Here is a 72,089-nt window from a genome sequence, read left to right as displayed (position 1 = left end):
AACTATATATTATATATATTTCCTTATCCTATTTGTTATCTTGTTCAATGTACTCAAGTTTGCAAAATTGTATTTGTTATTTTAAACAGTGAAATGTGTAATCCATGCTCCTTTTATATAGAGTTACTGTAGTGTTAGTAATACACCTTTAAATGTGCATGTGAGCAGTGAGCCTAATAAAAGGGGTAATGTGACAGCTGTGAGTATCCCTGACGAAGTGCCGTTTAGCGGTAGGAAACGCATTGGATGTAGCTGTTGTGTGAGGAGTGGTGTTATCCTTATATTTTTGTTGTGGTAAATAAACTTTGCAACGATTTAAGCTCATTCTATTGGATGCTTATTGTTCTCAACTTTTCAAGTGTAGTGTATGCATTGTAGTCTTGTGGTATATATACCCATTTTTCAATTCATTGCAGAAAGGGACTAAAACTAAGTTGTTCATTTAGTCCTTTAGGGGCCATAGTTTGTAGCCAGAATATCCATTTGGTTTCTTCTCTAAGGAGCATCACTTCTATATTTCATCCTCTTATTCCTGGCTTCACCCTTTGAAGAATCCAGCATTTTAAGTCTGCTTTCCCCCCATGTTTGTCCAGGAAAGGTTTTGCCACTGATGTGATTTTCTTACCTTTTTCAAGATCACTTTTGGCATTACAAATATTCCCCAGGTGTTCTTCTAACCTGGTCCTCAGTTCTCTAGTGGACATACCCACGTATTATTTACCACAAATACATTCTATGCAATAAATTATGTTTTTGATACAGCAGTTGTAAAATTCGTTCATGTGCCTGGTTCCTTTTGGGAAGATTTCCATCTGTTTTATAGTACAGATATTGCGACAAAATGTGCATGTCCCACATGGATATGTACCTTTGAGATTGTCCTTTCTTTTATTATCATGTTTGACGAAATTACTTTTTACAATTTTATCTCTTATTGTTGGTGCTCTTCTCCAGGTAATTGAAACACTATCTCCCACTTGTTTTGCAAGGTTCTCATCTGTATGTGGTTTATGAAGGTGTTGGTTCAGAATATCAGCAATTTCTTTCTGGGCTTTGTTGTACGTATTAAAAATAAATAGTTAAAAATAAAGTTTGTAGATGGCGCTGAAAGCTATGGGAATGAAAAGGTAAAACAATAATATAATTTGATATTCTTTAAAATTAACTTCAGACAATCACTAAGTATAGGGAATTAATAACAATTTATTCAGATTCTAAAAATACAACCACAGATGAAAAGAATACTTTAAATTCTTTAAAATTCAATACAATTCAATACAATTCAATCACAACTCATTCAAAATTCACATTCATTCAAAAGCTAGATAAAACAGTTCATGAATTAGTAAAAAGACCCTTTGGAGAAAAAATTAATAAATTCAATGAGAAGTGTAAAAGTAGGTTATAAAATGTCTTTTCAGGCAAGTCTGTCTCCAAATGGAATTTTGAGTTAAAAAAATTTGAGTTAAAAAATGGGGGACGTCCCTTCACATAGATCTCCTTTTGTAAAAGTAACTTTTTACCTTGATTTACACACAGATGGTGTTCTTTATATTAATACTTAGTTCACCAAGCAATCCTTTCTTAGAGGAGATTTTTCACAGTCAATTACTTGTTGCAGTTTATGTTTGATACAAATCAGGCAAATGGTGTTTCGATCGTAAAAGATAGATAATTATAGGTATGTGCACATTTATGGCTTAGTAATTACGCTGAATAGTTATAGTCTTACCGCCTTGGTGTAGCACTTGTCTCCAGGTACAGCGCTCTCACCTGCGGTTCAGTCCGATATTTCAGCTTGCAGCTTGTGATTTCCCCGGGAGTCCTCGCGCTGCTAGCAAAGCGCCTGACGTCACCGGTTCCGATCAGCTTGTAGACTCCTGTATAGTAAGTGGAATACTTGCGCAAGTAATGTCAATTATATCCGTCTCTTCTCGATTGCCCTTTGCTCACTCTCTGCACTTAGTACATCGTACGCAGAGTGGAAAACTGGTCCGGGCTCAAATCTTTTCAATGTCTCCAAATCGATCCACAGTATTTCTTCTTTTGACATATTTTTATCTCTCTTCAGGGAGGAATTAATAGCTTCCAATCCAAAATTATGATTAATATTGGTGTATAGGGACATAACATCACAAGTGGCCAATAAGTATTCATTTTCCCATTTTATATTTTTTAAAAATCTTAGAACGCTAGTGGTGTCTTTTAAATAAGATTCTAATTGTACTACATATTTTTGTAGAAACTTGTCCACATATTCTGAGAAGTTTGCTGTAAGGGACCCTATCCCAGAAACTATTGGCCTGCCTGGGGGGTTAATTAGGCTCTTATGCACTTTTGGTAAAAAGTAGAATATAGCTATTTTTGGGAATAGTGGCATAATGTAAGAATATTCTTTTTCAGTTAGAATTCCTTGTTCTTTTCCTTTTTCTAATATTTTCTTCAATTTTGTCATATATTTATTTGTAGGGTCTAGCTCCAATTTCCTATACGTTTTCTTATCATTTAGCAGATGTTCTGCTTCTCGTATATAGTTTTCAGTGTCCATAATTACCACACCTCCCCCCTTGTCTGCCATTTTTATGGTCACATCATCATTATTTTGAAGTTCCTTTACTGTTGCTCTTTCTTTTTTAGTTAGATTTCTCATATTGCCCTCCTTCTTATAATCAATCTTTTTTAGGTCTGATAGAACTACTTTCTCGAATGTCTCCAAATTGCTTCCCTTATCATTTTTCGGGTAAAACTTTGATTTTAACTTTAGGTTTGTGTGTTCATAATTATCTTCATTCTTTTTTGAGATGTCTGTTTTTATATAACTCTCCAATGGGTTTTTAAGAAAGAATCTTTTTAGGGTTAAATTCCTTACGAATTTCCTTATACTTATATGAGTCTCAAATTTATTTAAAGGTTTACTTGGGGCAAAGGACAGACCCTTTTTTAAAACATTCTCTTCCTCCTTATTTAAGATTTTCTTGCTTAAGTTAAAAATCCCCTTTTCACTATTTATCATCTCTGTCTTTTGGATTCCATTTTTTTCGCCTTCCTCCTCTGACTCCTCTATTTGTCTTTTTCCAGCCCTTGCTCCCTTCACCTCTTTTTCTTGTCCTTTTACATTTTTTAAGGATGGTCCTTCTCTTGGGGGGTTCTGTCCTAAAAAAGTCAGTTCTTCCTTGGATAACTGTATTTGTTTATCATTTTCTAATGGTGCAAATTTATTTTGGACTGGAGTTGTCCATTGTTTATTTTCCCACCTTCTGTCCTCTCTATTATTATATTGATGATTCCTGTCCTGATATACATCCTCTCTATCATTTCTTTTAAAATAACCAGTATTTCTTTCATCTCCATTTCTTCTAAAATTTCCTCCATTCCTATTATAGTAACTATTTGATTCCCAGTTTCCATTGTAATTATACCTTCTTACTATACAGGAGTCTACAAGCTGATCGGAACCGGTGACGTCAGGCGCTTTGCTAGCAGCGCGAGGACTCCGGGGGAAACCACAAGCTGCAAGCTGAAATATCGGACTGAACCGCAGGTGAGAGCGCTGTACCTGGAGACAAGTGCTACACCAAGGCGGTAAGACTATAACTATTCAGCGTAATTACTAAGCCATAAATGTGCACATACCTATAATTATCTATCTTTTACGATCGAAACACCATTTGCCTGATTTGTATCAAACATAAACTGCAACAAGTAATTGACTGTGAAAAATCTCCTCTAAGAAAGGATTGCTTGGTGAACTAAGTATTAATATAAAGGACACCATCTGTGTGTAAATCAAGGTAAAATGTTACTTTTACAAAAGGAGATCTATGTGAAGGGATGTCCCCCATTTTTTAACTAAAAATTTTTTAACTCAAAATTCTATTTGGAGACGGACTTGCCTGAAAAGACATTTTATAACCTACTTTTACACTTCTCATTGAATTTATTAATTTTTGCTCCAAAGGGTTTTTTTACTAATTCATGAACTGTTTTATCTAGCTTTTGAATGAATGTGAATTTTGAATGAGTTGTGATTGAATTGTATTGAATTGTATTGAATTTTAAAGAATTTAAAGTATTCTTTTCATCAGTGGTTGTATTTTTAGAATCTGAATAAATTGTTATTAATTCCCTATACTTAGTGATTGTCTGAAGTTAATTTTAAAGAATATCAAATTATATTATTGTTTTACCTTTTCATTCCCATAGCTTTCAGCGCCATCTACAAACTTTATTTTTAACTATTTGTTTAATTTTACTGTCTGGGAAGGAGACAGTTACCCGTAGATTGGCCAGGTGGGTTAAGCCTTAGCGCTTCACACACACACTTACCTTTACTTTGTTGTACGTGCTAATGAATCTCACTTTTTTGTCCTTGTTATCTCATATTTTTGGTACTAGGAGATCTGTTCTTGAGATATGTAGTGACCTGTGATAGGCTTTTTTTAAGAACAGAATTGGGATAACCTCTCTCTTTTAATCTTAATTTAAGATCTTTTGCTTGTTCTTTAAAGTTCTCTATTTCAGAACATTTGCGTTGTAGTCGTAGAAACTCACCATAAGGAATTGCTTTTTTTAGTGGGTTCATGGTGTGCACTTTGAAATCTTAGGATAGAGTTAGTTGCTGTATCCTTTCTGTGTAAATTGGTTTCAAATTTACTGAACATATCTCTAGAGATACTCAGGTCAAGAAAAGTTACCTTCTTATGATTCATTTCATAGGTTAGTTTTAAGTTCAGATCGTTGAGATTCAATTCGCTTATGAATGTTTTAAAGGTAGTTATATCCCCCCTCCATAGTATGAAGACATCATCGATGTACCTCAGCCACAACAAAATGTGCTCCATATATTTTGCCATTCTCTCTCCAAAAACAGTTTCCCGTTCCCACCATCCTAAATACAAATTAGCGTATGTAGGGTCACAGGCTGTCCCCATGGCGGTACCTCGTACTTGGAGATAAAATGTATTGTTAAATACGAAATAGTTGTGGCTGAGGACAAATCTGAGCAGGAGTATTATGAACATGTTCTTCTCTGTACAGTTTGATGCTCCCATTTTTAGGAAGTATTCGGTTGCAAAACAGCCCCATTCATAGTCAATTGATGTATATAGTGACTCTACATCGCATGTGGTGAAGAAGGTATTCTCATCCAAAACTATGCCTTCAATTTTTTGTAAAACATCCATGGTGTCCCTGACATAGGAGGGTAGTGTTAAAACAATATCCCTCAGTCTGAAATCTATGTATCTGGATGCTTGTTCACATAGGCTACCTATGCTGGAGACAATTGGTCTCCCTGGAGGTGTCATTTTATTTTTATGAATTTTTGGAAGGAGGTACATTGCTGCTGTTTTTGGTTTATCAACAGTCAGGTACTTATATTCTTTATTAGTGATTATTTCCTCTGTTTTAGCTCTTTCAATTATGGTTTTGTATTTTTATAGAAAGTCTGTAGTGGGATCCCCCAAAGAGAAGTTTATAACATTTCTGATCCCCTAATTTCCTCAGGGCCTCAATCCCATACATGTCCTTTGGCCAGAGGACAATGTTCCCACCCTTATCTGATGGTTTCACGATAATGTCCTGCCATGTTTGTATTTCTTTAAGTGCCCATTGCTCTTGTTTGCTCAGATCGGAGGTGTTCTTGGTGTCAAGTTTAAGAATATCCCTGCTTACTACTTTTAGATAGGTCTCAACCTGCGGAAATTGTAAAAACAGGGGCATGAACGTGGATTTTGTTTTTATTTTAGTTAGCCAATCAGTTCGGTAAAGTTTAAACCAATTTACACAGAAAGGATACAGCAACTAACTCTATCCTAAGATTTGAAAGTGCACACCATGAACCCACTAAAAAAAGCAATTCCTTATGGTGAGTTTCTACGCCTACGACACAGCTGTTCTGAAATAGAGAACTTTAAAGAACAAGCGAAAGTACTTGAATTAAGATAAAAAGAGAGAGGTTATCCCAATTCTGTTCTCAAAAAAGCCTATCACAGGTCACTACATATCTCAAGAACAGATCTCCTTGTACCAAAAATAAGGGATAACAAGGACAAAAAAGTGAGATTCATTGGCATCCACAACCAAGCCCACAAAGAAATCGCTGATATTCTGAACCAAGGTATTACATATACTACATACAGATGAGGACCTTGCAAAACAAGTGGGAGATAGGGTATCAATTACCTGGAGAAGAGCACCAACAATAAGAGATAAAATTGTAAAAAGTAATTTCGTCAAACATGTTAATAAAAGAAAGGACAATCTCAAAGGTACAAATTCATGTGGGACATGCAAATTTTGTCCCTATATCTGTACTATAAAACAGATGGAAATCTTCCAGAAAGGAACCAGGAACATGAATTAATTTTACAACTGCCGTACCAAAAACATAATTTATTGCATAGAATGTATTTGTGGTAAAACATATGTGGGTATGTCCACTAGAGAACTGAGGACCAGGTTAGGAGAACACCTGGGGAATATCCGTAATGCCAAAAGTGATCTTGAAAAAGGTAAGAAAATCACTGGCAAAACATTTCCTGGACAAACATGGGGGGGAAAGCAGACCTAAAATGCTGGATTCTTCAAAGGGTGAAGTCAGGAATAAGAGGATGAAATATAGAAGTGATGCTGCTTAGAGAAGAAACCAAATGGATATTCTGGCTACAAACTATGACCCCAAAAGGACTAAATAACCAACTTAGTTTTGGTCCCTTTCTGCAATGAATTGAAAAATGGGTATATATACCACAAGACTACAATGCATACACTACAACTATAGTAACATCCATAGGTAACCATCATGGATTATAAGATAAACAGTTGCCAAGCTATATGTCAATAATATTTTACACTATACAGTCATGATATTCAATGAGACCAATATATAGATAAATTTGGTTAATGTATAATAGAATGGGATCAATGTATCCAAAATACAATGCTCATTATATTATAACGATATAATGCAAACATCAAAACCACTGTGGTACCTATATACTATCAAAATGGCTCGCAATGTAAACAGGTACAATATAAACAGCTGTACTATATAAACCTATCTACTCTCACAGCCATAATGTATATATATTTTTCTATCTAACCTTTGTATCAGTAATATGACATATTTCTAATTATCACTGACATAGTGTCACATTCCCAGTACCTTTAACTGTAAGCCCTGCCCACTCTACACTTCCCTATAAATGTGTGAACAGAACACCTGTACTTTGTTTGATAATTAAAGTGCATTGCTACCTAACACTTCAGCACTGAAGTTAAGCTCCAAGGATCTAATCAACTTTGTTGTACCTAAATATATTTGCCTGCTTTAACAGGATTTGCCCTTCTCAGCTCTGAACTGCAGTTCAGCTCTCTCAGCCTCGTCCTCGCAACTCCTGTGATGTCATTGGATACCGCCTGCTACCTACTCACTCCGTTTGCGGTATGAGCTTCTTACTCAAATCTACTCCGCTCTGGAATCACCGCTCTCCACTCAAACCCTGCTCCGCTCTGGACATTTGAGCCAACAACCGGACCTCAGCCTTGCAGCCACTTCATGTAATGCAACTATAAACTAAATACTAATTGCGTTATTCTAAGTACAGAACTCTGCTATTTAGATCTTAAATCCCACTGTATGCATGCTGATGATCTACGCTAGCAGCCTAAGTAACAGCTACGCTCTCAGGTTTCATAGACTGTTTACGCTGACTCTGAATTTGATTTAAACATAGCCTGCTCTCTGCTGCTAAAACCTACGCTAACTCCTGTGCTACACTTGTCCTTTACTTACATATGTGTTATTCCATCTAACACCTCCAAACTTAACCTCCTAACAAAAGTATATAGAGGCTTAATAACCTAACTTACCCCTGCTGTATATAATATTGCACTTTATTAACAAATAATTTAGTAAAGTGTGTTTAAGTGAATCTATCATTCAGCAACTTATGCTATTACTTTCAGTATTACCTTTTGCATTAAACTCATATGCATAAGGATTTAAAGGGATAGCCACAGTTCCACATTTAACCTTATATTGCATACTCTAGGACTTTATACTACTTCATATTGTTGTTCACTTGTACTAATTACAATTGTATGCATATCACAGAATTATCAAGCCTTTGAAAAACGTTCAAAATCTTTCTGTAGATTTCATAAGTCAGTAAAAATAAGAACCATGGATCCTGCTTTAATGGCAAATGAGATTGCTTCATTAAATCAGAAAGTTGAGATTTTAGCCCAAGGTTTAACTGAAGTAAAAATGAAAACCACACACTAAAACGGTTAATGAATGATTTTTTTTCACGGAAAGAGGCTGAACATCCTGAGCCCATGGTAAACCCACCACGGGTGTTTTTCTGGTGAACGTGCATGATTTTCGTGAATTTAGGAATGCATGTATGCTATTGTTTTCTATGAAGCCCAAAACATATTACACGGATAGAATTAAGGAATGTACTACCATTTCTTATCTTACTGGTGATCCAAGATCATGGGCAGATAGATTCTATGAAACAGATGACCCTATTCTGGATTCTATTAATAATTTTTTAAGGAAATGGCAGTATTCTATGAGGATAGTAATACTCAGTTGACCGCTGAAAATAACCTCAGAACCTTGAAGCAAGGAAAAAGACCAGTTGAGGATTACGTGGCAGACTTCCAGCTATGGGCCACAGATTCCCAGTGGAATCCTGTCAGCTTAAAAAAACAATTCAGATTAGGTCTATCTGAACATCTCAAGGATGAGATTTCACATATTGAACCCCCTGAGACACTGGAGTCCCTCATAAAAATAAGTATTGCCATGGACAGACGATACAGAGAAAGGAAAGCTGAAAAACAACACCCAGAGTCCTACCAAAAGAAATATACAACCTGTCAGGGTGAGAAAACCCCCACAACTCCTGTTCCCATGGAGATTGGGACTATCAGAGGACCTTTGTCTCAAGAAGAGAAACAAAGAAGGAGGTTATCTAACCTTTGAATGTATTGTGGTATCAAGGCTCACAACGACTCTTCCTGCCCAATCCTGAACAGAGAAAAAAGGGGTAAGATTTTTATTGTAAACCCTAATATCCATACTGAATGTGATACACATTTAACTCTTGCATTGTCTTTACAGTGGGACCAACATCATTTCAAGAGTGAGGCACTGATCGACTCTGGCGCTTATGGCAGTTTTATTGACAAAACCCTTGTAAATAGAAATACAATTCTTAGTGTGTTAAAGCAAATCCCTGTGCATGTGAACGTTATTGATGGGTCTACATACTTAAAAGGCCCAATCACACATCACACAATTCCCTTACTGGTAACAACCACTAGTGGTCATAAAGAATATATCACTTTTGATATTATTCCAAGTTCTTTACACCCCTTAATACTAGGATTCCCTTGGTTAAAGAAACACAATCCTAATATAAATTGGTTTACAAACACAGTTACATTTACTTCCTCTTATTGTTCTACAACTTGTTTCCCTTATGTTGAAATTAAAAATCTACAACCTCAAGTACCACTTGAGTATTCAGAATTCTCAGACGTATTTGATCTTAAGGAAGCAGAAAATCTGCCTCTACATAGACCTTATGATTGCCCTATCGATACCAAGCCTGGGTCTATTATCCCATTTGGGCGTATCTTTCCGTTATTTCAGAAAGAGTTAAAACATCTCAGAGAGTACCTTGATGACAATCTTAGAAAGGGTTTTATATCTACATCTACATCTCCCGCTGCAGCTGGGATTTTTTTTGTTACCAACAAGGATGGTACCCTACTTCCAATCATCGATTATAGGGGTTTAAATTCTATTACAATCAAAAACAGATATCCACTCCCTCTGATTCCAGAACTACTTGAAAGATTAACAGATGCAACCATATTTACTAAGTTAGATCTAAAGGGGGTGTATAATTTAATTTGAATGAGGAGTGGTGACGAATGGAAAACAGCATTCAGAACCCGCTATGGCCTCTTTCAATACAATGTTATGCCTTTTGGTTTAACAAATGCACCCGCCACTTTTCAATTCTTTATTAATGATATTTTTAAAGATTTAATGGATGCATGCATGGTAATATATCTTGATGACATTTTAATTTATTCCAAAAACTTAACTGATCATATAAAACACATAAGATGGGTCCTGGCAAGACTAAGAGAACATCAGTTATACGTCAAAGCTGAGAAATGTGAGTTCCACGTAAAGACAATAACATTTTTGGGTTACATAATCTCCCCTAATGGTATAAACATGGATCCAGCTAAGGTGTCATCAATAATCAATTGGCCAACCCCCAATTCAGTTAAGTCTTTACAGAGGTTTTAAGGTTTCTCAAATTTTTACAGGAGATTCATCAACGGATTTTCAACCATTGTACAACCCTTAACTAGGTTAACAGGTAAGAATCGATTCGTTTGGACTCACGAAGCCCAACAAGCTTTTGAACACCTAAAAAACTGCTTCACTTCCGCACCTGTTTTACACTTACCTAACCCAGAATCTCAGTTTATTCTTGAGGTTGATGCCTCAAATGTGGGATTAGGTGCTATCCTTTTCCAACAAGCGAAAGATACTCCAAAAAACCATCCAATAGCTTTCTACTCTCGACTTCTCACCAATGCTGAAAATAATTATTCAGTGGGAGATCTGGAGCTTCTAGCCATCAAATCCGCTCTGGAACATTGGAGGCATCTGCTTGAAGGGACAGTCTTACCTTTTCAAGTCTTAACTGACCACAAGAACCTACAATACCTTAAAAAAGAACAAAACTTTATCTTCACGTTGGTCTCTCTTCTTGGACCGATTTGATTTCCAGATCACCTACAGACCTGGATCAAAGAACACTCAAGTAGACGCTCTTTCACGCTCTTTTGTAAAACATACTGAGAATGATGAACAACAAACGGTTATACCTTTCAAGAAATTTCTAGCTGTAACTTCTAATCTACAAAACGACTTAATTTCTGCCTTACAGAAGGATTCCAACATTCCATCAATGTGCATAAAGGACTTTGCTTCTGGACTGTTTTACTACAAGGACCTTCTGTGTGTACCTTCTTCTCTTAGAAAATACCTTCTACATCTTCACCATACTACACCATTATCTGGACATCAAGGGGTTTCCAAAACTTTGGAATTACTCACCAGAAATTATTGGTGGCCTGGATTAAAACAAGACACTCTCACCTTTGTAAATAACTGTCACATTTGTGCCCAGAACAAAAAGGAACATCATCGCACCTTTGGTTTACTGAAACCTTTACCTATACCCGAGGTACCTTGGACAATGATCGGAATGTACTTCATTGTTGAATTACCGGCATCCAATTCCTTTACAACTATATTAGTAGTAGTTGACCATCTAACTAGATTAGCTCATTTCATTCCTCTAAAGAAAATTCCCAACGCTCTTACAACCGCAAAATATTTTTCTTTCACATAGTGAAATTACATGGCTTACCAATCTCAATAGTCACCGATCGCGGGACACAGTTCACCTCCAGGTTTTGGAAAGAACTGTGTCGGTTACTAAAAATCAATTCAAGAATGTAGACAGCATTCCATCCCCAGTCTAACGGACTCACTGAAAGACTTAATCAGATTTTAGAGCAGTACCTGAGGTGTTATATCTCACAACTCCAGGACGACTGGTCAGATTGGTTACCATTAGCGGAATTCACTTACAATAATTCTGTGAACTCCTCAACCAAGACTTCACCCTTCTTTGCCACTTATGGTTACCATCCTATGTCTTTACCCAACTCGATAAATACCTCAAATTCTCCATACGTGTTGGATTACCTAACCAACCTAAAACAAACTATGACGTCTTGAAAACTACATCTTGAGAAAGTAAAATCAACTCAGAAAAGGTATTTCGATAAAAAACATAAAAGTCCTCCTCCATATAAAGATGGTGATCAAGTTTGGCTTTCAACAAAAAACCTTAAGCTAACGGTGCCCAGCAAAAAATTGGCAAATCAGTATATAGGACCATTTAGAATAAAGAAAATCATCAATCCAAACGCGGTGACTCTCAATCTACCACCAACCCTCAGGATACACCCATCATTTCATGTGTCTCTACTAAAACCCTATCTGGGCTCAGATGTGCAGGTCACCCAAGGAACGAACACTTCTACTATAGTGATTGATGACCAAACTGAATTCGAAGTAGAGTCGATATTGGATTCTCGCCGCCGTGGCAGAAAGTGGGAGTATCTGGTCCATTGGAAAGGTTATGGTTCGGAGGAGAATTCTTGGATACCACTTAGAGATTTGCATGCTCACCGTTTACTATCTGCATTCCACCATTGGAATCCCGACAAGCCTGGGTCGGACCCAGGGTAGAGGCATCCCTGAAAGGGGGGATCTGTCACATTCCCTGTACCTTTAACCGTAAGCCCTGTCCACTCTACATGTCCCTATAAATGTGTGAACAGAACACCTGTACTTTGCTTGATAATTAAAGTGCATTGCTACCTAACACTTCAGCACTGAAGTTAAGCTCCAAAGATCTAATCAACTTTGTTGTACCTAAATATATTTGCCTGCTTTGACGGTTAACAGGATTTGCCCTTCTCAGCTCTGAACTGCAGTTCAGCTCTCTCAGCCTCGTCCTCGCAACTCCTGTGATGTCATTGGATACCGCCTGCTACCTACTCACTCCGTTTGCGGTATGAGCTTCTTACTCAAATCTACTCCGCTCTGGAATCACCGCTCTCCACTCAAACCCTGCTCCGCTCTGGACATTTGAGCCAACAACCGGACCTCAGCCTTGCAGCCACTTCATGTAATGCAACTATAAACTAAATACTAATTGCGTTATTCTAAGTACAGAACTCTGCTATTTAGATCTTAAATCCCACTGTATGTATGCTGATCATCTACGCTAGCAGCCTAAGTAACAGCTATGCTCTCAGGTTTCATAGACTGTTTACGCTGACTCTGAATTCGATTTAAACATAGCCTGCTCTCTGCTACTAAAACCTATGCTAACTCCTGTGCTGCAGCTACACTTTTCCTTTACTTACATATGTGTTATTCCATCTAACACCTCCAAACTTAACCTCCTAACAAAAGTTTATAGAGGCTTAATAACCTAACTTACCTCTGCTGTATATAATATTGCACTTTATTAACAAATAATTTAGTAAAGTGTGTTTAAGTGAATCTATCATTCAGCAACTTATGCAATTACTTTCAGTATTACCTTTTGCATTAAACTCATATGCATAAGGATTTAAAGGGATAGCCACAGTTCCACATTTAACCTTATATTGCATACTCTAGGACTTTATACTACTTCATATTGTTGTTCACTTGTACTAATTACAATTGTATGCATATCATACATAGTTATAATTATTAATAGTGATAGTACTCTAACACTTGAACTAAATTTTAAACATCTTTCTATTCACTAGCTCTGGTTTTATGTAGTCAGACATTACACCGAAACAATGATGCTATAATTAATGACACCCTTAGCAGATTCTCTGGATCTTAACTCTATGTATACTTTTCAATATATCTGTATTGTTGGAGAATTAAATTGCAATATTTTTTTCCTTGGGGGGAAATAACACTAACGTCTAGATTACAAGCTTTGCGGTATGGGTGAAAAAGCAGCGTTTAGGCTCATAACACTGCTTTTTCACTACCGCTGGTATTATGAGTCTTGCAGGTTTAGGGGCACCGCACACTTTTTTGGCCGTAACGAAAATTAACTTACGCAATTTGCGTAAAGTCTTTTTTCAATGGGACTTATATAGCGCCGATATTACAAGCTTTATCTGGGAGGCCAAAAAGTGAGCGGCACAGCCTATCCTGCAAGATTCGTAACGCAATCTAAAGTCAGTAGTTATGAGTTTTACGCTACAAAGCTGTAGCATAAAACTCATAACCAAAGTGTTAAAAAGTAAACTAACACCCATAAACTACCTATTAACCCCTAAACCAAGGCCCTCCCGCATCACAAAAACTAAAATAAAATTATTAACCTCTAATCTGCCGCTCCGGACATCGCCGCCATTATAATAAACATATTAACCCCTAAACCGCTGCACTCCCGCATTGCAAACACTAGTTAAATATTATTAACCCCTAATCTGCCGCCCCTAACATCGCCACCACCTACCTACATTTATTAACCCCTAATCTGCCGCTCTGGGCATCGCCGCCACTATAATAAACATATTAACCCCTAAACCACCGCATTCCCGCATCGCAAACACTAGTTAAATATTATTAACCCCTAATCTGCTGTCCATAACATCGCCGCAACTTACATTACAGTTATTAACCCCTAATCTTCCACCCCCAACGTCGCTGCCACTATACTAAAGTTATTAACCCCTAAACTGAAGTCTAACCCTAACCCTAACACCCCCTAACTTAAATATAATTAAAATAAATCTAAATAAAACTTACTATCATTACCTAAATAATTCCTATTTAAAACTAAATACTTACCTATAAAATAAACCCCAAGCTAGCTACAATATAACTAATAGTTACATTGTATCTAGCTTAGGGTTTATTTTTATTTTACAGGCAACTTTGTATTTATTTTACCTAGGTAGAATAGTTACTAAATAGTTTTTAACTATTTACTAACTACCTAGCTAAAATAAATACAAATTTACCTGTAAAATAAAACCTAACCTAAGTTACACTAACACCTAACCTTACACTACAATTAAATAAATTACCTAAATTAAATAAAATTACCTAAATAACAAAAAACCCCACTTAATTACACAAAATAAAAAAGACATTATCAGATATTTAAACTAATTACACCTAATCTAATAGCCCTATCAAAATAAAAAAAAGCCCCCCCAAAATAAAAAAAAAACCCTAGCCTAAACTAAACTACCAATAGCCCTTAAAAGGGCCTTTTGCAGAGAATTGCCCCAAAGAAATCAGCTCTTTTACCTGTAAAAAAAAAATACAAACAACCCCCCAACAGTAAAATCCACCACCCACACAATGAAGCCGGTAGAAGTCTTCATCCAAGCGGCAAGAAGTCCTCAATGAAGCCGGGAGAAGTCTTCATTCAAGCCGGCAGAAGTGGTCCTCCAGACTGGCAGAAGTCTTCATCCAGACGGCATCTTCTATCTTCATCCTTCCGACGCGGAGTGGCTCCATCTTCAAGACATCCGGCGTGGAGCATCCTCTTCAATCAAAGTCTTCTTCCCGAATGAAGGTTCCTTTAAGTGACGTCATCCAGGATGGCGTCCCTTGAAATCCGATTGGCTGATAGAATTCTATCAGCCAATCAGAAATACTATTTCAAGTATTTCTTAACGCACCTTTAGCTTTAGTGTACTTGGCTTAGCACACCTTTGGGTTAGCGCTCCAGCGAAAGCCAAAGCAGGCTTCTGTAGAGTGCCCTATAGAAGTCTATGGGGAAAGTGACCTCCAGATTTTAGAGAGCCTGAGGCTTTCACTCAAGCAGAAACGTTTTGCTTTCAACTTGTAATATGAGAGCAGGAATCGAAGTGCTATATATTTAACATGAGCTATGTTAGCACTCAATTGTGCTCGACTTGCAATCTAATCCTTTATGAGGAATAATGTTTTGAGTTTCATTTCCCTTTAAAAATAAGATAGTTAAATAGATTTGTGATGAACAATTCTATTTCAAGTATTTCTTAATGCACCTTTAGCTTTAGTGTACTTGGCTTAGCACACCTTTGGGTTAGTGCTCCAGCGAAAGCCAAAGCAGGCTTCTGTAGAGTGCCCTATAGAAGTCTATGGGGAAAGTGACCTCCAGATTTTAGAGAGCCTGAGGCTTTCACTCAAGCAGAAACGTTTTGCTTTCAACTTGTAATATGAGAGCAGGAATCGAAGTGCTATATATTTAACATGAGCTATGTTAGCACTCAATTGTGCTCGACTTGCAATCTAATCCTTTATGAGGAATAATGTTTTGAGTTTCATTTCCCTTTAAAAATAAGATAGTTAAATAGTGTAGCAGTAGCAAACTATATATTAGAAGCAAAAGCCATGCTTTGGGCTTACCATGTCATTAGTCAAAAGGTTATATTTATGTAACATTTAATATATGCATGACTTGGTGTATTTACATCGTCTTAACAAACAAATATTGATCTAAGACCTGTTTTTTGTTTTCTTTTTTTAAAATATAAATATTTCGTTTCAATTATACATTCAATGTTACAGAATATTTTTTGACCAGTATTAAAACCGGCTTAACTTGTGTCATGTTTATGTTTGTGGGAGCATGATTCATATATCCTATTATCAGTGCTACATAAATGTCACAAAGGACATTCAGCATTTACGTTTCTGAGATTTATCTACCAAACACAACACATGTTAATAAGCAAATTCCTGTAAAATCCCTACATGTCAGCTTTTATTCTCTTTGTAATCTGTTAGAACACTTGCTTATTCTATTCTGAAATATCATTATGTTGAATGATATTTAATAGTGATAAATATTATTTTTTTTTAACAAAACAGATGCCAGTAACACAAATAAATAGTTATATATATATATATATATATATATATATATATATATATATATATATATATAACTAATAAATAATTGTAAATAGACTTACAAGTAAGAGTAGGTAACTTAAATCTGTGAGGAAAATTTCCACCAATGCCCTTGCAGAATCAGAGCTGAATAGTTTTTATTTAGAAAAAATGTTTTTCTCCATTCATACACTAAAGTTTATTAAATCAAAATTTAACCACACATACATTTAGCAGAAGCTGAAAATTAAAAACACTCCACCTAGGTTGAGCTGAGATTTTTAAATTAGTCTGAAATCAGTATCAAAGGTATCTAGCAGCAAAAATTATAGTTATAAGCTAAGCCCTTACAATCCGAGGGCTAGTTTAAATTTAAATTTTACAAATTATTAAAGCTGCATTGTACCAGACCAACGAAGGTGAGCAAGTTAAAAGAAAAGGGAAAGACAAAGCTTATCCCAGAGGACTACTACTGCAGTTTGTTTTAACACACAATTTTTTTACCTTCAACGATAGGTACTACTTACAGACGCAGGGTACCGCAATGGGTACGGCCTGCGCTCCTACATATGCCAACCTGTTTTTGGGGCATTGGGAGCTCTTTAATGTTTTTTCGACTGAATTACAACATCATACTGATCATATCCCGCTATGGATAAGATATATAGATGATGTCTTATTCATATGGCAAGGAACATCTCAGGAATTAGATCAATTTATGACCAAAATAAATATGAATAACAAAAACATCAAATTAACATACTCAGCCGATCAACACAAAATTTCCTTTCTGGATATAACTATATTCAAGAAAGAAGATGGTTACATTAACACCACTATTTACCGAAAAGAAACAGCGACTAACACTCTATTACATAGATCTAGCGCTCATCCACCATGCACCCTTAAGGCTATCCCCTTTGGGGAATTTCTGCGCCTAAGACGTAACTGTTCTAGTACTGATATATATCTTACAGAAAGTAAAACTCTAATGGACAGACTTATGGCACGAGGCTATAGCAAAAAAGCAGTCAAACGAGCCAAATATAAGGCCCTGAATATCTATAGAGAAAATTTACTCATTCCCAAGGTCAAAAATACTAGTGAGTCTAATCCAAGACTAATCACCACATACAACCCACAAATGCCAGAAATAACTAAAATAATCAACCAACACTGGAAAATTCTGCAAAATGATCCTTCTCTGAAAGAAAATATCGGTGACAGAATCTCAATTGGGTACAAAAGACCCACAAATCTCAGGGATAGACTCGTCTCTAGCCATTATGTAAGAGCTTTCAAGAAAAAGGACACTGACCCAGGGATGTATCCCTGTGGGACCTGCTCCGCATGCCCATACGTAATGAAGTCTAAAACCATTCAAGATAAAGATGACCATTTATATAATCTAGCCTCCCATTTCTCCTGCAGAACTATTGCGGTTGTATATGCTCTCTTTTGCCAATGCAAAATGATCTATGTTGGCATGACAACCCGGGAGATCAGGGTACGTATCCTTGAACACGCTAACAACATAAAAAATGCCAATAAGGATGAAGCTCGTGGCAAAAAGCTAACATCAGTCGCAAAACACTTTCAAATACATCACAAGTGTTCCACTAGCAATCTGAAATATATGGTCATTCAAAAAGCCTCATTAGGAATACGAGGAGGCAATCTGGAGAAAACACTACTCAAACTTGAATGCAAATGGATCTACCGTCTAAATTCTGTAAAACCGAATGGCATGAATGATTTCAATAATTATTTTGTATATTTGTAAGTGAAATAATGTATCACTTATATCAATAATTGTCTTGTCCTATCACTTATTATAATTCATGGCTCACTCCACGACTCACTTTCATTGATCAAAAATTCATCACACTACCCAAATTCTAAGGTTATTATACTTTGACCTGTTTATTTAATTCACATCATTGTATACACGTCAACCTATACACTCTGTATAAGCAAAACCCATCTAGTCAATATATATACACTGAATTAGGTATGTCTCACATTTGTCCCCCTTTTTTTGGTCACTCTCAATAGGCAATATTATTTTTTAGCACGCAAGAGCACTCCGTACACACCTAACTTTTTATTTTTTATTTTCACTTTTTTATTTATTTTTATCACAATACTTCACTTATTAATGATAAAGTGATCTGACCAGTAATTTTTATACAAAATTAGCATCCGCAGCAATGAGAACAATCATGCCTTAACAAAATCCAGCATATTATTCATTTTCAGCACATTGAAAATATACCTAAGTATGAAAGCAACATGGACTAAAGGCTATCTCTCACACATATGCTCTAAAAAGAGGTATCCTATCATATTTGTGCTTTAAATAATACTGACATCTCCAAAAATCATCCTTGGCATCTGTGTACCTTTCAATAAACAGTGTCACCTTTCACGTAACTCCTCCTTTTAGAATCTGATATAGGAAGAATTAAGTGTATAAGCAGTTTATCCATAAGATACTGAATGAATGGTTGTCGCGTAGATAAATCTTATCCTTTCACATTACCCACACAAGCAAACAGCTAAAATAAAATAAAATCTAACCGTTTATAATACACGATCAGACTTGCCAATGACTACCCCACGCTTTAGATCGATGTGTCAGATATTAAGCTAAGTCCAACAGCGTAACATATGTTAAATGTGAACATCCAATGAGACTGTTACCACATAAGCAAATATAAACAAACACGCCCACTCTAGACGTAACACTGATGTTAGCCTATAAGCAGCTCACTCATATAGACTGAATAAATGACACTGAGCAGATCTATCATACCCCTCAATATTAACGACTGCAGCAAGCTGCTGACTAATACTAAAAGGGGTAAGACGGAACGCCGACTCACATTATTAAGCACTTATATGTACTAATCACTTTATCTGGGTGTGAATAAAACGGACAGCAACTTTGCTAAATAGCAGTCTCCAGGTACAACGTTTATGTGAAAGGGATACATTAACACGATCTATCTACCTACGATAACCGGTCATATCTGATAAGGGACTGCGTTATACTTCCCATCGATATGCCTGACATTTAGCTAAACATATTAGCGTAACATATGGTCGATGTAATCACCCAATGAGATCTGTCCAACAATTGACAATATAAACAAAAACGCCCATTCCAGACGTAGCGTGACGTTTAGAATCACTACCTCTCATTGTATCCTATCAGCAGTCACTTTGGTGACTGACATTCATATGAGCCAATTAAAATGTAACTTTGGCAATTATGGAACATCCACTCAAACATCGGAGGAGAGTCTTAATGACTCATAAATATAGCATTTTGCAGCAGCTCCACACCCCTCTGAGGAAGCGTTTTTTGTGAAACGTACGTCAGGGGTCCTCTGGGATAAGCTTTGTCTTTCCCTTTTCTTTTAACTTGCTCACCTTCGTTGGTCTGGTACAATGCAGCTTTAATAATTTGTAAAATTTAAATTTAAACTAGCCCTCGGATTGTAAGGGCTTAGCTTATAACTATAATTTTTGCTGCTAGATACCTTTGATACTGATTTCAGACTAATTTAAAAATCTCAGCTCAACCTAGGTGGAGTGTTTTTAATTTTCAGCTTCTGCTAAATGTATGTGTGGTTAAATTTTGATTTAATAAACTTTAGTGTATGAATGGAGAAAAACATTTTTTCTAAATAAAAACTATTCAGCTCTGATTCTGCAAGGGCATTGGTGGAAATTTTCCTCACAGATTTAAGTTACCTACTCTTACTTGTAAGTCTATTTACAATTATTTATTAGTTGTATCTTGCCCTTAACTCTAAATCTGTGGCAGGAGGTATCAGTGGTTAGGAGATTATAAAACTCAAATTGGGCTATTTGCCCTTAACCACTGAATCTCTTGTATATAATATACTCTGCCCTACCCCCACCCTCTCTCACTTTAAATTGTTCCAAACAAGGAGAATATACCCAGACTCTTACTCTGGGTTTAGCCTTTTTCTAGGGGGTTTTACACTAATTATGAATATTCAAGGCGATATAGCTAATCGCCAGCAAAAAAGGTTACAGGAACTAAATTCATTGTTCAATACAACCAATAGTGATAACATACAAATTAATGAAGAATAGTTGAATAATGTACTGTGCAAACTACATCAGACTTTACATAAGCAGTCTAAAAGGTGGTGGAACTGGCACTTTTTCGAAAAATATGCCGAAAAAAACCTAATACCTAGGGGTTTAAGAATGAAAGTGTTCCCTGCTTTCACTTTAAACAATGAAGATCTAGTAAAACAATGGGAAACTGCATTAACTGAATGTTCGCTTAAATTAATCCAAATTTTAATAAAACATGACAAACTAGAGCTCACCAAACTAGACACTGAAATAGAGGAATACAACACTCAGTTGTCAAAATTTGAAGAAAAATTTGATTACAAAGCAAAATATGAAAAATATCAACATGAGCTAGACAAATTAGAAATGGAAGTAGTAGCGAATAAAAAACAGAAACTCCAAAGAGACATTGAGGATTTCCAAAATCAGAGAATATATCGTTGGCGCAGCAACCATACATCTAGACATAGATCCAACAGATATATAGTACAGCAATCTGACAGTAGTGCTGAGAGTGAATCTGATATATCTGACAATGAAGTAGAGATAGGTAATCCTAACCAACACACCAATCAGAGAGGCAATAGCACTGACAATGTCTCTCAATCCACCAGACCCAAGACACATAGTGCAGCACAGTCACTAAATACATCTTCCTCTTCTTTTTTAGCCCAAACCCCACACAATCCAACTCCTCCTACATCGCAGACCAATCACACAATACCCAATTCACGGGGGAACAAAAGGAAATTTACTGGTCCAACACGTCAATCCACCAGGAGGAGGGAACTGAGTCCCTTTTCCAAAATCAGGATGACAAACTAAGGGTCATCAATCTATCAGATCACACACTGAATCAAGATCATATAGATGTACTATCCAAGGGATTATCTTTTTGTCCAGTTAATTCTCTCAATAAGTTTGAATTAATAAAAGACATACATTTATTTTCACGCAAGCTGATGCTGAAAAAAATATATGCCTATAATCCCAATGTATTAGACGCAGGAGATCTAAGTACAGTTGAACTATTAGAACAACTCAGTGATGAGAATATGATTAACACCAATGATGTTACCCCACCTGATTCTAGTACATGGAAATCCACACTGAAACCTAAATCCAAATATGTTCCCTCTATGTCAAATTCGCCTGAAATTCAGGTATTCTGTAAAATGGTCTGTAATCAAATTGAACAATTGCCAGTTATTCGAAAGAATCACAATCTGACAACATCAGAATTTAAAGCTCTGAATGAGATTGAATCTTGGAAAGATATCACTATAAAACCATCCGACAAGGGTGGGAATGTGGTATTGTGGCCATCTAAAATGTATATAGACGAAGCCTCTAGACAGCTATCTAATTCTACTTGCTACAAACAATTAATCTTTAATCCTCAAAGCTCATATTTGACACAATATAATAACTTAGTCAAACAAGCCTGGACAGATAATATCATTACAAACACTGAGAAAAAGTACTTAACCATAGATCATCCTAAAGTCGCTACATTATATTTCTTACCAAAGGTGCACAAGAACTCCCAAATACCCCCTGGCAGACCTATCGTTTCTGGGAACGAAAACCTAACAGAAAATGCCAGCAGATATGTCGATCAAAGACTAAGAGAGTACCTAACTACATTACCTTCATACGTCCGTGATACTATGGAGGTACTACAAATACTACAAAATATACAGCTTTCTGATGACATGTGGCTTGTCACTGCAGATGTGGAGTCACTCTACACAAATATTAGACACACAGATGGAATAGCAGCCATCAAGTATTTTCTGTCATCTAATACAAATGACAATGAAGATCACAATAATTTTGTAATCCAACTACTGCAGTTTGTTTTAACACACAATTTTTTTACCTTCAACGATAGGTACTACTTACAGACGCAGGGTACCGCAATGGGTACGGCCTGCGCTCCTACATATGCCAACCTGTTTTTGGGGCATTGGGAGCTCTTTAATGTTTTTTCGACTGAATTACAACATCATACTGATCATATCCCGCTATGGATAAGATATATAGATGATGTCTTATTCATATGGCAAGGAACATCTCAGGAATTAGATCAATTTATGACCAAAATAAATATGAATAACAAAAACATCAAATTAACATACTCAGCCGATCAACACAAAATTTCCTTTCTGGATATAACTATATTCAAGAAAGAAGATGGTTACATTAACACCACTATTTACCGAAAAGAAACAGCGACTAACACTCTATTACATAGATCTAGCGCTCATCCACCATGCACCCTTAAGGCTATCCCCCTTTGGGGAATTTCTGCGCCTAAGACGTAACTGTTCTAGTACTGATATATATCTTACAGAAAGTAAAACTCTAATGGACAGACTTATGGCACGAGGCTATAGCAAAAAAGCAGTCAAACGAGCCAAATATAAGGCCCTGAATATCTATAGAGAAAATTTACTCATTCCCAAGGTCAAAAATACTAGTGAGTCTAATCCAAGACTAATCACCACATACAACCCACAAATGCCAGAAATAACTAAAATAATCAACCAACACTGGAAAATTCTGCAAAATGATCCTTCTCTGAAAGAAAATATCGGTGACAGAATCTCAATTGGGTACAAAAGACCCACAAATCTCAGGGATAGACTCGTCTCTAGCCATTATGTAAGAGCTTTCAAGAAAAAGGACACTGACCCAGGGATGTATCCCTGTGGGACCTGCTCCGCATGCCCATACGTAATGAAGTCTAAAACCATTCAAGATAAAGATGGCCATTTATATAATCTAGCCTCCCATTTCTCCTGCAGAACTATTGCGGTTGTATATGCTCTCTTTTTGCCAATGCAAAATGATCTATGTTGGCATGACAACCCGGGAGATCAGGGTACGTATCCTTGAACACGCTAACAACATAAAAAATGCCAATAAGGATGAAGCTCGTGGCAAAAAGCTAACATCAGTCGCAAAACACTTTCAAATACATCACAAGTGTTCCACTAGCAATCTGAAATATATGGTCATTCAAAAAGCCTCATTAGGAATACGAGGAGGCAATCTGGAGAAAACACTACTCAAACTTGAATGCAAATGGATATCTACCGTCCTAAATTCTGTAAAACCGAATGGCATGAATGATTTCAATAATTATTTTGTATATTTGTAAGTGAAATAATGTATCACTTATATCAATAATTGTCTTGTCCTATCACTTATTATAATTCATGGCTCACTCCACGACTCACTTTCATTGATCAAAAATTCATCACACTACCCAAATTCTAAGGTTATTATACTTTGACCTGTTTATTTAATTCACATCATTGTATACACGTCAACCTATACACTCTGTATAAGCAAAACCCATCTAGTCAATATATATACACTGAATTAGGTATGTCTCACATTTGTCCCCCTTTTTTTTGGTCACTCTCAATAGGCAATATTATTTTTTAGCACGCAAGAGCACTCCGTACACACCTAACTTTTTATTTTTTATTTTCACTTTTTTATTTATTTTTATCACAATACTTCACTTATTAATGATTAAAGTGATCTGACCAGTAATTTTTATACAAAATTAGCATCCGCAGCAATGAGAACAATCATGCCTTAACAAAATCCAGCATATTATTCATTTTCAGCACATTGAAAATATACCTAAGTATGAAAGCAACATGGACTAAAGGCTATCTCTCACACATATGCTCTAAAAAGAGGTATCCTATCATATTTGTGCTTTAAATAATACTGACATCTCCAAAAATCATCCTTGGCATCTGTGTACCTTTCAATAAACAGTGTCACCTTTCACGTAACTCCTCCTTTTAGAATCTGATATAGGAAGAATTAAGTGTATAAGCAGTTTATCCATAAGATACTGAATGAATGGTTGTCGCGTAGATAAATCTTATCCTTTCACATTACCCACACAAGCAAACAGCTAAAATAAAATAAAATCTAACCGTTTATAATACACGATCAGACTTGCCAATGACTACCCCACGCTTTAGATCGATGTGTCAGATATTAAGCTAAGTCCAACAGCGTAACATATGTTAAATGTGAACATCCAATGAGACTGTTACCACATAAGCAAATATAAACAAACACGCCCACTCTAGACGTAACACTGATGTTAGCCTATAAGCAGCTCACTCATATAGACTGAATAAATGACACTGAGCAGATCTATCATACCCCTCAATATTAACGACCTGCAGCAAGCTGCTGACTAATACTAAAAGGGGTAAGACGGAACGCCGACTCACATTATTAAGCACTTATATGTACTAATCACTTTATCTGGGTGTGAATAAAACGGACAGCAACTTTGCTAAATAGCAGTCTCCAGGTACAACGTTTATGTGAAAGGGATACATTAACACGATCTATCTACCTACGATAACCGGTCATATCTGATAAGGGACTGCGTTATACTTCCCATCGATATGCCTGACATTTAGCTAAACATATTAGCGTAACATATGGTCGATGTAATCACCCAATGAGATCTGTCCAACAATTGTCAATATAAACAAAAACGCCCATTCCAGACGTAGCGTGACGTTTAGAATCACTACCTCTCATTGTATCCTATCAGCAGTCACTTTGGTGACTGACATTCATATGAGCCAATTAAAATGTAACTTTGGCAATTATGGAACATCCACTCAAACATCGGAGGAGAGTCTTAATGACTCATAAATATAGCATTTTGCAGCAGCTCCACACCCTTCTGAGGAAGCGTTTTTTTGTGAAACGTACGTCAGGGGTCCTCTGGGATAAGCTTTGTCTTTCCCTTTTCTTTTAACTTGCTCACCTTCGTTGGTCTGGTACAATGCAGCTTTAATAATTTGTAAAATTTAAATTTAAACTAGCCCTCGGATTGTAAGGGCTTAGCTTATAACTATAATTTTTGCTGCTAGATACCTTTGATACTGATTTCAGACTAATTTAAAAATCTCAGCTCAACCTAGGTGGAGTGTTTTTAATTTTCAGCTTCTGCTAAATGTATGTGTGGTTAAATTTTGATTTAATAAACTTTAGTGTATGAATGGAGAAAAACATTTTTTCTAAATAAAAACTATTCAGCTCTGATTCTGCAAGGGCATTGGTGGAAATTTTCCTCACAGATTTAAGTTACCTACTCTTACTTGTAAGTCTATTTACAATTATTTATTAGTTGTATCTTGCCCTTCTTCTTCCTGTACCACTGCTTGAAGAAGGTGTCTTCCAGAAACTGGCAGTAGGACTGGGAGTTGAGCTTGACTCCATCCTCAACCCAAAAAGGTCCCACAAGCTCATCTTTGATAATACCAGCCGAAACCAGCACTCCACCTCCACCTTGCTGGCGTATGAGTCGAACTGGAGCTCTCTGCCCTTTACCAATCCAACCACGGGCCCATCCATCTGGCCCATCAAGACTCACTCTCATTTCATCAGTCCATAAAACCTTAGAAAAATCAGTCTTGAGATATTTCTTGGCCCAGTCTTGACGTTTCAGCTTGTGTGTCTTGTTCAGTGGTGGTCGTCTTTCAGCCTTTCTTACCTTGGCCATCTCTCTGAGTATTGCACACCTTGTGCTTTTGGGCACTCCAGTGATGTTGCAGCTCTGAAATATGGCCAAACTGGTGGCAAGTGGCATCTTGGCAGCTGCACGCTTGACTTTTCTCAGTTCATGGGCAGTTATTTTGCGCCTTGGTTTTTCCACACGCTTCTTGCGACCCTGTTGACTATTTTGAATGAAACGCTTGATTGTTTGATGATCACGCTTCAGAAGCTTTGCAATTTTAAGAGTGCTGCATCCCTCTGCAAGATATCTCACTATTTTTGACTTTTCTGAGCCTGTCAAGTCCTTCTTTTGACCCATTTTGCCAAAGGAAAGGAAGTTGCCTAATAATTATGCACACCTGATATAGGGTGTTGATGTCATTAGACCACACCCCTTCTCATTACAGAGATGCACATCACCTAATATGCTTAATTGGTAGTAGGCTTTCGAGCCTATACAGCTTGGAGTAAGACAACATGCATAAAGAGGATGATGTGGTCAAAATACTCATTTGCCTAATAATTCTGCACTCCCTGTATAAACAAAAATTGGAAGTAAGCACTCACTGGTCTTCAGACAACAAAGTCACAAAAATTATCTTTATTGCTTGCTGTGATGTTTTGGAACCAAGCACAGTCCCTTCCTCTGACAGTGTTACAGTGAATAAAGCAGCCTTAAATAGGCCCCAAACACACTCCCAAAAAACCTCAGAACCAATCAAAGGTCCTGTTGCTTACACACTCCCAAATATCAAAATGTGATAGGTTGATAACCACCAGTTAAGTGAAAACAACATGTTACATGAAAACTTCATGATAAAGTGTAAAGTATATTCTTCATATCGCCAGGGTCCATAATCCCAGTTATAGATCAAATAATGTTCCGGATGCAACAAGGAAAAACTAAAATCGAAAAATAAACCCGCACACTACCAACAAATTCCATGGTCCAATCACAGTAGTTAAATGATTGTCCAATAGCAATCACACCCAGGTATGATTTAAACAAATTCCACCCACCAATCGCTAGTTATCAACAACAACTCGCTAACTCGCAATATCAAGTGAATCAAACTTATTATTGAGTCTCTCTCCAGAGAGGGTTCAAAGTTGTATCCAATAATGGTTCCAACATAATGTATGTAATTTACATGAGGGATGCCGGCAGGTGCCTAGTTGGCTCTATCTGGGCACTTTCTAAGATCACACTGCCTTTGTACCCAGGTGGGTTTCACCTATGTTTGCAGATGCTTAGTTGGTTTAATTTTGATTTTTTTCCATTGCCTACGCACCCAGGTTAGTTAGTCTATTCTGGGTTATTTTATCTGTATATATTTCGTTGAGTACAGACATTTGCTCCTTTGGCGATATAGTTCTGGTGGCTAATGCTCTATTTAAGGGCATAATTTACCATTCGTAGAAGAGGGACATATCTGGTGTTTTACATGTATGCATATATGCTCCGATATGATGTGTGCTGTTTGGATAATTTCAGAAGGATAATTTGAGAGATAGGTGCTAACATAAGTTAAGGGATAACAATCTGGGAATTGCGATAAGGGTAACCATCCAATGGAGTGGGTCCGGTTACTAGACAGAGTGTCTGTCTCTCCCCTGTGTTCGCTTGAGTAGTGTGCCCTTTGTTTATTTTGCATTAACATGTGCGAGTGTTATGGTACACTGATTGGACAAGATGTACCATGTGAGTTCAGACACCGCCCTGCAGTGGGCGTGATTGGGTATAGTAAATATACACGATTATGAGTAGGTACGAACATGACAACCTTGTTAGGGCAGGCTTAGACTTTGCAGTTGCGGCTGCTTACTAAACTGGATCCATAACCGGATAGGTGAGAGACTCAATAATAACTTTGATTCACTTGATGTTGCGAGTTAGCGAGTTGTTGTTGATAACTAGCGATTGGTGGGTGGAATTTGTTTCATCATACCTGGGTGTGATTGCTATTGGAAAATCATGTAACTACTGTGATTGGACCATGGAATTTGTTGGTAATGTGCAGGTTTATTTTGCGATTTTAGTTTTTCCTTGTTGCATCTGGAACATTATTTGCTCTATAACTGGGATTATGGACCCTGGCGATATGAAGAATATACTTTACACTTTATCATGAAGTTTTCATGTAACATGTTGTTTTCACTTAACTGATAGTTATCAACCTATCACATTTTGATATTTGTGGGGGGTGTAAGCAACAGGACCTTTGAATGGTTCGGAGGTTTTTTTGGGAGTGTGTTTGGGTTCTATTTAAGGCTGCTTTTTTCACTTTAACACTGTCAGAGGAAGGGACTGTGCTTGGTCCTGAAACGTCTCAGCACGCAATAAAGAGAATTTTTGTGACTTTGTTGTTTGAAGACCAGTGAGTGCTTACTTCCAATTTTTGTTTATCATTCCACGAGAGCACCCTGGCAGATGACTTGAGTTAGTGGGAGTGCATACACACGTTGCTGTTTTTATATATATATATATATATATATATATATATATATATATATAGACTTCAAGTAAGTGCACTCTCACTCGCCAACCTCAACATAGAGCAGGGTGCTTGGCAGGGTATTCAATCAAGATAGGGATAAGCACTCACTGGATTTAAGTACAATAACTATTTATTGGTAGTGACGTTTCGGGGCATTCACCCCTTCCTCAGACAACCCAAACTGTGATACAAACAGTGTTATATAGCACATCAAACCACTCCCCCATCACATAATCAGCCAATCAAAATACATCAATATAAATCCATAAGAGATGTACATAATAGATGTCAATTATCAATCAACATTTCATTCATGTGTGATACCATCATAATATATAACAATAAAATATGTACAGATAAAAATTATCTAATGTGGCACCACTGTGTATATAAGTGATAATCAATCTAAAAGGACATGGAGCTAGGCACAAAAACCTCATAGTCAGTGTCAATCAATATCTGACTTTGCAGCAACGACCGTGAACAAAAGAGGCATATATTGCTTATTTAATGCAACTGTAAGATAACTACTTACTTGTTTATGCCTAATCTGGGCGTTGTGAGACACACTACCGAAACCGCCATGAACGCTGAATCCAGCGTGGTTACAGAAGGGGCGTTTGAGCATCCGGGTTACTTCCGGATCAGCGCGCTCTGAATAGAGCATTGTTATGCGTTGCCATGGCAACCTATCGCAGTCTGTCTTGTTAGTCAAAGCGAAGCTAACAACCGAGTGACAGCCGCAGGCTGCCATGGCAACCCCATAGCATATACACACTGTAAATATAGCCTAAGAAAGGACTAAGCAATATACTGATATTAGTATTGGCCTATAAAGCAATTATTATGCTCATACACTATGGGGTGATTACTGAGAGCTAGCTCAATTAGCAGCTATTAGGTATACCAGCCTGCATTTATTACCTGCGGTCAGGCTGCGATCTCTGTACATACAGGGTGTCACCACATCCTATTAGAATCATGTTAAATGAAAAGAGGTCAAATGGACATAGTCTGTCAGAATGGAATGATAAATATATTCCTTAATCAGGGATCTAAAGCCATGGGGGCATGAGTGTGACAGGAATATAGTCACTTATCACTTTAATATGTCCTAGCTATAGGTAATTGGTATAGAATACTACCCCTATGTGTACCTGGTAAATTAACCCCGAAATTGTGGCAGAGTAATAGGGGGTTAGGTCAGCAGTTACACAGCTAGCATAAGCCATTGGTCCGATATACAAATGTGCATAACAGATGTTCTAGATGGAGGGTTATAATCCAGAATCACCTAAGCACTGGATAGAGTATATTCTCACCTCAAAAGTAAATTATACTGATATGGCTCTAACTCCTGATGATTACTGCAGTGGAGGGTAGAATTTCTTCAATCAATTTCGAATCTCTTGGAGCATAGTAATCCCCAACTGTGGGATGGACAACATGGACTCTCAACGTGCCCAACAGGGCACCCATGGAATTACATGGACTATCATCATTAAATGGTATATCTGGATATATCATGTCCATTCTACCAGGACTTATAAAAAACAATGCCAGTCCAGACTTGTATTTAATCCACCCGGGTGTACCGTTCCAAGTCTATGAATCCATTTGGCTTCAATTTGCAGGAGCCTGTTCTTTCTGTTACCTCCTCGTGGCATTATTGGTACATGGTCAATCAGTATAAAGCATAAATCCTTCACCGTGTGCTTCATCTGTACGAAGTGGCGTGCCACTGGTTGTTCCGATGTACCATCCTTGATTGCTGTCCTGATCACACTCCGATGGTTAGCCATCCTCTTCTTGATGTCATCGTCCGTCTTGCCGACATAGTACTTCCCACATGTACAATTCAACAGATAGACCACAAACGGAGTAGAACACGTTAAATGGTGTTGGATCTTAAAACTCTTGGTATGTGGATGGTGGAAGGTTTTGCTTTGTATCATCAAGTTGCATGTTGTGCAACCCAAGCACTTAAAACAACCCTGTCTCTTTGATTTTAACCATGTATCTTTGGTGTAGGAGTGTCTTGGGTCAGTAATCATTAACATATCTTGGAGGTTGCGTCCTCTTTTATATCCCATCCTTGGTGGGGAGAAATCTTTAAATGGTAGCTGTTGGTCTGATGCCAGTAGGTCCCATATCAGTAGGTATCCATATCAGTATAATTTACTTTTGAGGTGAGAATATACTCTATCCAGTGCTTAGGTGATTCTGGATTATAACCCTCCATCTAGAACCTCTGTTATGCACATTTGTATATCGGACCAATGGCTTATGCTAGCTGTGTAACTGCTGACCTAACCCCCTATTACTCTGCCACAATTTCGGGGTTAATTTACCAGGTACACATAGGGGTAGTATTCTATACCAATTACCTATAGCTAGGACATATTAAAGTGATAAGTGACTATATTCCTGTCACACTCATGCCCCCATGGCTTTAGATCCCTGATTAAGGAATATATTTATCATTCCATTCTGACAGACTATGTCCATTTGTCCTCTTTTCATTTAACATGATTCTAATAGGATGTGGTGACACCCTGTATGTACAGAGATCGCAGCCTGACCGCAGGTAATAAATGCAGGCTGGTATACCTAATAGCTGCTAATTGAGCTAGCTCTCAGTAATCACCCCATAGTGTATGAGCATAATAATTGCTTTATAGGCCAATACTAATATCAGTATATTGCTTAGTCCTTTCTTAGGCTATAATTACAGTGTGTATATGCTATGGGGTTGCCATGGCAGCCTGCGGCTGTCACTCAGTTGTTAGCTTCGCTTTGACTAACAAGACAGACTGCGATAGGTTGCCATGGCAACGCATAACAATGCTCTATTCAGAGCGCGCTGATCCGGAAGTAACCCGGATGCTCACACACCCCTCCTGTAACCACGCTGGATTCAGCGTTCATGGCGGTTTTGGTAGTGTGTCTCACAACGCCCAGATTAGGCATAAACAAGTAAGTAGTTCTCTTACAGTTGCATTAAATAAGCAATATATGCCTCTTTTGTTCACGGTCGTTGCTGCAAAGTCAGATATTGATTGACACTGACTATGAGGTTTTTGTGCCTAGCTCCATGTCCTTTTAGATTGATTATCACTTATATACACAATGGTGCCACATTAGATAATTTTTATCTGTACATATTTTATTGTTATATATTATGATGGTATCACACATGAATGAAATGTTGATTGGTAATTGACATCTATTATGTACATCTCTTATGGATTTATATTGATGTATTTCGATTGGCTGATTATGTGATGGGGGAGTGGTTTGATGTGCTATATAACACTGTTTGTATCACAGTTTGGGTTGTCTGAGGAAGGGGTGAATGCCCCGAAACGTCACTACCAATAAATAGTTATTGTACTTAAATCCAGTGAGTGCTTATCCCTATCTTGATTATATATATATATATATATATATATATATATATATATTCAGCAAAAAAGGCAGCACTCACTGGTCTTGTCATATAAAAAATAACTTTTAATGATACAAATGTTTTTTTAAAAAAACATTGGGATATACATGACGTTTCAATGCCTAACTGGCATCTTTTTCAAATGTCCCAAAAGGTAAAAAAAGGGAATCCGAATTGGTAACACCAGCTATGTGGCGTTCCCCATGAGAGCGTGAAAAATACTGGCTATGTGTGCTTCATATATACTGCTATTAGCACTTGACATCGAGGCTGTGCTCAGGTGTGTATGATCAGTTCCGCACAGTACCAATTGATGCTACTCCCACCGACAAAGCTTCTCATGTGTTGGGCTGTTGTGTATTCTGCCGCATGGCTAATTTGCATAATTATGGGAGTTCCTTTGTTAACGTGTCGTGGCCAATCAACTGACTTCGGTTTCCAGCGTCATGGAATACACCCACTTGTCACAGCCGGAGACAGGATTCCCCAGTTAGAAAGCTGTTGTTCTGTGTCTCATGATGACCGATGCTTCTGGCACAACAGTACCGTATACTTCACATGGAGTCGCATCCCATAGTCATCGAATGCCATATTTATGAACACATCCATGGTTCCGTCCATGAAAAGCAGCATCTGTTCAAATCTTCCGGTTATACAGTGTAATACACATTTGCTCTTTCTCATAATCACAAATGCCCCACTTCTTGCGGGTACATCTCCGGTACTTTATTATTTCTGAGAACAATTTCTGATCCGAGAATGTGACTGTAGGGTGTAATACACATTTGATCTTAATATGTTATGACTCACAAATGCCCCACATATTGCGGGTACACCACAGACAGATCACTATGGTGCCCATAAACAGTTAGTAAAAGGTTAAATTTCCACAGAATACACAATGTAGCAGCAGCATGTGGGGGGTGGCGTTACTTGCTGCTAAGGAGGTGCAGTTAGTGTACAGCAACACATAAGCCAGAGAGCAAAAGTGAAGAAAAATAGGAAAAATAAAGAAAAGTTAAAAAAAATAGTAGGTGCTGGGTCCATGAGCAAGTCCCATAACGTATGATTGTGTAATAATCCCACAGTAGAGTTGATGACACTGGTACTTGAATGGGATTCCATTATCCAATGAAGGGCCCAAAGTCCAATTTTATGTTAAGACCCTTAGGGGACACTGTGTCCAACATGTAGATCCACCTGGGCTCCAATCTTAATAACATTTTATTTCGGTCTCCTACCTTTTGGGACATTTGAAAAAAATGCCAGTTAGGCATCGAAACGTCATGTATATCCCAATGTTTTTTTTAAAAAAAAATTGTATCATTAAGTTATTTTTTATATGACAAGACCAGTGAGTGCTGCCTTTTTTGCTGAGTAAATACTTTTTGACATTGCACCCTGGCAGCTGCTACTTACACACGGTGTGCATTCCTATACAGGACCTTGCTTTTATATATATATATATATATATATATATATATATATATATATATATATACAGGGAGTGCAGAATTATTAGGCAAATGAGTATTTTGACCACATCATCTCTTTATGCATGTTGTCTTACTCCAAGCTGTATAGGCTCGAAAGCCTACTACCAATTAAGCATATTAGGTGAGGTGCATCTCTGTAATGAGAAGGGATGTGGTCTAATGACATCAACACCCTATATCAGGTGTGCATAATTATTAGGCAACTTCCTTTCCTTTGGCAAAATGGGTCAAAAGAAGGACTTGACAGGCTCAGAAAAGTCAAAAATAGTGAGATATCTTGCAGAGGGATGCAGCACTCTTAAAATTGCAAAGCTTCTGAAGCGTGATCATCAAACAATCAAGCGTTTCATTCAAAATAGTCAACAGGGTTGCAAGAAGCGTGTGGAAAAACCAAGGCGCAAAATAACTGCCCATGAACTGAGAAAAGTCAAGCGGTGCAGCTGCCAAGATGCCACTTGCCACCAGTTTGGCCATATTTCAGAGCTGCAACATCACTGGAGTGCCCAAAAGCACAAGGTGTGCAATACTCAGAGAGATGGCCAAGGTAAGAAAGGCTGAAAGACGACCACCACTGAACAAGACACACAAGCTGAAACGTCAAGACTGGGCCAAGAAATATCTCAAGACTGATTTTTCTAAGGATTTATGGACTGATGAAATGAGAGTGAGTCTTGATGGGCCAGATGGATGGGCCCGTGGCTGGATTGGTAAAGGGCAGAGAGCTCCAGTCCGACTCAGACGCCAGCAAGGTGGAGGTGGAGTACTGGTTTCGGTGGTATCATCAAAGATGAGCTTGTGGGACCTTTTTGGGTTGAGGATGGAGTCAAGCTCAACTCCCAGTCCTACTGCCAGTTTCTGGAAGACACCTTCTTCAAGCAGTGGTACAGGAAGAAGTCTGCATCCTTCAAGAAAAACATGATTTTCATGCAGGACAATGCTCCATCACACGCGTCCAAGTACTCCACAGCGGTGGCTGGCAAGAAAGGGTATAAAAGAAGAAAATCTAATGACATGGCCCTCCTTGTTCACCTGATCTGAACCCCATTGAGAACCTGTGGTCCATCATCAAATGTGAGATTTACAAGGAGGGAAAACAGTACACCTCTCTGAACAGTGTCTGGGAGGCTGTGGTTGCTGCTGCACGCAATGTTGATGGTGAACAGATCAAAACACTGACAGAATCCATGGATGGCAGGCTTTTGAGTGTCCTTGCAAAGAAAGGTGGCTATATTGGTCACTGATTTGTTTTTGTTTTGTTTTTGAATGTCAGAAATGTATATTTGTGAATGTTGAGATGTTATATTGGTTTCACTGGTAAAAATAAATAATTGAAATGGGTATATATTTGTTTTTTGTTAAGTTGCCTAATAATTATGCACAGTAATAGTCACCTGCACACACAGATATCCCCCTAAAATAGCTATAACTAAAAACAAATATAAAAACTACTTCCAAAACTATTCAGCTTTGATATTAATGAGTTTTTTGGGTTCATTGAGAACATGGTTGTTGTTCAATAATAAAATTAATCCTCAAAAATACAACTTGCCTAATAATTCTGCACTCCCTGTATATATATATATAAATATTCTTTTTTTAAGAATAAGTATTAATATGTTAATAATGTTTCATTCTTTATCTATTCCTCCATGCTCTACATTGTAAACATATTTTTGGGGTCGATCACAAATGAAAAATGTATCTAATGATTTTAAACAGAAAAAACACCATTAATAGTCTGAGGATTTTTGTTGATATATTTTTCTAAATGAGTATAGATCATCATTAAAACTATACAATATAAAAAGTTAAGCTATGTCTGATTATTTTCCGCCCACAAGTTACTTGGCCCCTTTTAAAAACTGTTCTGTATGAAGGGTGCTGGAAACTTGGCACAAAAGAAAGAATCCCCTTTGATAGGGTAATATATGTATTAAACAGATGAAAAACTACTGTTAGTGGGTGTTGTTGTGACAGGATTTGTCAAATTATTAGCAATATCACATACATCTTCTTTGATTTTAATAATTTGAACATTTATCGCTGTGTTTAAGTCTTTTGAATGATCTATTTATGTGAAAAAGATTTTTTGTGTTCTTTTCAGAATAATGCTTAAAAATGTTTTTGTAAACTTAGATATGACCTCTCTGTGAAATGTTATGGTTTGCTCATAATATTGTTCGTTACACTGACATTCATATACTGTATGTGTTGGGAACTATCAGCAAGAGGTCTAGAGGGGTTTATATCCACAAACAGCAGCACTTTTGAAGATTTAAAATTACCTTTATTACCAATACAACTGGGTCATGTATAAGGCAACGTTTCCGGCACCTAGCCCTTAATCATGCATAGCTGACATCATACAATGTACCATTATATAGCCCAATCCTCATTGAGTTCACCAATCAGTAATGAGCAATACACACACACCCTAGTTGCTAAAAACAATTAATACAGCATAAAGTTACAAAAATACAGATACAGACAAAAAATAGTGTCTATAACACAGTTTCAACTAAAAACAATATTCAGCTATCTATACAGATATTTATCCAACTTGCATTACTATAAAGATAGAAAAAAATGTAATTCCTTATTAAAACCAATTTGTTGCATAGCATTGAATTTATGAATCCAAAAGATTTTTTTTCTAAGCATAAGTTCCCTATCACACACCCCCAACCATCTATGGTACAGTATCGATCTACAGGGGTTTAAAGACCTGTTGTATTAATTTGATAGTCTTTCTTAATTATATCTGCATATTGGTAAAATAGGGGAAGCTTCTCTTGAGAATTTACTCCTGTTTTTCTGCAGGCTTGTGTACTGTGCCCTTGGATGTTTTAGTTCAATTCATCAGGGTCAGAGATTTCATCAATTTAAATTTTGGATGACACTAAGAGCTCCATTTATCACTGAAGTCCTTGCTTTAAGTTAAGAAATAGTCATCTGACAGGTCCTGCTCTCATGCAATTGGTCGTGCAAGAATAGGGGGTGGTATGCACAAGGATTTCCTTGTGCATGATTAAATGTGGGCGTGTGAACGTAAAGCATCTGCTGCCCATTAGCTGCGAACATGGATGAAGAAGTTCCCATGTAGGGATTTGATAAATGGGGTCCTAATTCTAGATTTTCCTTATTTCCTTATACTTTTCATTGGTTTGATTACTCTAATGATGTGTGGATACAGATATATTGTTACACAATGATCGAAATAAAGGGTACATTTCATATGTTATTCTTGTAAATTTGTACTGGTGAAAGGAAAAGCATGTACGTTTCATCTTCTTCCTGTTTCACCCCCTGAAACAAGCTCACAGAGGGCTTTTAAACAGAGAATCTCTTTAGCATTCCTCCATCTCAATGAACGTAACCTCAATAGGTTCACTACTACTATTCTTAGACTATTATGAGCTATTAGTCACATTTTGTTTCAAAGCCTAATTTAAACAACCATTTTTTCCATTACTCAGATAGAGCATAGCATTTTAAGCTACTTTCCATTTTACCTTTATTAAAGGATTTGTTTAATTATTTTGGCATTCTTTGTTGAAGGATTCAGCATTAGAATCTGATTTGGAGTTGCTGTTGTCCTGTCTTATCGCCATGATCCTTATCTGTCTAGAACCTTGTCTAGAATTCTTATTTAATTATTTATTTTTTCTAACATCTGCTGATACAGAGCCCATAACTAGACTCACCCTCTCCTATTTTGTAACTGCCCTCTACCAAGTGACCTAGTCTCTATTTTACTAAATGATTCAATATATTTTTCTAACCTACATTTCTGTATCTTCTGTATCTGAGACCTTTCACCACTTACTCTCCTTTACTCACCCCATAACCCATACTAATTCCTCTCTCACCCTCCTCAGTTAACTGTAATCCCTATACTAGCAGCCCAAATTCTCAATAACACACACAATAGATATTGGTAAGAATCCTTATAAAACATTATTATATGTGGATTATATTTTATTTACTCTGTCCTCCCCCCTTGGCCTCCATCCTGGACTCTTCTTGATGTTTTATCTGAATACAGTCGTTGGTCTAATTTTATGATCAACTCTAGTCAATCAGTGGTCTTACACATTAACCAGACCCCAGATGTTCAGCATTATAACAGGCATTCAGTGATTTTGCCATTTCTACCCATATCAAATACCTTGGGATTCATCTTTCCTCCTCCCCTGCAGAACTATTTACTTTTAATTACAAGCAGCAACATGTAAGCATTACCAGAGACCTTTCTGCTTGGTATACCTATAATGGCTAGACAGGATTACTGCAATAAAATTATTTTACCTTAAATTCTTTATATACTACAAACTCTACCAATATCCCTGCCTAATTCAAACATACCTTATCTGCAGTCTGTAATAACTTTTTATCTGGGCAAAATCAATACAGAGAAGTGAACAATGTCACAATGTATACTAGTAAGGAAAAGGGGGGTTTAGGGGTGTCCTTTCTTCATTTTTATTGTACTGCCATGCACCTTGTCAGAACTGTAGGCTGGCACCATAACTTAGACATTAAAGTTTGTGTCCAACTGAAACTGTTCTATATAATTTCCTGATAATAACTGATTTATGCTGGATATCTAAAATACATAGGTCCCAACACTTGATTGAAATTCGATCATATCAGAAACTCTGGCATCAGTTTAAGCGCATTATCTACTCTCATATCACCTCTAACATCTTTGCTGAATAACACATTTTTTCTGCATCATAAATACAATCATTCCCCTATTATTCAGGAACCTCTCTGAAACCATTTATATATATTCACACTTGGCATTCTTATTTCTGAATCTGGCATTTTCTTATTACTTATGTAGTCACTCTGACTAGATCTCTTACTTCTTTTGAACATATATGCACCTGTCAGGAGAGGGTGAGGGGTTCCATCTCAGTGGCTTATAAATTGCTAAGGGATGCAAGTTCCAATGATCTACTTACCTTTGTGCATCAGTGGGAAAAATATAAAAATGTTAGTTTGGGGGAAATCTTTGGGGTGCACTGCACTCCTCCATCTCTTATTCCATTGTTGAAATGAACAATAAATGACTTGCCAGGTACTACCTTACCCCAGTTAGGTAATACATAAATATTCCCACCTCTTCCAGCCATGTTGTTGGAGAAACTGTGGTCTAGGTTCCCTTTGCCATATATCATGGGATTGCCCATTAATAAATATTATGTAGGGGTCGGCGGTATTAGGGGCAGCAGATTAGGGGTACATAGGGATAATGTAGGTGACGGCGGTGTACGGAGCGGCAGATTAGGGGTTAAAATTTTTTAATAGAGTGGTGGCGATGTGGGGGGACCTCGGTTTAGGGGTACATAGGTAGTTTATGAGTGTTAGTGTACTTTAGAGCACAGTAGTTAAGAGCTTTATAAACCGGCGTTAGCCCAGGAAAGCTCTTAACTACTGACTTTTTTCTGCGGCTGGAGTTTTGTCATTAGATTTCTAACGCTCACTTCAGCCAAGACTCTAAATACCGGCGTTAGAAAGATCCCATTGAAAAGATAGGATACGCAAATGGCGTAGGGGGATCTGCGGTATGGAAATGTCGCGGCTGCAAAGTGAGCGTTAGACCCTTTCCTGACTGACTCCAAATACCAGCGGGCGGTAAAAACCAGCGTTAGGAGCCTCTAACGCTGGTTTTGACGGCTATCGCCAAACTCTAAATCTAGGCCATAGTTTCTTAAATAATATTATTTGAGATTAAAATATTATTTAAACAGACATTTAGTGAAAAAATGAAAGTAATTGTACAATAAATGTAATCATTATGTTGTTAACATGATGGCAAACAATTTATTCTAACAATATTGTAATCAGGAAAAATGTTAATTATATGCATGTTTATGCTCAAATTATATCTTGGTATCCATGTGTTATTTCCTTATATGAGAAACTTCCTCAATAACTAAGTTTTAACTTAATTGCATAACATACTATTCTTCCATTACAGTAATGTATTTTTTAAATAAAAAAATACATATTGTATATAACATTGAAATGTAAAATACTTTCAGCCAGATTACGAGTTTTGCGTTATGGCTGCTCGCTAATTACTTGTACGTTATTTTCACCGCTCACCCTTTCATAGCTCTGGTATTACAGGTTTTAAAAATCCCGGCTTGTGCTGGCGATATGGTTGCATTGAGCTCCATACCTCACCCAAATACAAGTGCTGCTTTGACGTGCTCGTGCACGATTTCACCCATAGACATCAATGGGGAGAGCGGGCAAAAAAAGCCAAACACCTGCGATCGCGGAAACAAAAGCTCCGTAACGCAGCCCCATTGATGTCTATGGGGAAAGAAAAAGTTACCTTTAAAACCTAACACCCTAACATAAACCCTACGTCTAAACACCCCTAATCTGCTGCCCCTAACCATCACCGCCCACCTACATAAAACTATTAACCTCTAATCTGCTGCCCCTAACATCGCTGCCACTTACATTACAGTTATTAACCCCTAAACCCCCGCCCCTCCCGCATTGCACACTATTTAAATATTATTAACCCCTAATCTGCCGTCCGTCCACACCGCCGCTATAATAAACCTTTTAACCCCTAAAACCTAACCTTAACCCTAATGTAACCCTAATGTAACCCTAACCCTAACACCACCTAACTTAAATATAATTAAAATAAGTCTAAATTAAATTTACAATTATTACCTAAAATAATTCCTATTTAAAACTAAATACATACTTACCTGCAAAATAAAACCTAAGCTAGCTACAATATAACTAATAGTTATACTGTAGCTATCTTAGGTTTATTTTTTATTTCACAGCTAATTTGTATTTATTTTAACTAGGTAGATAGTTAGTAAATAGTTATTAACTATTTACTAGCTACCTGGATAAAATAAATACAAACTTACGTGTGAAATAAAACCTAACCTGTCTTACACTAAAACCTAACATTACAATAAAATTAAATAAATTAATAAAATACATTTATCTAAATTACAAAAAAATAAACACTAAATTACACAAATAAAAAAATGATATGATCAAAAATAGAAAAGAATTACTCCGAATCTAATAGCCCTATCAAAATACCCCCCCTACAAATAAACCCCCCCTAGAATACACTAAACTGCCAATGGCCCTTAGAAGGACCTTTTGCTGGGCATTTCCCCAAAGAAATCAGCTCTTTTTCCTGTAAAAATAATTACAAACAACCCCCAACAGTAATACCCACCACCCACACAACCAAACCCCCCAAATAAAAACCTAACTAAAAAAACCTAAACTCCCATTGCCCTGAAAGGGCATTTGGATGGGCATTGCCCTTAAAAAGGGTATTTAGCTCTTTTACTGACCAAACCCTAAGCTAAAAATAAAACCCACCCAATAAACCCTTAAAAAAATCTAACACTAACCCCTGACAATTCACTTACAGTTTTCGAAGACTGGACATCCATCCTCATCCAGGCAGCAGAAGTCTTCATCCAAGTGGGCAGAAGTTCTCCTCAAAGCCGGCAGAAGTCTTCATCCAAGCGGGCAGAAATCTTCATCCAGATGGCATCTTCTATCTTCATCCATCTGGCATGGAGCGGGTACATTTTCAAGACATCCGGCACGGAGCATCCTCTTCTTCCGATAGTCAAACGAAGAATGAAGTTTCCCTTTAAGGTACGTCATCAAGATGGTGTCCCTTACATTCTGATTGGCTGATAGAATTCTATCAGCCAATAGGAATTAAAGGGTTAAAAAATCCTATTGGCTGTGGATTGAGCTTTCATCCTATTGGCTGATCCAATCTATCATTTCTATCAGCCAATCAGAATGTAAGGGACGCCATCTTGGATGACGTACCTTAAAGGGAAACTTCATCCTTCGTCTGACCCATCGAAGAAGAGGATGCTCCGCGCCGGATGTCTTGAGGATGGACCCGCTCCGCGTCGGATGAATGAAGATAGAAGATGCCGTCTGGATAAAGACTTCTGCCCTCTTGGATGAAGACTTCTGCGGCTTCGATGAGCACTTCTGCCCGCTTGGATGAAGACTTCTGCGGCTTTGAGGAGGACTTCTGCCTGCTTGGATGAAGACTTCTGCTGCCTGGATGAGGATGGCTGTCCGGTCTTCGAAAACTGTAAGTGGATCGTCGGGGGTTAGTGTTAGGTTTTATTAAGGGTTTATTGGGTGGGGGGGTTTTTAGCTTAGGGTTTGGGCAGTAAAAGAGCTAAATGCCCTTTTAAGGGCAATGCCCACCCAAATGCCCTTTTCAGGGCAATGGGGAGCTTAAGTTTATTTAGATAGGTTTTTATTTGGGAGGTTTGGTTGTGTGGGTGGTGGGTTTTACTGTTGGGGGGTGTTTGTATTTTTTTATACAGGTAAAAGAGCTGATTTCTTTTGGGGCAATGCCCTACAAAAGGCCCTTTTAAAGGCCATTGGCAGTTTAATGTAGGCTAGGGTTTTTTTTATTTCTGGGGGGCTTTTTAATTTTGATAGGGCAGTTAGATTAGGAGTAATTCTTTTTTATTTTTGATAATTTCTTTTTTTTATTTTGTGTAAATTTTTGGTGTAAATATTGTAATGTTAGATTTTATTATAAGGCAGGTTAGGTTTTATTTTACAGGTAAATTTGTATTTATTTTAGCTAGGTAGTTATTAAATAGTTAATAACTATTTACTAACTAGTCCTACCCTAGTTAAAATAAATACAAACTTACCTGTGAAATAAAATAAACCTAAGCTAGCTACAATATAACTATTAGTTATTTTGTAGCTAGCTTAGGTTTTATTTTACAGGTAAGTTTGTATTTAGTTTAAAATAGGTATTATTTAGTTAATAATTGTAAGTTTAATTGTGCTGTATTTTAATTATATTAGGGGGTGTTAGGGTAAGGGTTACGTTAGGGTTAGGTTTAAGAGTTAATAGGTTTATTATAGCGGCGGTGTGTGGGTGGACAGCAGATTAGGGGTTAATAATATTTAAATAGTGTTTGTGATGCGGCAAGGCGGCAGTTTAGGGGTTAATAGGTTTATTATAGTGGCGACAATGTCGGGAAGCGACAGAATAGGGGTTAATACATTTTTTAAATGACGGCGATATCCGGAGCGGCAGATTAGAAGTTAATAAATTTATTTTAGTATTAGCGATGCGGGAGAGCCTCAGTTTAGGGGTTAATAGGTAGTTTATGGTGTTAGTGTACTTTGCGACAGTTTAGTTATGAGTTTTATGTTACAGCTTTGTAGCATAAAACTCATAACTACTGACTTTAGATGGCGGTACGGATCTTGTCATTTTAGGCTGTACCGCTCACTTTTTGGCCTCACAGCAAAACTCGTAGTACCGGCGCTATGGAAGTCCCATTGAAAAAGGGCTTTTATTAAAGTGTGGTACTGACGTTGCGTGATGTCCAAAAAAGTGTGCGGTACAGCTATTCTGACAAGACTTGTAATACCGGCATTAGGGAAAAGAATCGTTATGGGCCATAACGATGCTTTTTCACTCATAACGCAAAACTCGTAATCTGGCTGAATACTTTTTAATAATAATAATAAATTAATGAATGAATGAAAGTAAGAATGGTTTTAGAGGGCAAGAGTCTGCATTAGAACAAATTAAAAGTGCAAAAAAAATTAAATGTCACTAGGAAAAAAAATATTACTGAAAGCACCAAAACATGCAATAGAAGTGCATAATAAATAGACAATGCAATGACAACTATTCTCAATTTCAAATAAGCAGATTTTTCTTCTAGCAAATTTATTTTTTCTTGCACTTTCCAGCTCCCTGAATCATGTGACAGACATCAACCAATCACAGACTAGTTTACGTATACCCTGTGAGCTTGTGCACATGCTCAGTAAGAGCTTGTTCCCCAGAAAGTGTGTATATAAAAAAATGCGCAAAATTTGATAATGAAAGTAAATTGGTAAGTGCCTTTAAAACTGCACGCTCTATCGAAGTTATAAAAGTTTATTTTAACTTGTGTGTCCCTTTTAAAATTATATGCGGTCAGCTGGTGGATGAGGAGTTCATCCTTACCATACAACAGGCACTACTGCATGAACCCATAGATGTTTTCCATAGACACCTTAACACCTTCATACGAAGCCTATGCACAGACACTAGAATATGTATCACAAGATACTGAAGATAGGAGCTCCGTCATGGACGGAAATATACAATAAAATACAACACACATATACCATGTATGAAGAGGCAGCAGGAATTCTAAACAATAGGGAGGTCATACATAAGATATGGTTCTATTGGATAGGTAGACAGGAGAAGTCACTAAGAGCCCTACCATAGATTGAGCCGATGTTGGGAAGCAGGAGCATGCCACGGAATAGATGTCTTTATTTACAAGGTACTTCGCTTTCTACAGGAAGGTCACTGTCTTTTTCACTATCTCCCCCCCCCCCCCGCTTCTTACCGTTTGTTAACAACACCTGATGATTGTTAAAGTAAGAATTATTTTAATATATATTATCATAGCACTGTGGATGAGCTGATGTGGTGGTTTCCCAGAACTTGAAAGGGTGATGCCCTCATCTGATCATCATTAACGGCCCGAGTACTCCTGTTTAGTAGATACATAGAGGAACAGAGGTGGATTGGTGGATCTGTAGGTGTTATAAAGGGAAATTTAACGTAGAATAAACCCACCAATTTGTTATGTAATATGGTCCTGGGGCCACGGGTCGGAACCACTGTTCAAGTCAATGTTGAAATTTGATAAAATGTTTAATAAAGAATATTTGAACATAAAAAATGATATGCACACAAGTGTGGGAGACATTAATTTAAGAAAAGAGGATTAAATAAACTAGTGCTTAAGAGTTAATATCCCTTGCCTTATTCTCCTACTATCTACTTCCCAGATAGAAAGGTGTATAAAGTGAAAAGTTATTGAGATTAGGCGCTTAATCTGTAAAAGGGATAAAGGTGTGTATGGAAGTTGTTAGCTAAATATGTAGAAAAAACTGGACCTTTAACAGGATAAGTGAAAAATTCTTCTACAATTTATTTTCCAAATAAAAACATGATAATACCAAGATAAAATAAATCACAATCCCTAAGTGTTGCAACACTATATCGATCAATTCATAAAATTTCTAAAATTCAGATATATATTTGTTTCATACACCAATAAAAGGTTTATCTGCTCTTTCGTTTCTATACTTTGTCAAAGATTTTAGATAGAATGCATTCTTTTTACTTCAACACAATTAATAATATTTGTCTCTATTCAATATTTTATATCTATATTTCATCAACTTTAAACTTACAAATATGTAGCAAAAACTAACAAGTAGTCAAAACAATTTTAAATGCAAGACTGATTATAAATGGTGTCCCCACATTGTCTGTTTACTTATATTGGTTGTAATTTTGCATATCTAAAAAGTTCATCAAAGCACTTGTAAGTGTAATTAAAGATAAATCACTGAGGGCTGTGTCCTTTATCCTTATATTTATGTTGTGATAAATTATGGTTTCACAGTTACCCCTTCATATCCTCAGTGAGCTTAATTTGTGGAAATGGAATGTTCCAGTGTTTAGGGGTGATTTTCTTACCCCTCCCTTGTGAGCTGTTATTACTCACGGCTTCCCCGGCGGTTCCTATATCAACATCTTTCACCAGCAACACTGGCTTTATCAAGATACCAGTGTTGCTGGCGAAACATGTTGATAACTGTGTGAACACCAAGAAAGAAAAGCCTGTTTTTTTCCTGCGTACAGGAGTACTTAAGTGCAGGAGATTGAGAAACTACAAACAGAAAAGCTAACTTGCGCAAGTTACAGAAACAAAGGGATTGTCTAAAGTCTGGTGCAGTATTCAGAGCACTTTGTACAAGGACCAGTGACAAGGTAACACAAAGGGAAATCACCTACCGGAACCCCCTTGCCTGAGAGTCATTACTGAGGACACATAGGAACCGCCGGGAAGCCAGTGAGTAATAACAGCTCACAAGGGAGTGTAAGAAAATCACCCCTAAACACCGTTTGGAACATTCCATTTCCACAAATTAAGCTCACTGAGGATATGAAGGGGTAACTGTGAAACCGTAGTTTATCACAACATAAATATAAGAATAAAGGACACAGCCCTCAGTGATTTATCTTCAATTACACTTACAAGTGCTTTGATGAACTTTTTTAGATACGCAAAATACAACCAATATAAGTAAACAGACAATGTGGGGACACCATTTATAATCAGTCTTGCATTTAAAATGGTTTTAACTACTTGTTAGTATTTGCTACATATTTGTAATTTTAAAGTTGATGAAAATATAGATATAAAATATTGAATAGAGACAAATATTATTAATTGTGTTGAAGTAAAAGAATGCATTCTATCTAAAATCTTTGAACAAAGTATAGAAACGAAAGAGCAGATAAACCTTTTTATTGGTGAATGAACAAACGTATATCTGAATTTTAGAAATTTTATGAATTGATCGATATAGTGTTGCAACACTTAGGGATTGTGATTTATTTTATCTTGGTATTATCATGTTTTTATTTGGAAAATAAATTGTAGAAGAATTTTTCACTTATCCTGTTAAAGGTCCAGTTTTTTCTACATATTTAGCTAACAACTTCCATACCACACCTTTATCCCCTTTGCAGATTAAGCGCCTAATCTCCATAACCTTTTCACTTTAGACATCAGTTTAAGCAAAGCCTAGATTTAGAGGCAAAGGTGTCTGGCAATGCTGGAGGGAAAGAATGCAAAGTAACAGGCCTCAGTACAAGGAAGTGCATCTGGGGGAGGAACTAAAACAGGGTGTAAATAAAAAGAGAGAAGTGCTCAACCTGGGAACGAACAATAGCATAATAGCTTGTTCTATGGCTAGTTGCCACCCCAAGGAGAAGCCTCTTTTTGCTCAGCATGTGTCTTTCACAGAGAAGAACTTTCCTGTAGTATATCAGTCTAATCATGACTAAACAGTGCAGTCCCAAAATACCAGGCAATCCCTCTCTGAACGAGAGAAACAGAAAAAACTGTAGATGTACGTTTCAGCCTACTGTAAACCTCATCAATGAGGTGCAGCCATATCCCTCTAGGCACACTGAGCAACAGGTCCACATTTGGCTTCCCGCAATCACCCTAAGGGAGCCTTCCCTCAGGGTCATAATTTGCAATTTGCTCAACATGTGCCTTTTACAGAGAAGAACTTTCCTGTAGTATATCAGTCTGATCCTTACTAAACAGTGCCGTCCAATCCCCAAATACCAGGAAATCCCTGTGAAGTAGAGAAACAGCAAAAACCCAGACTACCACAGTGTTCTCTGACATTATTTTGGTGCTGAAAATTCTTTGCTGTTCCATGCACACCACCAATCTCTCCATCAGGCTGTTGTGTTTTGCCATCTTATGTCTCATTCCATGCAGCTCTTTCACTAACTGCCTCTGCACTTGGAGACTTCTGTGCATAAACCAGTTAAATGCAGACATTAAGGCCCTCATTTTTCTTTGTTGCTCCTTCCCCTTATGGTTTAAGCCTGAAGTGATGTTACAGGCTGTGGTGTTGGTGCAGCCTGACATGGTGGTGGTGGACCCGTGGCAAATAATGTCGGCTAGGCCACACAGGTTGGGAGAGATCCAAGGGATTAGAGAAAAATTCCTTGCTGTATCTTCTACCAGGGTGAGCAGCATGAAGTCATCTCTTGGAGTTATAGAGGAAACATTAAACACTGATTGGGAACTGGTGGATGATCCTGAAAACCAAAAGTACAGTCTCCATCTTCCTTCAGGAGTGCCAAGAACAATCCTTCATCGGGGGTCTAATCATTTTTATAAGGATTAGGTTACACTGAAACACCCTCCTCATGAAGAGCCTCTTCACCCTACTCTTCCTCTTGTGATGCTGCATGAAATACATTATTAATACTTAAACATACTATAAAAATATTCTCACTCAAAATAAGTAAATAAAAAAAAATGCAGAAACGCATTTACAATCCAAGACAGCAAAGGATTTAAACTTTACAATGCTAATTAATATCTGTAATCAATTGGAGGAGTACACATACTTTTCAGTGCAATGGTTGAAATTCTTCCTGTTTTCTATTTTTAGCCCTTTACTTCACATTTACATAAAAATAAACAGTTAATCATCCATTAATACATAAAATGGATTTGCTTTATTTGTTGATGGCATTTTTTGCAGTTAAGTGTGAAGGGGGAGTTTTAAGATTTATGGACATCTGTTTTCAATATACAACACAAAAAAATATTTTTACACTTTAAAGGGCTTTGTATAAATATATTTATATTTTACACGCAGAACAATTATTTGAGAAAATATATTTCTTTTTAAAATCATTAAACGTGTTTCTGTTTTGACAAGAAAACAATAATGTGTTTCATAATTTCATATGTGTCTCTTTACTGTAAATCACAAACTGGTGTCCTTATGATTGCTAATATATAATGATTTACCTTTGACCTCTTTGTTTAAACATAGATCCTTAACATGACACCATAGCTAGGTTTGCACTTAACCACAGCAGACTAAGGGCAAGATTACAAGTTTTGCGCTATACCGGGAGCGTAAATAACGGACGTTATCGCACTTTCGATAATGCTGCCATTACAAGTAACTGAAAAACCTTCTCTTGTTTTGCGGTATGGTGCGTTAAGGTCCATACTAGACATGTGTAATTTGTTGAATTTTGGCCGATTCGAAGATTCGAATGAATCCAAATTTCTGAATCGGCCCCATAACTAAAATCCCCAAAACTCCAAAAATGAATAAAATCAGTTCCGAATTTTTGGATTCATTCGGAATTTTTAAATTGTTCTAATATAAACCGCAGTTCCCGACATCGCACAAACTAAATCACTAACGGCTAGATTTAGAGTTGGGCGGTAGCCGTCAAAAACCAGCGTCAGAGGCTCCTAACGCTGGTTTTTACCGCCCTCTGGTATTTGGAGTCAGTCAGGAAAGGGTCTAACGCTCACTTTACAGCCGCAACTTATCCATACCGCAGATCCCCCTACGCCATTTGCGTATCCTATCTTTTCAATGGGATCTTTCTAACGCCGGTATTTAGAGTCTTGGCATGAAGTCGTGAGCGTTAGAAATCTAATGACAAAACTCCAGCCGCAGAAAAAGTCAGTAGTTAAGAGCTTTCTGGGCTAACGCCGGTTTTATAAAACTCTTAACTACTGTGCTCCTAAAGTACACTAACACCCATAAACTACCTATGTACCCCTAAGCCGAGGTCCCCCCACACAGCCGCCACTCTATTACATTTTTTTAACCCCTAATCTGCAGCTCCGTACACCGCCCGCCAGCTACATTATCCCTATGTACCCCTAATCTGCTGCCCCTAATACCGCCGACACCTACCATAATATTTATTAACCCCCTAATCTGCCCCCCCAACGGCGCCGCTACCTTACCTACACTTATTAACCCCTAATCTGCCGCCCGAACCGCACCGCTACTATAATAAATGTATTAACCCCTAATCCGCCTCACACCCGCCTCAATAACCCTATAATAAATAGTATTAACCCATAATCTGCCCACCCTAACATCGCCCGACACCTAACTTCAAACAATTAACCCCTAATCTGCCGACGGAGCTCACCGCTATTCTAATATATTTTTTAACCCCCTAAGCTAAGTCTAACCCTAACACCCCCCTAAGTTAAATATAATTTTCTATCTAACGAAATAAATTAACTATTATTAAATAAATTAATCCTATTTAAACTAAATACTTACCTGTAAAATAAACCCTAATATAGCTACAATATAAATTAATAATTATATTGTAGCTATTTTAGGATTAATATTTATTTTACAGGCAACTTTGTAATTATTTTAACCAGGTACAATAGCTATTAAATAGTTCATAACTATTTAATAGTTACCTAGTTAAAATAATTACAAATTACCTGTAAAATAAATCCTAACCTAAGTTACAATTAACTTAACACTACACTAGCAATAAATAAATTAAATAAACTACCTACAATTATCTACAATTAACCCTAACACTACACTACTCAATAATTAATTAAATAAAATACCTACAAATAACTACAATGAAATAAACTAACTAAAGTACAAAAATAAAAAAGAACTAAGTTACAAAAAATAAAAATATTTACAAACATTAGAAAAATATTACAACAATTTTAAACTAATTACACCTACTCTAAGCCCCCTAATAAAATAACAAAGACCCCCAAAATAAAAAAATGCCCTACCCTATTCTAAATTAAACAAGTTCAAAGCTCTTTTACCTTACCAGCCCCTGAAAAGGGCCCTTTGCGGGGCATGCCCCAAAGAATTCAGCTCTTTTGCCTGTAAAAAAAAAAAATACATACCCCCCCCCAACATTACAACCCACCCACCCACATACCCCTAATCTAACCCAAACCCCCCTTAAATAAACCTAACACTAAGCCCCCTGAAGATCTCCCCTACCTTGTCTTCACCTCACCGGGTTCAGCGATCGGTCCAGTAGAGGGGTCCGAAGTCTTGATCCAAGCGGCGGCTGAAGAACTCCATCATCGGGCTGAAGTCGGAAGTCCACTCATCGGGATGAAGTCTTCTATCAAGCAGCATCTTCCATCTTCTTTCTTTCGGAGCGGAGCAGAGCCCATCTTCTTCCCAGCCGACGCGGACCCCAACCTCTTCAAGCGACGCCTACTCGCCGAATGACGGTTCCTTTAAATGACATCATCCAAGATGGCGTCCCTCGAATTCCGATTGGCTGATAGGATTCTATTAGCCAATCGGAATTAAGGTAGGAATATTCTGATTGGCTGATGGAATCAGCCAATCAGATTCAAGTTTAATCCGATTGGCTTATCCATCAGCCAATCAGATTGAGCTTGCATTCTATCTGGCTGTTCCGATTAGTGAGGTGAGGTGAAGACAAGGTAGGGAGATCTTCAGGGGCTTAGTGTTAGGTTTATTTAAGGGGGGTTTGGGTTAGATTAGGGGTATGTGGGTGGTGGATTGTAATGTTGGGGGGGGGTATTGTAAGTTTTTTGTATGGTTTTTTTTTAACAGGCAAAAGAGCTGAATTCTTTGGGGCATGCCCTGCAAAGGGCCCTTTTCAGGGCTGGTAAGGTAAAAGAGCTTTGAACTTTTTTAATTTAGAATAGGGTAGGGCATTTTTTTTATTTTGTGGGGTCTTTGTTATTTTATTAGGGGGCTTAGAGTAGGTGTAATTATTTTAAAATTGTTGTAATATTTTTCTAATGTTTGTAAATATTTTTTTACTTTTTGTAACTTAGTTATTTTTTATTTTTTGTACTTTAGTTAGTTTATTTCATTGTAGTTATATGTAGGTATTTTATTTAATTAATTTATTGATAGTGTAGTGTTAGGTTTAATTGTAGGTAATTGTAGGTGGTTTATTTAATTAATTTATTGATAGTGTAGTGTTAGGTTTAATTGCAACTTAGGTTAGGATTTATTTTACAGGTAATTTTGTAATTATTTTAACTATTTTAGCTATTAAATAGTTATTAACTATTTAATAGCTATTGTACCTGTTTAAATAATTACAAAGTTGCCTTTAAAATAAATATTAATCCGAAAATAGCTACAATATAATTATAATGTATATTGTAGCTATATTAGGGTTTATTTTACAGGTAAGTATTTAGCTTTAAATAGGAATAATTTATATAATAAGAGTTAATTTATTTCGTTAGATTAAATTATATTTAACTTAGGGGGGTGTTAGTGTTAGGGTTAGACTTAGCTTTAGGGGTTAATCCATTTATTAAACTAGCGGCGAGATCCGATCGGCAGATTAGGGGTTAATTATTGTAGGTAGCTGGCGGCGACATTGTGGGGGGCAGATTAGGGGTTAATAAATATAATATAGGGGTCGGCGGTGTTAGGGGCAGCAGATTAGGGGATACATAACTATAATGTATGTTGCGGCGGTATACGGTAGCGGCAGATTAGGGGTTAAAAAAAATATGCAGGTGTCAGCCGATAGCGGGGGCGGAAGATTAGGGGTTAATAAGTGTAAGGTTAGGGGTGTTTAGACTCGGGGGTACATGTTAGGGTGTTAGGTGCAGACTTAGGAAGTGTTTCCCATAGTAAACAATAGGGCTGCGTTAGGAGCTGAACGCTGCTTTTTTGCAGGTGTTAGGTTTTTTTTTCAGCTCAAAACTGCCCCATTGTTTTCTATGGGGGAATCGTGCACGAGCACGTTTTTTAAGCTGGCCGCGTCCGTAAGCAACGCTGGTATTTAGAGTTGCAGTGGCGGTTAAATATGCTCTACGCTCACTTTTTTGGAGCCTAACGCAGCCATTCTGTGAACTCGTAAATACCAGCGGTATTTAAAAGGTGCGGGGGAAAAAAAGCATGCGTAGCTAACGCACCCCTTTGGCCGCAGAACTCTAATCTAGCCGCTAATAAAGCTATTAACCCCCCCAAACCACCATTCCCCTACATCGCTGACACTAACTAAAGCTATTAACCCACTAAACCACAGTTCCCCAACATCGCTGACACTAACTAAACTTATTAACCCTAAAACAGCAAGTTCCCCGACATCGCCGACACTAACTAAACCTATTAACCCCTAAACTGCCGTTCCCAAACATCGCCAACCACTAACTAAACCTATTAACCCCTAAAATGTTGTACACCCACATCGCCAACACTAAAAAAAACCTATTAACCCCCTAAACCACCGCCCCCCTCAAATCGCAACCACCTAAATCTAAACTATATTATCCCCTAAACCTAACACGCCCTAACTTTAACATAATTAAAATAGACCCTAAATTAAAGTTACAATTATTAACTACATATTTAAAAATAAATACAAACTTACCTGTAAAATAAAAATAAAACCTAAGCTAGCTACAATATAACTATTTACTAACTACTAGTTAAAATAAATACAAACTTACAGTGAGATTAAAATAAAACCTAAGCTTACACTAATAAAACCTAACATTACTAAAAATAAAAAGCTAACATTACTAAAAATAAAAAAACATAAGATTACTAAAAAATTAAAACTACAATTACAAAAAATAATAAACACTAAAATTACAAAAAAATAAAAAAAACTACCATTTCAAAAAATAACAAAAACTATCCAAAATAATAAAAATTATTCTATTCTAATACCCCGTTTTTAAAAAAACAAAAAAAAAAAACACCCCAAAATAAGAAAAAACCTAATCTATAATAAATAAATGCCTTTTGTATGGCATTGCCCCCTAAAGTTAACAGCTCTTTTGCAAACAAAAAACACCACTAACATTGAAAAAACCCCATCCCCTCAAACCCACAAAATAAAAATAAAAATCTTAAAAAAACCTAATCTACCCATTGCCCTGAAAAGGGCATTTGTATGGGCATTGCCCTTAAAAGAGCATTCAGCTCTTTTACTGCCCTTAAGAGAGCATTCAGCTCTTTTTTAAGCCCATTAAAATAAAAAAATAAAAACACCCCCCAAAAAACAAGAAAAATACCTAACACCAACCCCAAAATCGGGTACTAACAGTTGCTGAAGTCTGGCAAAAGATCTTCATTCCAGCGGCGAAGCATCTTCATCCAGGCGGCTCCATCTGTATCCATCGCGGGACCAGCATCTTCTATCTTCAACCCAGTGGAGGTGGAGCGGTTGGTGGATGCGCAAAGGCGGAGGTCCCAGGCAGAGGTCCATCGGTCCGATATGAAGGTCCTCTTCATGCGATCGTCCACTGCACACTGAGGATTCAATGCAAGGTACCCCCTTTTATATTGCCGGTACCGTTGCATTTCCTATTGGCTAAAAAATAAAATCAACCAATAGGAATGAGAGCTGCTTAAATCCTCATTGGCTGACTTGAACTGCAATTTAGGTGGTTAATAGGTTTAGTAAGTGTTGGCGATATTTGGGAACAGCGGTTTAGGGGTTAATAGGTTTATTTAGTGTTTTAGTTAGTGTTGGCGATGTTTGGGAACGGTTGCTTTAGGCGTTAATAGGTTTAGTTAGTTTCGGCGATGTCGGGGAATGGTGGTTTAGGGGTTAATAGGTTTAGTAAGCGATGTCGGGGAATGGTGGTTTAGGGGTTAATAGGTTTAGTAAGTGATGGCGATGTGGGGGGGCAGTTTAGGGGTCAATAGGTTTAGTTAGTGTTGGCGATGTGGGGGAGTGGCGGTTTAGGGGTTAATAGGTTTAGTTAGTGTTGGCTATGTGGGGGGACGGCAGTTTAGGGGTTTATAGCTTTATTTAGTGTCAGCGATATTGGTGGCGGCGTTTTTAGATAATTTTGTTTCGGCAATCGCCGGCATATTAGTTATTGTATGTTAAATCGTTTTTTTTCAGATCCTTTTGTTTTTTCGGATCTATTCTTCATTCTATGCAATATTCTATTCTAAGCTTCAGAATAGAATAATGCATTTGAATAAAAAATGGATTAAAAAAACGAACGGATCAAAAAAAAAAACAATTTAACTTAACATAACCTATTTGTTGAAACAAATTTTTTTTTAAACTTAAACTAAAACTAATTTGCTGAAACGAAATTATTTGTTTTAACTAATGGAAACAAATGAAATGAAACAAAATTTTTAGCGTTGCACATGTCTACTCCCATAACGCACAAAACCCAAGGCCTGACTTTACGTGCTTGTGCACACTTTCCCTCATAGGCATCAATGGAGAGAAAGTGTCAGAATGGCGATCACATAACGCAACCCCATTGATGTCTATGGGGAATAGAAAGTTGCGCGAAACACCCTAACATAAACTCCTAGTCTACATACCCCTAATCTGCTGCTCCCCGACAAACGCAAGACACTAAATAAACCTATTAACCCCTAAACCGCCAGCCCCCCCATATCGCTACTAATATAATAAACCTATTAGCCCCTATACTGCCGGCCCCCACATTGCTACTAACAAAATAACCTATTAACCCCTAAACCGCCGGTCCCCCACATCGCAACAGACTAAATTAAACTATTAACCCCTAAACCTAACACCCCCCTAATTTGGAATTAAATTTACAATATAACGATCTTTAAATAAATAAAAACTTACCTGTGAAATAAAAAATACTAAGTTTAAAACTATAAAGTAACCTAACATTACTATTTTAAAACAATAAAATTAACGAAAAATAAAAAAAAAAACTAAATTGCAAATTAAAAAAATCCTATCACTACGAAAAAATTAGGATGAGAGCTACTGAAATCCTATTGGATAATTTTAACCAGCCAATAGGATTTTACTAGCTCTCATCCTATTGGCTGATTTGAAAATGTCAGCCAATAGTAATGCAAGGTACCCCATTTTTAAATGGGTACCTTGCATTCAAGCTTCATTGTATGGCGGTGATCGTTATGAAGAGTGTCCTCCAAGCTGGATGTCCGACGATGATCCGCGGCCTCCACAGCTCCGCGCCCACGGGGATGAAGATTTAAGATGCCCCCCACGATGGATGAAGATGTCGCCCCCCTGGATGAATACTTCTCACCGCCTGGATGAAGATGGATGTCCGGACTTCAGGAACTGTGAGTAGATTATTTTCGGGTATAGTTTTAGCTGGATGTCCGCGCTACCAGCGATGATGCTCCACGCTTCCACATTTATTTTGTTTTTATAGGGGGTATTAGATTAGGTGTAATTTTTATTATTTTGGATAATTTCGTTTATTATTTTTCATAATTTTAGAGTTTTTATTTTTTTGTAATGTAATTATTTTCTCGTAGTGTTAGTTATTTTGTTTTCCTTTCATTTTATTGTTTTGAAATAGTAATGTTAGGTTACTTTATAGTTTAAACTTATTTTTTTTTATTTCACAGGTAAGTATTTATTTATTTAAAGATAGTTATATTTTAAAAAATTAGGGGTGTTAAGTTTAGGGGTTAATAGTTTAATTTAGTGTGTTGTGATGTTGGGGGCTGGCAGTTTAGGGGTTAATATTTTTTTTTTATTAGTAGCGATGTGGGAGGCTGGTAGTTTAGGGGTTAATAGGTTTATTACAGTAGTAGCGATGTCGGGGGCGGCGGTTTTAGGGGTTAATAACTTTATTTAGTGTTGGCTATGTGGTTGGACGGCGGATTAGGGGTTAATAAGTTTAATATAGTATTTGTGATGCGGGAGGGTTGTAGTTTAGGGGTTAATAGGTAGTTTATGGATGGTAGTGTACTTTGTTACATTTTAGTTCTGAGTTTTGTGAATTATTTTTGTTTCGCAAAATTCATAACTACTGGTCTCAGATTGCGGTATGGATCAGGGTGGTATAGGCTATAATGCAAGCATTTTAGCCGGACCCGCACATCCTGTAATACAGCGCTATGGAAACTCCCGCACTCAATAGTCATTTTTTGAGAGCGCAATGAAGAGTTGCATTACAGGCTAAAATGCTTACGGTATAGTTATATCGCAGCAACTTGTAATATGCGTTACCTGCCATTCCACGTGCTATGGCCAATTGTTCAGTGGTATTGTCATACTGCACCATACCACAAAACTTGTAATCTTGCTGTAAGAGTAGTGAGTACATTTTATTTTATTTAACACTTTAAAATTTTAAATTTGAATTTCTAAATAAATCATAAAATATAAAATGTCATTATGGCATTCTCTTCACTGGTGCTTGATGCTGTCCCATGTGTGTGGCTATTTCCAAAGCTTAGTGTGGATACTGCTCCCCAAATTTGGTTTCTCCAATTGTGGTGTCCACATAAGCCTCTATAAAAAAAACAATTTCACCCACCTCCACTAAACTAATCCTTCCTCATCCTGTGTCTCTGAGGATGCCCAGCAGACTTGTGCCCTCCAGCCTCTGATGAGGGACTAGCCTTCTCTACCTGCTCTGTACCAAAGGCCTGAGTCCTCCTATACCACCTATACCACCACCACTTACTCCAGCACTCCACCTTCCTATATCCCCAGCTACCTCACCACCTAACCCTAACTTAACAGCCCTAAAATCCCAGATCTAGCTACACTATAGCTCCCTCTACCCCCTCTCTCCTCCCTTCCATCTAAAGCTATCTCTACTACTATCAATAACATTACAGAAAAAAACTGCAGAATAAATAATATCTGGGAAATTCTTCCTAAACATTAATATAAAGCTACAAATAGAAAAAAAAACAAACAAACAACAATACAAAAATATTAATTTTAGAAAGGACACCGAACACAAAACGCTTAAACAGAATAGAAAAGAAGAAGTTGTTTAATAAAAAGGAAAATATTGAACTGAGGGATTAAGGGCAACAATTATTAAAGTAGTGTTTTTGTCAAGGAAGACATAGCATAAAAACATTCAGGAATTTATAAGTTTGTCAAAATTAAAAAGTCAGGTATAAATCGGTATAAGTTATGTGTATGTAGGTATAGTAGAGCACTGGCTATATTGAATACCAAACACCTTACAAAGAGAAAAGATCCTTCGTTCTTTTCAGAAATGAAATTAGTTTAGGAGTGGGGGTAAGGGCACTAAAGGAAGCTGAAGGTATCCTAAGGCTATTATTTAGGTGTAGATTAATAACTATAGTGTGTGATCTGGCTGATAATATTAATAAAATAATGTGAAAAAACTAAAAGTGTTTATAATGCCTCTACAGTAAAATATTACTAACAAAAACAATCCTAAAAGTTGATATAGTGATAGCATGAATGGAAATATATAAATTGGCAATTAATAAAGTAATAATAAAATGTAATGTAAAAAATATAATATAGAATTGTATATATATGTCCAGTGTTAAGTGAAAGTGAATATGTACGTGATATTTAATTAAAGAAATAAATAAATATATAAGTGGTGAAATAAAATAGAATTTATTAGGTCCTGATATCTAAATAAACATAACATAAAATAAGATAAAGTAGATAATCTGCAACCAACAGGGACGTCTAATTATAAAATATATAAAATGGCTTATACGGCCTTAAAATAAACGTGGCTATCAGCCTAGCATTAATATATATAACAAATATTGCAAGTCATATAAACATGTGTTAGAGAGGTATGTTAAATAAACAAATATTGCAAGAGTCTAGAAAGATAGCAGAGAGCTTCACTGCTGAGAAATATTCAAATGGCCAAAAAAAGGAGCAGTCAGTAGTATTAATCACCACATTTCCAGAGTAAAAACATTGATGCCATAAATAAAGTTTGTTGTGGCTGTTTAAAAGGATTCTCTGCCTATTTCGGCATGTAGTAATTTAAAAGTCTATTTGAGGACACACAAAAAAATACAAGTTACCTTGACTTCTTAGATGTTTCAAACGGAGCTGTTACAAATCACTCGCCTTTGTTCTTACTAGGGGATACAAGTACGCTGCATGTGTCTTGACATCTGACGTCACCTGCGGGGTTCCGAGTGCTTGTCCCTACTACTGGTTCAGAAAAGGAGATTATTAAGAAGACCCCTTAATAAGCTGTTAACAGATGGTAGAAAATCAGGAATACTTAATGATAAAGAATTAGTATTTTTAACACCAAAATTCCCCAAAATACCTCATTTTCTATTTCCTACCAAAAATCCACAAATGTTTGGTCAATCCCCCTGGTTGACCAATCATTTCTGGTATAGATTCCTTATCAAGAAAGAAGCTTGAGAAAGGGCGAATTGTGGGCTTGAAACGTTGCTTTATCTTATCCCTGTTTGCACAATAAAAGGTATTTTTTTGCACCAGCTGGAACATTTCTGTTTTCTTCATACTGATGCTGGGTTTGGTGAACCTGTTCCTGGCTGTGCAGTGAGTGCTGTGTTTCATGCTACATTGTTGCAATAGATTCCTTATCAGCCAATCTGTCTAAATATGTGGATAGCTTTTTACAGAGACATGTTAAGAATCTAGACTCTTATCATTGGGAAGATAATATGATCCTGGCAACCTGTGACGTCACATCTTTGTACACAGTAATTAACCATTCTAAGGGCATCCAAGTAGTTGACCTCTTTTTAAAAATCAGATCCTAACATGACAGACCAGCATAGAAACTTAATTCTGAAAAGTATTAAATATATATTAGAGAATAATTATTTTTATTTTAACTAAATTTTTTATCTCCAAACTGAAGGTACCGCAATGGGCACAAGGTTTGCACCTAGCTATGCCAATCTTTTCATGGGAGCTTGGGAAGCGGAATTTTTTGGCATTGGCAGCTATGGTGCAAACCTTGTGCTCTACAAGAGATATATAGACGATCTATTAATAGTTTGGAAAGGTACAGATCAGGACTTAAACATGATGTTTGAGGATATGAATACTAACACTTGGGATCTAAATTTTACTTATAATTGCAGTAAAAATTAAGTTGTCTTTTTAGATTTAGAAGTAATGGTGATGGATGAAAAGCTAGAGACTAAAACTCATTTCAAAAGATTGACGGGTAACAACTATATACACGCCAACAGCTGCCACCTAGATGTTTGGAAAAATAATATCCCTGTAGGACAGTATCTCCGTATATGGAAAAATTGCTCTAGACTGACAGACTTTGAACAACAGTCAGAAGTGTTAGCAGAAAGATTCAATTCAAGAGGGTACAAAACTGAAATCACAAATAAAGCTATAGAAAGAGCGAAAGATGCTAACAGGGATTCCCTATTAACATATAAAGAAAAACAAAGAGTAAGTGATGACAAAATTAAAATACCATTTATAACTGCCAACTATAACATCATAAAAAGAATTATTAAAAAACATTGGCATCTGAGGGGATAAAATTTCTGACAATCCAAACTTTGTCTTTAAAAGAGCTGCAAACTTGAAGACAATTTTGGCCCGCTCGTAGTGAACTGAAGCCCCCCAAAATAAGCCATGTGAGACCAAAAGATTTAATGGGCAAAAATATTATGGGATTTTTCCCTTGCTACACCTGCAAGGCCTGCAGTCATAGCAATAAGTTAAAAAATATACAGATAAACGATTCAGAGAAACTCTTTGTAATTAAGGACATTATAAGATTGTACCCATAAAATGTAATCTATGTTCTAAAAGGTTCCTGTAATCTCTTCTACTTTGGAGAAACAAAAAGAATGGTGAGAGATAGACATTAGAGAACATATTGGTAATATTAAAAATGGCCTTGAGGATACTCATCTTTATAAGATGTTAAAACAATTCACAAAGGCAATACTAAAGATCTGTTCTATTGGGGAATACAGAAAGTACAAAAACATTGGAGAGGTGGTAATATAGAAAAGAAACTGTTGATAAAGGAAGCTGAATTAATCTATAAGTACAATACGCTATACCCAAAAGGCCTAAATTCAGAATTGGACCTTTCCCCTTTTCTTTTTGAATAAAAGTCAGACAGGATCTTTTTCATGTCTGATGTTCAGTGCACTATTATTAAACACCAGATGCTTTTTAACTTATAATGACTACTCAATCCTTATATGAACAGTCTCATAATCATTTTCTGATGAGTATAAGGAAATAAATAAATATGGTTGTTTCAGTTTATAAAAGTATAACATATGTAGTAATTTCATGGATAGCTATTGTAAAATGTATTACATATGTTGATAGGTTTTTAACATTTTTTAAGGCAGTGAATAACATACAGTTAAATGATAGGTTATTTTTTTATATATATAATAAAGAAAGAAGGCGCCACAATAGTGCGGGTCAAAAGTGTCAGCTGTTACCCCACTACATAAGTCCCATACTTTACAGGATGTAAAGCACCCAAATAGTGCTATATAGGCATTCTAGGACTCTTAGCAGTCACCCAGCTAACTGTTTCAGATGATACTGCACGGCTCTTGTCACAAACAGCACGTACCCAAACTCCCAGCGTCAGATCTTAATAGTCCTGATACTCCTGGTAGATTGGCGATTAGAAACCAGTTCTCCGACCATGTGAGACACTGATCCTTCTATAGAGGGATGATGTTATCCAACTACATTTATATATCCCCCCCTCTCTAGATATTATTACCTTATATATCCTTACTAATTAGCTACCCCTTTTTTAGATGAGCCCAGCGGACTTCCGGTGATTTTTAGATTCGGTTAGGATGCCTGAAGCGAGACGCTATGGGATTAAACTTATCCATCCATAATATTTTTAGCGAGACGCTATGGGATTACCTTATCCATCCATAATATTTTTACATATGCTTATAGTCTAGAGGACAGATATTAAGATGGATATAAGTATGTACAATGTTGGGAAGCAATGTAAATTATATGCCTTCTTGTTTTTTTTAGTATTGGTTTACGAAATTTTTTTTTTTAGATTGTTTATTTCTATTACAGATCGTATATATGACCAGTTTCCATTTTTGTATGATATGAATTTTCGTTATAGGTGGGAAATATAGATTGTAAGGGATTTCGCCTTGCGAGGGCGTCATCATCACACCAGTCTTTTCAATTTTAATTTGGAAATATTCGGCACTTGTAGTGATATACTAATTACGCCAAATTTATAGAAGTCCATTTAATAGGTGAACCCCATAATCTTAATATTCACTTTATTTGTAAATATAACAGATACAGTGTTATACTGAATGAAACTATGACTCACAGCCAAAACCCTTTATTTTTATCCCAATTGTATGTAAGTTAGGTAAACGTGTGTGTCCAATCACAAGGTCCGTGGAGTCTGAGCCAATAGAAAGAGTGGCTAACACACCTCCCAAATTGCTGAATTACATGTGAGCGAGTTAAGCAATCATTCATTCACAGGTGAGATGGTGACGCATGCGCAGTGCGGATCCTGAGACGCCAAATAAGCATGTTAAATAGCCAGTGGTTTTTAATGAAGAAATACACTTGATAAAATGGTTCTGGGACCGTGAAACGTCGTGCTTTGTATTTTTAACCACCCTTAACGACCGAGGCGTGCAGGGTACGTCCTCTAAAGGATGTCAGTTAACGAACCAAGGACGTACCACTGCATGTCCTCAGTCTGGAAGCAAGCTGGAAGCGATCCTGCTTCCGGTTATTGCAGTGATGCCTCGATATTGAGGCATCCTGCAATAACACTTTCTGGCCATCCGATGGCAGAGAGAGCCACTCTGTGGCCCTCTCTGCACCCGGACATCGATGGCGGTATCGTTGATGGGTGGGAGCCGACCTGGGAGGTGGGTGGGCGGCCATCGGTGAGCTGTGTAAGGTGGAGGGGGGCGGATGGGATCAGGGGTGGAGCCCGCACGGGGCTGCGCATATCTGCGCGCGTGCACGGGGGGTGACGGGGCGCGTGCACGGGGCGGGAGCGGGTGGGAACTGCTACACTACAGAAAAAAAGTTACAAGAAATGTGTAAAAAAAATTAAATAAACTTTTTTTTTTAAAAGCATCTAAGGGATCTGGAAGGGTGGGGGGTAGGTGTGCTTGGGGGGGGAGCTACACTACATATTTTATAAAAAAGCATATTTTTCACTAAAATGGTACTGGCAGACAGCTGCCAGTCCCCAAGAGGGCGCACATTAAGTCAGAGGGGGCGGGTTAGAGAGCTGTGTGGTGGGGGATCAGTGAGGTTGGGGGCTAAGGGGGGATCCTACACAGAGCATATGTAAATATGCTAAAAAAAATGCACAAAAAAGCCCAAAATTTTCCTTTATTTTTAGTACTGCAGAGTTTTCTGCCAGTACTTAAGATGGCGGGGACATTTTGTGGGCGTAGGGGAGGAAGAGAGATGTTTGGGAGGGATCAGGGGGTCCTGATGTTTCAGGTGGGAGGCCTGATCTCTACACTAAAGCTAAAATTAACCCTGCAAGCTCCTTACAAGCTACCTAATTAACGCCTTCACTGCTAGCCATAAAAACACGGTGTGATGTGCAGCGCCATTTAAACAGCATTCTAATACCAAAAAAAGCAACGCCAAAGTCATATATGTCTGCTATTTCTGAACAAAGGGGATCCCAGAGAAGCATTTACAACCATTTGTGCCATAATTGCACACGCTGTTTGTTAAATGATTTCAGTGAGAAACCTAAAATTGTGAAAAATTTTACGTTTTTTTTTAATTTGATCGCATTTGGTGGTGAAATGGTGGCATGAAATATACCAAAATGGGCCTAGGATCAATACTTTGGGGTTGTCTACTACACTACATTAAAGCTAAAAATACCCCAAAAAGCTCCTTACATGCTCCCTAATTAACCCCTTCACTGCTGGGCATAATACACGTGTGGTGCACAGTGGCATTTAGCGGCCTTCTAATTACCAAAAAGCAATGCCAAAGCCATATATGTCTGCTATTTCTGAACAAAGGGGATCCCATAGAAGAATTTACAACCATTTATGCCATAATTGCACAAGCAGTTTGTTAAATAATTTCAGTGAGAAACTGAAAGTTGTGAAAAAATTTGTGAAAAAGTGAACGATTTTTTGTATTTGATCGCATTTGGCGGTGAAATGGTGGCATGAATATACCAAAATGGGCCTAGATCAATACTTTGGGATGTCTTCTAAAAAAATATATATACATGTCAATGGATATTCAGGGATTCCTGAAAGATATTAGTGTTTCGAATGTAACTAGCGTTAATTTTGAAAAAAAATGGTTGAAAATAGCAAAGTGCTACTTGTATTTATGGCCTTATAAGTTACAAAAAAAGCAAAGAAGATGTAAACATTGGGTATTTCTAAACTCAGGACAAAATTAGAAACTATTTAGCATGGGTGTTTTTTTTGGTGGTTGTAGATAATGTAACAGATTTTGGGGTTCAAAGTTAGAAAAAGTGTTTTTTTTTTCAATTTTTTCCCTCATATTTTATCATTTTTTTTATAGTAAATGATAAGATATGATGAAAATAATGGTATTTTTAAAAAATCCATTTAATGGCGAGAAAAACGGTATATAATATGTGTGGGTACAGTAAATGAGTAAGAGGAAAATTTCAGCTAAACACAAACCACCGCAGAAATGTAACAATAGCCTTGGTCCCAAACGGACAGAAAATGGAAAAGTGCTCTGGTCACTAAGGGTTAATAAAGTCTGTATATTTTATACATTGGCTTGCCACGGAACTTTTTAAGCTTTTAACATTTCTATCATTGCCAATTTGGTTTTTAGTGTAAAGACTGACTTTAAGAAGGATCAGTGTCTCAAACGGATAACTGGTTTCTATCGCCAATCTACCAGGAGTATCAGGACTATTAAGATCTGACGCTGGGATTTGGGTACGTGCTGTTTGTGACAAGAGCCGTGCAGTATCATCTGAAACAGTTAGCTGGGTGACTGCTAAGAGCCCAGAATGCCTATATAGCACTATTTTGGGTGCTTTACATCCTGTAAGTATGGGACTATTGTAGTGGGGTAACAGCTGACACTTTTGACCCTGCACTATTGTGGCACCTTCTTTTCTTTTTATATCTTTGATACTACAGGAGTGTATTCCAACTACGTCCGGAAGAAGCAGCCCTGCCACTGATGACAGTTTGATTTTCCACAAGATTGTTTCTGTATCTATAGAGGAGGAATACCAACTCAAGCTACATCTCCTTACATGAACTGATAAGTGGACTTTTTGTATCATTTGCAATCACCACTTTTTTTCTTTTTGTTTTACACTCATATGACTTTACACTTTTTCGTTATTTATATGTTAGAGTGTATGTATATGTAAGATATCGTCATTTTGATATATAGTGAGATTTTATTTGGCTCACATGTAAATGTAGCATGTGTTTTGATTATTTATTCACTTGTTATTTGTACACCACATTAGGCGCATCCAATTGATAATTTTATATATATATATATATATACTATATATATATATATATATATATTATATATATATATATATTAGGGTTGCACCGATACCATTTTTTTATGACCGAGTACAAGTACCGATACTTGTTTTCAAATACTCGCCGATACCCAATTACCAATACTATTTTTTTAATGTCATGTGACATTTTACCTAAGCACAATACAGTAATAATAATTATTTAAGATTCCTTCTTTATAATTATAGAGGACTGTAATTCAAAAGATATTATGAAATAATAAAACAGTTTTATTTGTCACAAAGTTCACTGAACATGATATAATATTAAATTTAAAGGGGTGATGCAATTGGGTTGTAGGGCTGTTATATAACATCAATCTGACATTTGTATGAAGGTTCGACTCTAAGTTGAACAGTCTTTCACTTTCCACACTACTGCATGAGACAGAAAGATATTTTTGGGCCATTTTAGCCAGAGCTGGAAATCTGTTTATTAACTGCCCAGTACTTTAGGGGGTTTGTCTGAATGAGATACAGTGATCTCTCCTACAATAATACAAATAACAGCAATTTGTATTGGCAGAACAGTAGTAAACAATTTTTAGTTTAGTCTCCACTCCAGTTTAAAATGAAATGGGAACATGCAGTTTAAAAAAAAAACGCCACAAGATAGCATATGGGTAGGAAGTGGAGGTATCGGTTTAAGTATCGGTGCATTTGCACGAGTACAAGTACTCATGCAAATATATATATTATATATATATATATATACTTATGTGATATATCATTTGAGATGAGCGGAGCAAAATACAAACATAATTAATTTCTTGGCCAAGAACGAACAATAAAAATAACTGGAAATAAAGAGGAAGATTTCCACCTTAAAAAATTCAGAATGACTAAACACCTCTGATTGACACATGATATAAGTTACCTCAGATTCCACATTAACTGAAACTAATTAAGGCATAACCAATCAGGATCTTTAAAAAGCTACACAGTCCCAGTCACAAATATATTGATAAAGCTCTGTATAGAGCGAAACTCATTGATCATTGTGACTGTTTCTGAGATTGGAACTTGTGGAATTTGTACCTGTTCACTTTTGGAACAATTGTATTTGAATTTGATAACCCGGGTGTACTACATTAATCATCTTATTCTTCATCATCAAATCACTTCATCACACCTCATCATCAACTAAGGTTACATTTCCCTGCGTGCAGAGCACTAAGTGCAGGATGCTATAGAATGTACCACTTTGAAAAAATTCTCAAGCGATCATGACAAATCTCCTTTTCTGAACCAGTAGTAGGAACAAGCACTCCCGCAGGTGACGTCAGACGCCAAGACACATGCCGCGTACTTGAATCACCTAGTAAGAACAGAGGCGAGTGATTTGTAACAGCTCCGTTTGAAACATCTAAGAAGTCAAGGTAACTTGTATCTTTTATGTCTCCTCAAATAGACTTTAAATTACTACGTGCCGAAATAGGCAGAGAATCCTTTTAACAGCCACAACGAACTTTATTTATGGCATCAATGTTTATTACTCTGGAAATGTGGTGATTAATACTATTGATGCTCCTTTTTTGGCCATTTGAATATTTCTCAGCAGTGAAGCTCTCTGCTATCTTTCTAGACTCTTGCAATATTTGTTTATTTAACATATCTCTCTAACACGTGTTTATATGACTTGCAATATTTGTTATATATATTAATGCTAGGCTGATAGCCACGTTTATTTTAAGGCCGTATAACCCATTTTATATATTTTATAATTACCTGGGGAGACGTATCTATCTACTTTATTACTTGCAGATTATCTATCTACTTTATCTTATCTTATAATTACCTGGGAGACGTATCTATCTACTTTATCTTATCTTATGCTATGTTTATTTAGATATCAGGACCTAATAAATTTATTTTATTTCACCACTTATAGATTTATTCATTTCTTTAATTAAATATCACGTACATATTCACTTTCACTTAACACTGAGCATATGTATACAATTCTATATTATATTTTTTACATTACATTTTATTATTACTTTTATTAATTGTCAATTTATATATTTCCATTCACGCCATCACTATATCAACTTTTAGGATTGTTTTTTTTAATAATATTTTATTGTAGAGGCATTATAAACACTTCTAGTTTTTTCACATTATTTTATAATATTATCAGACAGATCACACACTATATTATTAATCTACACCAAAATAATAACCTTAGGATACCTTCAGCTTCCTTTTAGCGCCCTTACCCCCCCACTCCCAAACTATAAATCGGTATAAGGAAGGGTTAAACGTTCTGAAATAAATATAGAAAAATAGGTTAATCTTAATAAAAGTTATGTGAACGGTAGGAAAAGGGTTACTTGGAAGGAAAAGTTAATGCTGTCAAGGTAGAAAGGAATTTGGGGTCAGATTACGAGTGGATCACTCAGTAATACCAGCGCACGCAAATGAGCGCTGGTATTACTAGTTGAGTGCAAGTTGGCTCCGGTGGGAGCCTTGCTCTCATGCTGTGAGGCACAACAGAGAACCTAGCACAGCGAAGGGGGTAAGTATCGCAGCAATGGGCAGCACAATTTAAATATAAATATATGTATATGCTTATATACATATATATTTATGTGTTAATATGTGTTATATTCATATTAACACATAATATAAATGTATATAAGCATATACATATATATGTTGAGTGATAAACCCAATGTAAAGGCACTTTTCAGTGCCGTTTTTTTCTAACACCCCAAATCCACACACTTTAACCTTAAAGATGCTCATATTTTTTTTATATTAGTAAGGAACCTCACACAATTGGGGGATATCTTTACAATTAACCAGAGGTGTAATTGCTAAATCGAGCTTGCGGTAAGCAAATAACCATCCACTATTAATAAATGGTTATTTATTGTGGCCGCCTGTAAAAGGGCAAATTAGCCTGTTAAAGGGCATGTGATAAAATTAGCGCTCTACTTGTAATCTAGCCCTAAATGTGAAAAAGGGCAAGTGTGTGTATGTGTTTGTGTGTAAGTGTGCAGTTGTTTGTACTGAACGCCTAAGTATAATTTTTTATTAACTTATGTATGTATATGTATGCATGTACTTAAATCAAAATTTACGGTCAAAATTTAAATGCACATAGATGAATTGCATCTTTGAATAGATAACATATTTTGCAATATACATGAATTGGCAAAAATGCTTTTATTAATATTATCACTGGTTTAGTGTTAACATTTTTCTCTGAACGTGCATGTGAGGCATAGCTAGATATAGCTAGATATTCACAGTGCACCAGCATTTTAAAATACTGCAGCTCCTCAGAGTGCCAGCGGAGCTTGTATCATGTCAGCAATTAACAAATTACCAGTTGGTACAAGCACCTTAGCCTCTCTAAGCAAGTGCTGTGTTTAAAATGCTGGTGCACGGTGCTTACTTAAATACACGTTTGAAACAGCTAAATCTTTTATTTGGAGCATTTTTGCTAATGCATGTATATTGCAAAAATGCTTCTACTCCAAAAGGGAAATGTACCTATGGGGATTCTAATTTTGACTGGAATATCCCGTTAATATAACTGAATATGGAATATGCACAGGTATGTAAAAAAACACTATCCAGCATCCCCTATCTGTCCCGCCGCTCTTTATTGGCAGCGTCTCTGCCTCTCCTATCACGGCTGTGGCCATGGTTGCGGTGGTTGTTGTGGTGATGCCGTCATCACTGTACGGTGCTTCTGGCCTCTGATGCCGCTCTTCTGTTTGCTGTTCTTGGCGTAAACCTGCACCTATGTAAGTACCTCTCACTTTATGCACTTTGCCCAAGTATAGGTGTAACTGTGTGTGCTTCTGGGTGCTTATATTTTCTACCTGAACTGCTGTTTGCCTTATTGCTACTGAACTCTGCCTGTTTTAAGACTACTCTATTGCTTAACCCCTGAACTGCTGATTGCCTTATTGCTGCTGACCTCTGCCTGTTCCTGACCATTCTACTGGTTTACCCCTGAACTGCTGGACTGCTGGATTGCCTTATGGTTGTTGACCCTCTGTCTGTTCCTGACCATTTTAATGGTTTACCCCTGAACTGCTGAACTGCTGGATTGCCTTTCTATTGCCAGACTTTGTCTGTCTCTGACCATTATCTGCCTTACCCTTATTGCCGTGAAGGACTACCGTGAGTACTGCTTACCTCATTTCTTAAACTCACTTTGTTATTTCCTTATCCTTCCATTTGACTGCCGGGATAAGAAGACTACTGGCCAAGTTTGGTCTGAAAGGGAAATATCCCACGAGCATTACACTATCTCACTATACATCTCTATTCTCTCACCCCAGATCCTAAGCCCCTGTGTTTAGCACACTAAAGCTGATCATTTTCAATGTTTGCACTAAAAAGATGTGGATTTTGCCTAGATGATGGCCAAATAGCTCACCTCTATTTCGTTCCCACTGAAATAGAGCATAAAAAGGGGTAAAATTAGCGCTTTACTTCCAACATTTCCCCACCTTTTTTAGCCCTGTATGCTTCTATTAGAGCAAAAAAAAAAAATTGTAATTCCTGTAGGCTTTAGCAGAGCAATTCTATTCTTGTCTGCTTTAGCACCCACATACAGAATAGTTTACTCCTGTCAGTTGTTGAGAACATGCAGACTTTCTAAGGCATGTAATGTATTTTTATTTGTCATTTTAGAGATTTTTATAATCATTTTCATATAATAAAAAATAATTAATTATACCATTAATAATTATTTATAATAATTAATTTTTTAAATTTAGAAATAAAAATATACATTTAAGAATCTTACTGGAAGTCGGCTTTAGTGCACATGCAGAAAATTTTACTCTTGTCTTCTTTTTTTTTAACGATAAATAGGGGGTTAGGAATTTGGATCTTTGGAGCTGGCAGAGTATGAAGGTATGTTTAGAGAGAATATCTTGTGAGGGTATTTTTTAATGTTTAAATACACTTTACATAGTTATATTAAAGTAATATATATATATTTATATATATATAAATATATATAATATATTTATATATATAGTCAAAATAGCGTATAGCCCAGCCAATCCTTATAAGAGGATAGTTAAAGAACAATGTAGAAGAAGGCACTCTCAGGGTTTGTATAGAGACAAATATTTTCTTTATTCCTAGAACAATTTATACATGGTCGACGTTTCGGCCTCAGTGGGCCTTCATCAGGACAGGTATTATCTTTAAACTGCCGAGTGGCAGTAGTCATTGATCCAAAACAAGCAAAAAAAAAATTCTGTGAGTGAATTATTGAATCCTACTGCCTGCACTGGCTTACTCTCTAGCTCTACTGCCTGCCTGCTGCAGGCAGTTACCTAATCAGCAGCCTATAAAAAGCTGCGTCCTGCTTTCTGTTCTTGTCCGTGTATGGTTCTCTGTATCTTGGGTGCGCTACTTCTGGTATTCTACTGTTTGCTGCTGATCTCTGCTTGGATATTTAACTACTCTCTGCTTGCCTCTTGCCCACGACTCTTGGACAATCCTTACTACCCTTTTGACTCTTCCTTTTGGTACCTTTGCTGACCATCCAGTATACTGATCATTGGTCTGTCTCTGACTCTCCTTCTGCCTGAAGATTCTTCCTCACTCTGTTTCCCGCCTGTTGCTGATTCGGACTGCTGACTACCCATCTGTGTTTTGGCCCTCCTCTGCCTACTTGCTTAAGATTTTCCTGGGAACACTCCTTGCGTCTGGGTCCCTTACTCATTACCTCTGACTGCTGGACTTTCTACCTGTCACTTCCTGTCATTTCCATGCAAGCCTGATAGATGTTCTTGGTCAAGGTTTACAAAACCTCACAGTTCTTCTTACTGGCATGCTCAATCAAGCCCTAACCACCAATGGTCATCATAGAGATAAATGACACAGTCATGATTCCGTAGGATCTGAGGGAACAAATTTAATTACTGCATGTGCTTCAATCTTTTGCAATGCAGATGTAAAGAAGCTTCTGATATTTAATCTCTGATGCTGCATAAAAACAGTGACATTTTCTTGTACTTGGAATTCTCTCCCACTTATCAAGCATGTTCTTGAGTTTCAGTTCATGAAATTCAAGTTACTTCCTTGCTTTTTGCATAGATGTATTTAACCCCCTTAATCTCTCATGGCAAAAGAGGAACATATCTTTAGGGTGAGGATATGACCTCTGTTGTCCTCTGCAACTGGCTTTTTTTGTTTCCCGCTTAGTTGTTCCTCCAACCCAGTCACATGCATTTTTGCCTATGGGATGTTGCAAAGACATTCCATTTGGCTTTTGTACTAAAGTCCTGCTCATGGTTAAACAGATTGACTAAATTCTCCTTGTTTTTATATTGCCTTGCTGATTCATTATAACAATAAATAATCTTTCCTGTCTCAGAAGGATCACCTTCACTAGTGTTCTGCTTAGTTTCACCAATAATTTAGAGGACAGTGAATTCCTTGCTGATTTTGTTCAGGGACCATAAGCTTGCTAATAGACTGAGAATTTTAACTTTGTCTTCTTTGTTTGCTATGGCACAACTGTACTGTCCTCATTAACTGATAACTAGACAGCTAGTTAACAAACCAGACAGAAATAGCTTTGTGTTTATTCCAACTGATTTTACTTCTGAATAGTTATTTTTGTAAAACTGCAATACAATAAGAAAAGTTGAAATTACAATATCTAGTTACACGTGGTGCTTGCAATACATACAATAATACATGTTTCTAACACAGAGAGCTTACATTTAATCCTTACAGCAATAGCATGCAATTCAAATGTACACTGAAATCTTAGCCAACAATAACTTACAGGCATATGTATGTTTAGAGGCATGTTTAGAGGCAAATGTTTAAGAGCTGATTTCCATGCTTCTTGAAGCTAAGATGGCTGCTGAGAAACTTAAAGTAACTTTTTATTAACAAACTTTATTAGCACTTCTGTTTTATTCTTGAGAGGAACCAAGCTGTAATTGCAACATGAAACCACCAGATGGCATCATCATGAACATAATAAAGCATATAATAGACAGAACACTCCCCGCCCTGGTATAAACATATACTACTATTACATGATATTTAAATTATTATTAAATTCAACCAGATAACTCTTTACTTTGAAAAAGAACAATTAATCTGACACAGGTCTGAGGTATACTTTACCAGTCTCTTGTTTAATGATTTTGACCTCTACCATCACCACTAGGAATGGCTGTTACAATAAGGACTCATTGTCCATCCATAGCGCTTTACTTGAGAGTCTTTCAACAATACAAGATCTCCTTCTTGGACGTTTTGTTTTTCTTTCCATTTTCTATATTTCCATGTTTGGATACATTTGATAATCACTGTTTCAGCTTGCAAGAAATCTAAGGAATGGCATAACCCTTTGCAGCAATGCCAGCCTGTACACGACTCCTTTTGAGTGCTGCTGGAAAAGGACTTAGCAATGTGAATAAGTGTTGCTATACCTCTCACAAGGGACTTCCACATTGAGAATATGAGAAATCTATGTGAGTCTAACCGGCATCATTCATACACTTCAGTTATTAAAGCTGTCACTCAGGTCTGATCTCACTGTCAGAATCTGGTTCAATGAGGACAAATACTTCAGCTTCAGATTGATCTCCTGAATCTGCCCTGATGTAAGAAATCTGGGCCTGAGAAACAGTTGGTATGTTTTAGGTGAGCTGCCTGAATTGGTCTAGTACCATGATCTGCTGGATTCTGACCTGGTGTTAATATAATGCCACTGATCTGGATTAGTAGATTTTCTAA

This window comes from Bombina bombina, chromosome 1, assembly GCF_027579735.1.
Source record: "Bombina bombina isolate aBomBom1 chromosome 1, aBomBom1.pri, whole genome shotgun sequence".
Taxonomy (NCBI): Eukaryota; Metazoa; Chordata; class Amphibia; order Anura; family Bombinatoridae; genus Bombina; species Bombina bombina.
The sequence above is the reverse complement of the archived record's forward strand: the minus strand, read 5'-3'. Positions refer to the sequence as shown.